At 44.9% G+C, this 72,089-nt stretch overlaps 1 protein-coding gene across 1 annotated transcript; it reads right to left on the minus strand.

The window, feature by feature from the left end:
- Positions 1–17,867: 17,867 nt before the first annotated feature.
- Positions 17,868–48,577, minus strand: BST1 (bone marrow stromal cell antigen 1). The gene is made up of 9 exons (XM_070458097.1): positions 48,172–48,577; positions 46,759–46,885; positions 43,865–44,000; positions 38,453–38,535; positions 34,274–34,350; positions 33,649–33,741; positions 32,239–32,325; positions 28,045–28,104; positions 17,868–19,022 (listed from the first exon to the last, which is right to left on the minus strand). The coding sequence occupies exons 1-9, from the start codon at positions 48,363–48,365 to the stop codon at positions 18,923–18,925; spliced, it is 957 nt and encodes a 318-aa protein (XP_070314198.1). The 5' UTR covers positions 48,366–48,577; the 3' UTR covers positions 17,868–18,922.
- Between the last annotated feature and the right edge of the window lie 23,512 nt (positions 48,578–72,089).

Raw genomic sequence — 72,089 nt, forward strand, 5'->3', positions numbered from 1 at the left:
CCCAAATTGTGATTCTCTGCTGCTCCCCACCCCACCCCCCAAACCCATTTTGCTGATAGAGTAACTGCCTGTTTTATTGTCTGTGGTTAACAATCTTCACCATCATAGTTTCTGTTAGTCCTCTTCAGGTTCCAAAAGTCGCTTGGTATCAAGTATGTCATACTAGAGAGAAAACAACCAATTTTGGGGGTGGTTACCATGGAGACCCAGAGCAGAATAGGAAAGACAAATACTTAGTCCCTACACGTGCCTGCCCAGTTTTGTGCTCTGGGGCCGTTCACGAGCATTTCATTTGTGGCTTAATGCCAAACTTCACTCACTCATTCAGCAAATATGGACTAAGCATGTACTAAGTGCCAGGTGTGATGCTGGCACTGGATATGTCAGTTCATGAAGAAGAAGAGCTGGTGCATCACACTTCTGAATAGACTGGCTGCCACCCTCCCTGCCCAGGGCAGGAGGAACTCTCAGAGGTCTTAGCCTTGTAATGGAAACTCTCTGCTTCTACAGTTTCACGTCTGCAAAACAGGATGTAAAGAACTGATCTCATGGGGCAGGTGAAGACTAAATGGGGCATCTATGAAAATGCTTGGCACAGTGCCTGCTGAATAGTAATTCCTGGACTGTACTAGAAAGTACTGTCTTGGTAGAGAGTGTTTAAATAATTATCTAACATCTCTAGTAGTAATAACAAAAGTGCACACCTCAGACTGGGACTTGAAACCAGCCAAAACTCAGATTGGCACTTGAACACATGGGTGGGACTCTAACCCTTTGTCTTTTAATTAGAATCACTTACTTGGTGTCAGGATGTACTGAAGCTTAGGTTCTTAATGTCTCAGTACAGAAGGAATTTAGCAAGAGGCAACATGATAGGCAAGAAGTAGATTTATTAATATAGGATGCTTGTCAGGGCTATAAGTGGGCAGGCATGGGGGTGGCTCTGCCCCCAGAGATATGTGGGAAAGCAGGTTTATTTAGGGAAATACACACTCCATAAGACAGAGTGTGGACTATCTCAGAAGGCAAGAAGCCCCAGAACATGGGGTGGTTAGTTTTTAATGGGCTGGGCCATTCCATAAGCTATTATATGGGAAGATTATCCCAACTATTTGGGGAAGAGGCAGGGATTTTCAGGAACTGGATCACAGCCCACTTTTTCGCCTTTTATCATTGGCCTTGAAACTGTCATGGTGCCTGTGGGTGTGTTATTTAGCAAGCTGAAGCATCACAATGAACATATAAGGAGGCTCAAGGTCTATGGAAGCTGAGTCTTCCGCCATCTTGGACCTCATTGGTTCCAGCCAGTTTATGTCGTATCCGCAATGACTGTGTCATTCTAACAGTTGTGCCCTGCCCTCTTCCCTCCAGTCTCAATAACAACACTAGCAACTGACACTTCCACACTGCTTACCTACCACATGCCTGGCACTGTCTTGGGTTCTTATGCACATGGATTCATTTCATTCTGAGTACTTATAACCTCTGTCTACAACAAGGTGATGCAACTCAGAGATATACATGATCTGCCCAGGGCCACACAGCAAGCAAGTGATAAAGGCAGGATTAGCCAGACCTATGTTGACTGATGGTGACTGCAGTCATGAAATTAAAAGATGCTTGCTCCTTGGAAGGAAAGTTGTGGCCAACCTAGACAGCATATTAAAAAGCAGAGACATTACTTTGTCAACAAAGGTCCATCTAGTCAAGGCTATGGTTTTTCCTGTATCATGTATGGATATGAGAGTCAGACTATAAAGAAAGCTGAGTGCCAAAGAATTGACGTTTTTGAACTGTGGTGTTGGAGAAGACTCTTGAGAGTCCTTGGACTTCGAGGAGATCCAACCAGTCCATCTTAAAGGAAATCAGTGCTGAATATTCATTGGAAGGACTGATTTTGAAGCTGAAATTCCAATACTTTGGCCACCTAATGCAAAGAGCTGACTCATTTGAAAAGACCCTGATGCTAGGAAAGATTGAGGGCAGGAGGAAAAGGGGACGACAGAGGATGAGATGGTTGGATGGCATCACTGACTCGATGGACATGAGTTTGGGTGGACTCCGGGAGTTGGTGATGGACAGGGAGGCCTGGTGTGCTGCGGTTCATGGAGTTGCAAAGAGTCGGACATGACTGAGTGACTAAACTGAACTGATGTTGACTAAAAAAAAAAAAAAAAAAGCACAACCTAAAAGTTGAGAATTATGTTTTATTTGGCAAAGAAAACTGAGGTCTTCAGCCTGGGACACATGATCTCAGATAGCTCTAAGGGACTGCTCCAAAGAGGTAAGGGAGAAGCCAGGCTATATAGGAGTTTCTGCAACAAAAACCAGGTAGTCCGAACATCAAAAGTTTACTATTAATTAAAAAGTCCAGTGACCTCAAGTTAAGGAAATTAGCAATTTTCTATGTATAAGAAGATGCAAAAGTCTGGGCTCACTGAAATCATTCCTTTGGTAGGCACCCCAGCCATCTGGGCCAGCATCCTGTGACTCTCATCTTGAGTCTCCTCGGGGTGCAACCCTGGGGTGAGGGGTGGGGTGGGGGGAGCCGCTGCAGGGGTTGATGGCAAACATCCTGTTTCTGTGAGTTTCCTCACAGACAGGATGGCTATAATGTGATGGTTTGATGGCTGTGACATCCTCTGTTTACTGATGGCAGGCAATTCTTCATTCACACCTCACAGGATCTGCTCTTAGCCATGGTGCTGGGCAGCAACCCCACTCAGCTCCCTGTCTTACTGTGATCTCTGATAAGAAATATATAGTTGGTCTTCATCCCTGTTTCTGCAACAGCACTCCCGAAACCCTCAGAATTTCCTAGGTGAGGAGGGCAGTAAAGGTGTTTTTTGTTATGCTAATAGTTGAATTTTGGAGTGAGAGTGGGAGCTGCTTGCCAGGGGAACTAACCCCAAGACTGGAGGACTGGTGACCTGGGGGGGAAAGGGGGAAGGCTGGAGTTTAAGTTCAATCACTAATGGCCAATGATTTAATCAATCATGCCGAGGTAAGGAAGGCTCCATAAACACCTCAAAGGAGAGCTTCCAGGTTGTTGAACCCATGGAGGTGTGGGAAGAGTGGGGCTTGCAGAGAGCTTGGAAGCTCTGTGCCCTTCCCCTGTCCCCTGTCTCGGCAGCTCTTCCATCTGGCTGTCCCTGAGTTTTATTGTTGTTGTTTAGTCGCTAAGTCGTGTCCAACTCTGCAACCCCTGGACTGTAGCCCACGACGCTCCTCTGTCCATGGGATTTCCCAGGCAAGAGTACTGGAGCGGGTTGCTGTTTCCTTCTCCAGGGGATCTTCCTGACCCAGGGATTGAACCTGCATCACCTTCGTTGCCTGCATTGGCAGGCGGATTCTTTACCACTGGGCCACTGGGGGGCCCTCCTGAGTCACAGCCTTTTTATTAAATGATCATCTGTGAGCAGGTATCCTGAGTTATGTGACCCACTTTGGCAAACTAATCACAAATGATACCAAGCTTTGTGGGGCTTGGGCCTTGTGGAGCTAGCTCCTGGACACACAGCCTTCCTGGGACCCCCATTTCTTTGATCACGGGAAATAGGCTTCATTCAGCTTCTATGACCTTCCCTGAGTTCCACTGGACAGATTAAAGCAGTTATTCATTAGGGAAGGAAGGGGATGTGAGACCAGGAAAGCAAACAGTCAAGAGAAACAATAAGGCAGCCTTGGGGTAAGGTCCTGCTCCTCCATCAGTACACACAATAATCAATATCTTTGACCTATTTTGCAGATACTGAAACTCCCTCCAGGTAGAAAAAGTGAATGACTAACCACAGATGCTACCCACAAGCGTGTAGACCCCAGACCAGTTGGAACCTGAAGGTTGATGATGCGGACTCCTACTTACCTCACCACCAACCCATCAGAAGAATGTCCATGAGCTGATCATGTCCTCTTTGGATAATTACCATAAAATTTCTCCAAGTCTCCAACTTGGGACATACCGTTTTGAGAGCATCAGCACACTATAGCCCCCTTTGCCTGTCAAAGCAATAAAGTCATTCTTTTCTACTTCACCCAAAACCATCCCCAAGGTTTAATTCAGTGTCAGGGTATGGAGGCCAGAATCAGCTTTACAAAGAGGCGGTCATGGGAAACTCTGGTCTATAGCCAGCCAGTCAGAAGCACAGTCCATGCTTCTGCCATCCATGGGGCCACAAAAGGTCGGACATGGCTGAGCTGCTGAACAACGGCAACAGAAGCACAGGTGACAACCTCAGCAGGACCCGGGGGGCCTTCCCGGGACAGGCTCCCCCTCCCACACCCTCTGCTTTCCCTCTGCTCTGAAGTTCATGGTGACAGTATCTGATACACGTTTTCTGAGCTGTTTTTCCAGATGCTAAAACCCCCACCACACAAGCTGGAATCAAACTTGCCAGGAGAAATATCAATAACCTCAGATATGCAGATGACACCACCCTTATGGCAGAAAGTAAAGAAGAACTAAAGAGCCTCTTGATGAAAATGAAACAGAATAGTGAAAAAGTTGGCTTAAAGCTCAACATTCAGAAAACTAAGATCATGGCATCTGGTGCCATCACTTCATGGCAAATAGATGGAGAAACAGTGAAACAGTGGCAGACTTTATTTTTGGGGGCTCCAAAATCATTGCAGATGGTGACTGCAGCCATGAAATTAAAAAACACTTACTTCTTGGAAGGAAAATTATGACCAACCTAGACAGCATATTAAAAAGCAGAAACATTACTTTGCCAACAAAGGTCCGTCTAGTCAAGGCTACGGTTTTTCCAGTGGTCATGTATGGATGTGAGAGTTGGACTATTAAGAAAGCTGGATGCTGAAGAATTGATGCTTTTGAACTGTGGTGTTGGAGGAGACTCATGAGAGTCCCTTGGACTGCAAGGAGATCCAACCAGTCCATTCTGAAGGAGATCAGCCCTGGGTGTTCATTGGAAGGACTGATGTTGAAGCTGAAGCTCCAATACTTTGGCCACCTGATGCAAAGAGCTGACTCATTTGAAAAGACCTTGATGCTGGGAAAGATTCAAGGCAGGAGGAGAAGGGGACGACAGAGGATGAGATGGTTGGATAGCATCACCGACTCAGTGGACGTGAGTTTGAGTAAACTTGGGGAATTGGTTATGGACAGGGAGGCCTGGCGTGCTACGGTTCATGGGGTCGCAGAGTTTGGACACGACAGAGCGACTGAACTGAAGTTCATGGTGACAGTATCTGATGCACGTTTTCTGAGTTGTTTTTTCAGATCCTAAAACCCCCACCAGAGGGAGATGTCAATTACTTGATGACCCTGAGCGCATAGCCCCCAGGCCACCTGGAGCCTGAAGACTAATAATCTGAATTATCATTATGACCCTGCTCTGTTATGTCACCATCAATGGATCAGAGAATTGTGCATGAGCTGGCCACATACTCTGTGACACACAACCCACCCCCCACCCCCAACCAGGCCTGTAAGACGGCTTTGCTGAAACCCATGGGGAGTTCTGGCTTTTTGAGCACTACCTGTCCTGGACTCTTTGTCTGGCATATTACAACCAATGCTGCACTTTCCTTCACAACTTGGTGTCAGTAGATTGGCTTCACTGCCAGTGGTTGAGCAGACCCAACTTTGGCTCAGAAACAAACCTGGGTCACGGACAGGCCTCTGAAGGGGACTAAGTGGAGGGCAGTCTTGTGGGACTGAGCCCATAACCTGTGGAATCTGAGGCTGTTTGCAGGTAGGTAGCATCTCAATTGAGTTGAATTGTAGGACACACAGCTGGTGTCAGAGAATTGCTTGGTGTGGGAAAAAACCCACATATTTGACAACCAGAAGTGTTCTGTGTGCATTGTGGTTGTTCAGTCACTCAATCACATCTGACTCTTTGTGACCGCATGGGACTGCAGCATGCCAGGCATCCCTGTCCTTCACTATCTCAGTATCTCCCGGGGTTTGCTCAAACTCATGTTCATTGTGTCAGTGATGCTATTCAATCATCTCATCCTCTGTCGCCCCTTCTCCTCCTGCCCTCAATCTTTCCCAGCATCAGGGTCTTTTCCAATGTGTCAGCTCTTCACAGCAAGTGGCCAAAGTATTGGAGCTTCAGCTGGAGCTTCTGCTTCAGCATCAGTCCTTCCAGTGAATATTCAGGGTTAATTTCCTTGCAAGTTTGATCTTCTTGCTGTCCAAGGGACTCTCAGGAGTCTTCTCCACCACCACAGTTCAAAAGCATCAATTCTTCGGTGCTCAACCTTCTTTATGGTCCAACTCTCTCATCCATACATGACTACTGGAAAAACCACAGCTTTGACTGTACAGACCTTTATTGGCAAAATGATGCCTCTGCTTTTTAATATGCTGTCTAGGTTTGTTATAGCTCTCCTTCCAAGGAAATTATCCTGCCCATAAAACCTGGGACTTTCCTGGTGGTTAAGACAGTTCAGAATCTGCCTGCAATGCAGAACACTTGGGTTCAATCCCTGGGTCAGAAAGATCCCCTGGAGAAGGGAATGGCTACTTACTCCAGTATTCTTTCCTGGAAAATTCCAGCGACAGAGAAGCCTGGTGAGGTACAGACCATGCCATATTTCAGAGCCTCTCGCCTTCTAAGATGGTCCACACTGTCTATGGAATGTGTTTCTCCTTGAATAAATCTGCTTTAAATCTGCTCTAACTTTACTTTGGCTCACTCTGGAATTATTTTGTGCATGAAGCCAAGTACCCACATTTGGCGGCCCACCCCAAGGACTCACCTGAGATCTGAGACATGACCATCCTCTGGGTCCCAGTTTCCTGTAATATCTTAATTAGGGGATCATGAAATCAGGATCCTCTCTTAGGATGCTTTCTCTGGCACCTCTCTACAAGTTAGGCTGGGGGGAAGTGGATCAGCAATTGTTTGAAATCAGCATTTTAACATGTCAAAAGCATAGAATCTGCAGTCAAATGGTTCTGCTCTCAATTGTCAAATAGCCAAGAAACAGGAGCATGTGTCCCTTGGACTGCAAAGAGATCAAACGAGTCAATCCTAAAGGAAATCAACCCTGAACATTCATTGGAAAGACTGATGCTGCAGCTGAAGCTCCAATATTTTGGCCACCTGTTGCAAAGAACCAACTCATTGGAAAAGACCCTGATGCTGAGAAAGATTGAGGGTAGGATTGAGAAGAGGATGACAGAGGGTGGGATGGTTGGATGGCATCAGCAACTCCATGGACATGAATTTGAGCAAACTCTGAGAGACAGTGAAGGACAGGGGAGCCTGGCAGGCTGCAGTCCATGGGGTCACAAAGAGCAGACACTATTTAGCAATCAGACCAACAAATGTGTTCGAATATACGTAGAGAAAAATCTGTTATGTTGCATATAATATGACAGAAGACACATATTGCCTTTTACATTAATCTTTCTGTATCATTCAAAGTTTTTCATGGGAGCCATTGTCCTCTTTGTACTCAGAAAAAAGTAATGTTATTTAAAAAAAAAATAAATCCCTTTCTTTTCCACAGAGCTCAAAATGACAACATCTAATGGAGTCACAGATCAGTGTGCTGTGAGAGACTGTGCGAACCCACTGGTTACCCAGGCAACCCAAAGGCAGTGGACGCTGTGTTCTCCAAGCCCAGCCTAATAGATGCCCTTGGCCGGGCTTCCGTGGGATTAGCCTGAGGAGCCGGCTGGCCCTGAGACAAGCTGAATTGGAAGTCGGGAGGGGTCTTTCTGTTCCTTTCTAGGAACCCCAAGTTCTTATACCTTTTGTCATGCTCCCTCCTGCTCCCCTCACCCACACTAGAGTATATCACACATTTCCCGTTTCGCTAAAGTAGAGCATAAATATGCATTGCAAATACGGCAGTGTGTACATGTCAACCCCAACTCCCTCACTATCCCTTCTCCCCATCCCCCCGCCCCCCAAGCATAAGTGTGTTCTCTAAGTATGTGAATCTGTTTTTGTTTTCTAAATAATTTCCTTCCTATTGTTTTCTTTTTGGATTCTGCATATAAGGGATATCATATGATATTTCTCTATTTAAAATGGATAACCAGCCAGAGCCTACTGTGCAGCTCAGGAGCCTCTGCTCAGCGTTACACGGCGGCCTGGATGGGGGGGAGAATGCACACACGTGTGTATGTGTGTGTGTGTACATGGTACACGGCGGCCTGGATGGGGGAGAATGCACACACGCGTGTATGTGTGTGTATGTACATGGTACACGGCGGCCTGGATGGGGGGGAATGCACACACGTGTGTATGTGTGTATGTATGTACATGGTACACGGTGGCCTGGATGGGAGAGACTGCACACACGCGTGTATATGTGTGTGTGTGTACATGGTACACGGCGGCCTGGATGGGGGGAATGCACACACGCGTGTATGTGTGTGTGTGTGTACATGGTACACGGCAGCCTGGATGGGGGAGAATGCACACACGCGTGTATGTGTGTGTATGTATGTACATGGTACACGGCGGCCTGGATGGCGGGGAATGCACACACGCATGTATGTGTGTGTGTGTGTGTGTGTACATGGTACACGGCGGCCTGGATGGGGGAGAATGCACACACGCGTGTATGTGTGTGTGTGTGTACATGGTACACGGCGGCCTGGATGGGGGAGAATGCACACACGTGTGTATGTGTGTGCACGTGTGTGTGCACGTGTGTGTTTGTGCACGTATGTGTATGTATGTGTATGTGTATATGTGTATGTATGTGCATGTTACACAGCGGCCTGGATGGGGGACAGTGCACACATGTGTGTATATATGTGTGTGTACGTATGTGTTACATGTCGGCCTGGATGGGGGGAGAATGCACACATATGTGTATGTGTGTGTGTATGTGTGGGGGGGTGTGTGTATGTGTGTGTGTGTGTGTATGCATATGTATGTGTATGTGCATGTATGTGTGTGTCTGTATATGTGTGTGTATGTGTATGTGTGTATGTATGTGTGTGTATGTGTGTATGTGTGTATGTGTATATGCATCTGTGTATTATGTATATTATGTGTATTATGTGTGTGTGTATGAGTATATGTATGTGTGTGCGCATGCGCACACGTGTGTGTGTGCGTTTGTGTGTGTGTGTGTGTATGGCTGAGTGTAGATGTATGTATGGCTGAGTCCCTTTGCTGTCCACCTGAAACTATCACAATGTTGTTAATCAGCTTTGCGTGCATACTCAGTCGCTTCAGTCGTGTCTGACTCTTTGCTACCCCATGGATCGCAGTCTGCCAGGCTCCTCTCTTCGTGAGTTTTCCCAGGCTGTCCATGAGTTTCCAAGAACACTAGTGTGGGTTGCCATTTCCTCCTCCAGGGGATCTTCCCGACTCAGGGATCGAACTCGCCTCTCCTGCATTGCAGGCAGATTCTTTACCCCTGGGCCACCAGGGAATTGGCTTATACTCTGATGCAAAATAAAAAGGTTTTTTTTAAAAAAAAAAAGAAAAGTGATACACGATGCTTTTAATCTTCCCTTGTACCATCTCTGATCTCCTCCAACAAAATTTACATTAAAAGAAAATCAAAGCGTCACCCACCCTGTGTTTTCTTCTCTGAAGCCAGTTCATTCACAAGTCTACTTTCTCATTAAAGCCACATGTGAAGCATCCACTTTACCCAGTCGAGGCTGAGCCAGGGAGGAAATGATGCGTAAGTCTTCAGAAAAAACACAGTCCCAGTGATGACAAGACAGGGCACATGGACCGTGTCAGGAAAATTCACAGGGGCTGGGGCAGCAAAGAACAACTGAGGCCCTGGTGGCAGAGGAACCAGAGGACTCAGGAGGTTGTCGGTAGGAAGAAATTTTCCTCTACCCTTCTAGATGCTTCTGGTCAGACTAAGAACTGAATCGATGTGAGACGGAGTAATGGGAGACAATCAAACAGAAGTTTAGTATATATCCTTGGTGGCTTAGATGGTAAAGCATCTGCCTGCAATGCAGGAGACCCGGGTTCGATCCCTGGGTCAGGAAGATCCCCTGGAGATGGAAACGGCAACCCACTCCAGTATCCTTGCCTGGAGAATCCCATGGTCAAAGGAACCTGATAGGTTACAGTCCATGGTGTCGCAAAGAGTTGGACACGACTGAGCAACTTCACTTTCTTTAGTATACATGGGAGAGGCCCAGATAAACTAAGGCACTCACCAAAGGAATTGAAGCCTTCACTTTAAATAAAATCTTCAGCTAAAGATGAAAGAGGATGTGCGGGGTAGTGGTTGGGAACCTCAAAGGATAAAAATGCAATTCACAGGAAATAGCCAAGCAAATGTCTGGTAAACGCGTATTTGCTGGGTCATGCAGGGACAATGGGTCACGCAGAGACAGTGGGTCATGCAGAGACAGTGGGTCACAGAGTGGGCTCTGATCTCTAAGCCCTGTCAAGTTCCCCTACCCACACCGAGCCCAGATCTTTGTGGATATCTCTGGTGATAGCTCTATTCTAGAGAACCCCCTCCATCTAAATTCTTTTAGGCAGTTAGGAGGAATTTCAAGTTTTCTTCCTGACTCTTTTGGGTCTTGATTCTTTTCAGCTCAAAATAATCCACATGCTAAAGAGACATTTCAGGGAGGAAAATTTTACTCCCCCACAAGGTAATGCTTAAGGCGTATGCGTGCATGCTCAATCACTCAGTTGTGTCTGACTCTTTGTGACCCCACGGACCATAGTCCACCAGGCTCCTCCTTCCATGGGACTTTCCAGGCGAGAAGACTGGAGTGGGTTGCCATTCCCTTCTCCAGAGGATCTACCTGACCCAGGGATTGAACCCCTGTCTCCTGCATTGGTAGGCAGATTCTTTACCACCGAGTCTTCTGGGAAGCCCCGAGGCCTAAGGGGCTTAAAATCTGACAAAGATGGCAGAGCAGGAAGGGATATCACTACAGAGAGACCAACCCATTCGAGACATAAGGAGTGAGACAGCAGGACACGTCTGGCTTATGGCAAGTCCTTGGTCTGATGGTGCCCAATGGGTGAAAGAGAAAGTCGCTCAGTCATGTCCAACTGTTTGCAACCCATGGACTGTACAGTCCATGGAATTCTCCAGGCCAGAACACTGGAGTGGGTAGCCTTTCCCTTCTCCAGCGGACCTTCCCAACCCAGGGATTGAACCCAGGTCTCCTGCACTGCAGGCGGATTCTTTACCAGCTGAGCCACCGGGGAAGCCCAGCTGGGCACAGCCTCTCTAAGACACTGATATCACTCTTACGATTCATAGCCGTGGCCGCACCGTGAACACTCTACATCATTCCAGGTCTTCTTGGGTTTTGTTTCTCTGCCACCTCTCTTGCCATACTCTGCTTACTGAACCCATCCTGAGCCTGACCTTGTTCCCAGCCCCCTCTGCTCCCTCTCAAGCAGGTGTCCCATCACACCATGGCCCCAGAGTGTCCTGGATTGAAGGAAGGCATTCACTATTCCACCAGGTGCCGAGTGTCTGTTGGGCGTGGAAGTTGGAAAGCATGACCAGGAACTTCAGGAGGCAAGGCTCACTGGAGTCCATGTCCCAAGTCAGGGCAGGCTAGGAAGTCACAACGGGTCCAACACCTTAGGTCCGAAAAAGCTGTGGAGCAAATCTAGGATCAACAACAGAGAACAATCATTTACTCACGGGGATTGCTACTGAGCATCTTTTTGAAATTTGTCATCTCATTCTTTCTGGTTGCTCTGTCTTCATTGCTGCGAGGGCTTTCCCTAGCTGCACAGGATGGGGGCGACTCTTCCCCGCAGTGCACAGCTTCTCGTCGTGCTAGCTTCTTTGGTTGTGGAGCACAGGCTCTAAGCTCCTGGGCTTCAGTAGTTGCAGTATTCGGGCTCAGTAGTTGAACACAGATTGAACTCATCATGTCCCTGCATTGGCAGGCTGTTCGTATCCACTGCTCAGTTCAGTTCAGCCGCCCAGTCATGTCTGACTCTTTGCAACCCCATGAATCGCAGCACGCCAGACCCCCCTGTCCATCACCGACTCCCAGAGTCCACCCAAACCCATGTCCATTGAGTCGGTGATGGCATCCAACCATCTCATCCTCTGTTGTCCCCTTCTCCTCCTGCCCTCAATCTTTCCCAGCATCAGGGTCTTTTCAAGTGAGTCAGCTCTTCGCATCAGGTGGCCAAAGTATTGGAGTTTCAGCTTCAGCATCAGTCCTTCCAATGAACACCCAGGACTGATCTCCTTTAGGATGGACTGGTTGGATCTCCTTGCAGTCCAAGGGACTCTCAAGAGTCTTCTCCAACACCACAGTCCAAAAGCATCAATTCTTCAGTGCTCAGCTTTCTTTATAGTCCAACTCACTATGGGAAAAACCATAGCCTTGACTAGACGGACCTTTGTTGACAAAGTAATGTCTCTGCTTTTTAATATGCTGTCTAGGTTGGTCATAACTCCTTCCAAGGAGTAAGCGTCTTTTAATTTCACAGCTGCAGTCCACTGTACCACCAGGGAAATCGTACGGAGCATCTTTTAGGTGTCAAGCCCTGGGTCAGAGGCTGAAGATACAATGAGCAGAGTTAACCCCATCCCTGAATGGCCGCTGCTGCTAATGCCAGTGAGCTTCCTGCGTAGGACATCTGGCGTCTGCTCTGATTGGTCAGGCCGTGTGGCACAGTGATGGTTAATTATTTTTCACGCCACCTCTAGTCCCTGGTGGCCCAGCTGGTAAAGAATCCGCCTGCAATGCGGGAGACCTGGCTTCTATTTCTGGGCTGGGAAGATTCCCTGGAGGAGGGCATGGCAACCCCCTCTAATATTCTTGCCTGGAGAATCCCCATGGAGAGGAGGCTGGTGAGCTACAGTCCATGGGGTCGCAAAGAGTCGGACACGACTCGGCGACTCAGCACAGCACAGGTCCCTGGGCTTGTGAGAGGGCAGATACAGATGTTAATCAATATTGATATTGACGAATGTATAATTACAAACTAAAATAAGGAAAAGAACTTGGAATTTGACCTAGACGGGGAACGGAGGTCAGAGAAAGCTTCGGGGAGGAAGCGAGCCTTGAGCTGAGATCGAAACGGTGGGCAGGAGATAAACGGCAAAGACGTAGGTGTGGAGCAGAGGGTCAGGGCATTCTGAGCACAGAGGGACAGCCAGACTGCTTTGTGGGTGGAGTTGACTCTTCTAAGGAGAAGGGGTAAAATGCAGGATTGATGAGCTGTGACGTGTTCTGAGTTGACTTGGCCATCAGTGCCTGCTGTGGTCTAAATGTTTGTGTCCCCCCACCCCCAGGCTCATTCCCAAAACTTTAAAATCCTAATGCCTGAAGTGGTGGTTTGGGGACATGTAAGCCTTGAAGGGGGAGCCCCAACACACGGGATTAGTGTCTTAGAGGTTCCAGAGAGAGCCCTAGCTCCCCCTTCCATGTGAGGACACAGCAGAAATGCTCTGGCTTATCCACCAGGATGAGGACCCTCACCAGAACATGATTTTTCTGGTACCTTGATCTTGGGCTGCTCAGCCTCCAGCACTATGAGAAATAAATTTCTGCAGTTTTTAAGTTACCCTGTGTGGTGCCTGTGGTAAAGAACCCACCTGCCAATGCAGGAACCTAAGAGATGCAGCTTTGATCCCTGGGTCGGGAAGATCCAGTGGAGAAGGAAATGGCAACCCACTCCAGTATTCTTGCCTGGAGAATCCCACGGACAGAGGAGCCTGGTGGGCTACAGTCCATGGGGTCGGAAAGAGTTGGGTACGACTGAAGTGACTTAGCATGTACCCAGTCTGTAGTAAGGCAGTAATCTTTATTTTCGATGGGAGAGGGACAGGAGCGTTAGTGAGATTCACTTAAGAAGAGATGGTGGTTCAAACCACGAGCAGCTGAAGTGTAAAGTGATGGATTGAGCACTGCGGTCCACCACCGCAGGTTAGAAAGAAAGCGTACAGCAAGAGGCAGCAGGAAGTTGCCTAGGCCAGACAAGCCAGTCCATCCAACGCTGACCTCGTTGGCGAGAGCTGCCGTTTCACATGAGAATCCCCTCCTTCATCACTGAGACACCTCATAAGGAGGGGATTCTAGAGGAGAAAGGATACAGGTATATGTACGGCTAAGTCCCTTCACTGTTTACCTGAAACCATCATAACATTGTTAACCAGCTGTACCCCAATTCAAAATAAAAAGTTAAACAATAACAACAATAACAACCTCATAAGCTTCCCAAATGTGCAGACATGGTGAGCCAAGGCATCCCTCCCCTTCGCCTTTGGCTGGGGAGGGCTTCAGTTAGAGTTGGAAGCTTGTCAGTCAGGATTCTCAGCTGCAAACAAGAGAATCCACTCCAGCTTAAGCAGAAAGCACTCATATTAATAGTCTCCAGGAAAGTCAGGGAATAGAGCTTCCAGACTATGCCACCCTGGTGGTGGTGGTGGTTTGGCCGTTAAGTAGTTTCTGACTCTTTGAGACTCCAAAGACTGTAGCCTGCTGGGCTCCTCTGTCCATGGGATTCTCCAGGCAAGAATCCTGGAGTGGGTTGCCAATTCCCTCTCCAGGGATCTTCCCAACCCAGGAATCGAACCCAGGTCTCCTGCATTGCAGGCAGATTCTTTCCCAACTGAACTACCATGGAAGCAACCTGGAGCCACACCCAAATTAGCAATGTCTGTCCCCCCAGCAGAGCCACTGAGCTCAGTCACGGCAACCTGCATCACCCGAGACACCAGGAGCGCCCCACCCTTGATGCCTTCCCCTCTAATCAGGCCTAAATCTCCAGCCACATCTCCACGTTCACCTCTCTTTCCCCTGAAGAAAAGTCTCATGCATGAGCACCTGGCCAGTGAGTACAAGTCACGTGTCTGCACCCTGGCTTCAAGGGAGACTGGGAAACTCTGCTACTAGCTTCTTGCTTGGGGACGTGGGACTTAGAAGGTAAAAAACTTCCCAGGCACATGAAATATGATCAGGAGGTGCCAACAGGGGTGTTTTCAGCTCCCATTAAGCACTGGAATGTATATGTTCAGTCACTCAGTCGTGGCTGACTCTTTGCAACCCCATGGACTGTAGCCCGCCAGGCTCCTCTGTCCATGGATTCTCCAGGCAAGGATGCTGCAGTGGATTGCCATTTTCTACTCCAAGCACTGGAAGCCTGTAGCCAAGTCTGCTTTGTTTCCCAAGACTGAATACAGTCAGAGCCTCTGTCACCTGTTTCTTACATATTAACAGGGCCACTTTAGACAGACCAAGACCCACTCTGTCTCGGAATGCTTTCCTTCCACTCAGGACCAGCTACATAATTCGCAGGTCCCAGTGAAAAATTAAAGTGCTGAGTTCCTTATCCAAAAATTAAGGATTTAAAGACAGAGCCATTAGACCAAGCATGGGCCTCTCTGAGCATGCGTCCTTGTGTAACTGCGTGGATCACAATGTCTGTCTTTCCTTCTGGTTGACCAGATTTATGTTGTTTGGACACTTGTCTAACCTACTGTTGCTGGACATGGTGAGAAGAGGTGGTAACTCAAGTGAAAATCCTCAGTAATAAGATAACTGGTAAGGTCTAGATCCATCTGGAAACCTATCAAAGCTCATTGGGTAGGGAAGGGAGGTATCATAAAATTCTGGGACCTACACAAAGAAGGACAAAGGATGAATGCCAAAGCTGAACTAGGAACAAAAGTTGCTTTGGCAAGCTTGCTGTCTTCATAATGCTGTACTTCTTGTCACGGGATGTGGGTTGTTATGGTGAGTGAACTGGGACAGAAGTGTGAAACACTGCACAGAAGGTTTTCTTTCTTTCTTCTTTCTTTCTTTCCTTTTGTCTCTTTTTTCTATAAAACTTTGGTCAGATGTATTCTCCAGAGCTAAAGTAAGACATCCATAACCAGCTATTTCATGACAAAGGATACATGCATTCAACATTTCTATAAAAAGAAAAAAACACCTCAAGATTCAACCATCCATACCAGGCTTCTCCAAAACCCATGGGGCCTCAGCTATGGAAAGCAAAAAAAACACCTTGATGCTGATAATACCTCACACTCATCTGTACACGGGGAAGGATTCTAGCTAGAAGTCTAATTCCCACCTACAGGGCTCAGGTGGTCTGAGTAGGGGTCCAACGATGTCCACTCTGGGAAGGAGTAATAGAAGGCGTGTTACCCTGACAAGTGTCCCTAAGTGTGCTGAGGTGAGGAGGAGAGATGCAGGTGTAGAAAAAAGGGGAGAACAAAGGGGAGCCCAGTTTGAGACAAGAGAGACTATTTCTCGTGTCAGAGTATAAGGGAGAAGCAAAAACATAAATGGTAGGTGGAGTGTAGGGCTGGAGATCTAAGAAGACTAAGAAAGTGGAAACAAGAGAGAGTGAGTTCAGAGGTTTCTGGAACAGAATCCAAGATTTTGGTTTGTTTGTTTTGCTTTTTAACATTCCTGGGGACTTATTCAGTGCAGCAGATGGGAAGGCACCCCAACTCGAGTCAATCCACCTAGTTGTAACACTTCCCCTCCATGACTAACTGGGCGACCTTGAAAAAAGTGATTTAACCTTATCAAGCCTTGATTTTTTCATCTGCAAAGATTAGACAGTAATGGGGATGAGACAGTATGAGATAGTAATGAGAATTATATGAATTATTAAAGTAGATAACAACAACTGGTTTTTGGTAAGAACTCAAGAAATACTAGGCGTGGTGATGGTGATGATGATGATTTTGAAGCTTATGAAGACGGTGATGATGATGGTGATAAAGCTGACTGATATTGATGGTCAAGGAACCTGGCCTCTCCTGAACCCTGGAGTGAGCACGATGGGGACGGGTGGATGAGGGTGTGGACCCCACGAGAGAGGGGTAGTGGTGGGCGATGAGGAGGAGCCAGGGGAGAAAGAGGCGGGCAGACAGGGAGCTGACTAGGAGACCTGTGATCATTGCCAGTTAGACAGGCCCGGGGCAGCATCTCAGCTGCTCTCTAGAGACACACGAGGTTGAACCGTAAACACATGTTATACACAATGACCGTCAGACTCTGGGCAAGGGTTTACAAAAGAATGGAGTGGAGCCAGGAGGAAGAGACAGCCCTGCTCTCAGGTGAGCACATTCGCGGACCAGCTCTGCCTGCGACGGGCAGTTCTTTCTCTCTCCGGAGGGTTACGGGAAATGACAGAAAGTGAAAGCTCCCATTACCACCTGTGGGCACCGGGGCATCAGATTACGCTGGTTCTCACATCTGAACCTCCCACAGGGAGCAAGAACAGGGAAGTGTTCGTGACAACTTCTGGTTTTGTTTTCTTCTTCTGGAAATGTTGTGTGTTGCGTTAAATGACCAGACACAGAAGCGGGTTTATTTTTCTTTTCCTGATTAGAAAAGGGATGTGAGCTTATTAGAGAAAATTTGAAAACACGAAAGGTCAAAAGTCAAGAAGAGGAGTCACTGAGAAGACCGTTCTGCAGAGATTACCGCTCTGCACTGGGGCTTCTTTCCGATCCCTGGGTCGGGAAGATCCCCTGGAGAAGGAAATGGCAACCCACTCCTGTGTTCTTGCCTGGAGAATTCCACGGACAGAGGAGCCTGCTAGGCTATAAGCCATGGGGTTGCAAAGAGTCAGACATGACTGAGCGACTAACACTTCCTTTCGTTCATTTCGCTCTTCAGTTCCTAAGTCGTGCCTATCTATGACCATGGACTGCAGACACCAGGCTTCCCTGTCTCTCACCATCTCCCGGAGTTTGCTCAAATTCATGTCAAGGCAGTGACGCCATCCCACCATCTCATCCTCTGTCGCCCCCTTCTCCTCCTGCCTTCAATCTTTCCCAGCATCAGGGTCTTTTCCAATGAGTCGGCTCTTCGCATCAGGTGGGCAAAGTATTGGAGCTTCAGTTCCTGCATCAGTACTTCTAGTAAATATTCAGGATTGATTGGTCTGATTCATTCATTTAAGTATGTATAGGTAATACACACACATTGATGTGTTACATTTGTATTTTATTTGACAAATGGATCATATGAGAAACAATTTTATGTCCTAGGTCTTACACTTATCATTGGCATTTTTTATATGGCATGAAATGTTCTTTGAAAATGATTTATATACAATGAAATGACTCCTTTGCAGGCAATTCTGAAAAAAACTGGAAGGAGAGTTGACAAACACATAGATCCCTGTTACCACCACCACAGGCAAAACCAGAACCATCTGCATTCCCATGAAAGCCCCCGCAGGGCTCCTGTTTAGTTACTGCCATCTCCCGTCTTAACGCTGAGGCTGAAAAGTACTCCATTCCTGTAATTTTGCTTTTTTCAGAATGTCCTGTAAATAGAATTATATAGTATGTAGCCTTTTGGTCTGGCTTCTTTCACTTGGCACAATGCAATTGAGACTCACTCACACAGCTTCATTTATCCATAGCTGGTCACTTTTTACTGCTGCATAGTATTCCACGTACAAGGTTAGCAACTCCATTCACTGGTTGAAGGACAGCTGGACTGATAAGCATGACTTTTCCTATTTGAATGATAGCCCATCCTACAGATATACTAAACCATATGCAAAGAGTTCTGTATTATTAGAATTTTTAGTTCCCCCTCATTATAAATAACCATTAAATGGACATCTTCATACATAACTCTTTGCCTGCCAAACATCTTTGAATATGAAGATTCAACAAACAGGCAGTATGCCCTGCTGGTGGTATAAGAATATATGAAAATATATACACGGTTGTACTAAAATTTTCTTAAAATGTTTGCTTATGTAAAAGACAGTCTGTCTCAGTGCATTGTATTATGAAAATAAGAAAATAATAACTAACTTTGCTCTAATGCAGTTGTTTTTAACCAGCTAAATGGAACTAGATATTGCTGAAATTCTGAGCATGTATATCACTCACAATTATTTCAGAACATTGCTCTACCAGCAGGAAGCTTCTTTAGACAACAGAATCACTTGGTGCATACAGAACAAGGATGACTGGGCAAGGGCAGGTCTGCAGGCCGCTTAGGGCAGCATAACTGAGTTTCTAGTTACATCTGAGCAACTGAAGTGAAAGCTGCTAAGAGAGGAAAGATAAAGTAGGTACTTTGTTCTGCATAAAAGGCTTCCCTTTGAGTAGATGCTGCTGCCCTGCAAATTAAAAAGAAAACAGAAAAAAAAAAGTCAGTATTGATGAGTGACACCTACTTTCAAAAATACACATGCACCCTGCAGGAAAATCTAAACAGTACAGAAAGGGACTTCCCCGGTGGTCCAGTGGTTAAGAATCTGCCTGCCAATGCAGGGGACACAGGTTGGACTCCTGCCCCAGGAAGACCCCACATGCCGTGGGGCAGCTAAGACCGTGAGCCACAACTATTGAAGACTGAGCACCACAACTGGAGAGTGATCCCCCTTCACCACAACGAGGGAAAGCCCAGGCACAGCAGGAAGACCCAGCACAGCCAAAAATAATAAACAAATTCAAGATAAACAAATAGCACAGAAATTCACAAAGTGAAAAGTAAAAGCTCCTCTGTTGTTCAGTCCCTAAGTCATGTCCGACTCTTTGCGACCCCATGGACTGGGGCCCACCAGGCTCCTCTGTCCAGGGGATTCTCCAGGCAAGAATCCTGGAGTGGGTCGCCATGCCCTCCTCCAGGGGATCTTCCCTACCCAGGCCTCCCTATTCCCACTTTGCACAGAGATAATTCTTGATAGTTTGAGCTGTCCTCTCAGGATACTCCCACATGCATGCACATATATTAACACATCCTTTCATCTAAGCACAAATGGAATCTACAACTTGTTTCTTCACCCAACACGACATCTTGGACATGCTTCCATACTGGTACCTGTGGAAGTACTCATCCTTCCTCCTGGGTGAATTCTGATTGTATGGATGCGCCATAAAGTTACCCAAGTTCAGTAATATCTACTGATGGATATTACACCACTAGAGTTTAACTGGTGATGAAAAACCAGTTGATACGTGATGATGGAAAAACATTGGGAGAGGCTCTGGCCTATGGCCATAGTGACTAGGATCTGACCTCCAGATTTTTAAAAACAGAACTAATGAATTCTTTGAAACCCATCAAAGATAACGTTTTAAAATTATGAAACAATCTGATGTCTTTATTCCCTGGCTCTACTACTAGTGGCTTACTGTTGCTTACTCCACATGAGGGCTGACCATCCCTTTTTCGCTAAAGGAATCACCAGCAGTCCACAAAAGTGTACTATGGCGCCGCCTGCTGGACATTTTCTATAACTGCAACCTGATTCAGTTTCTCTTCGAGACTTCGTTCATTCAAAACTGATTAGTTTTTGCTTTTAAGTAATTAATCTATTAAGACAGAGATAAACTTATTCTTACTTTTTAAGAAAATAAAATAATGCATAACTAAGCACAGTAGTAGTGGGTCTCCCGTCACCTTTCCCCAGTTCTCACTCCCTTCCCTAGAAGGAATAATCACTGTTAGTTTATCGTCTCAGATCCATTTCTACCATTTACATTCAATATCCTGCACAAACAGAAATATAGTTTTGTTTTCTTTCACTTTACGTGTTTGGGTCCACGTTCTCTGCACTGACTTGTCACATGTTTAGTTTAAGCTTTTCAGGCCAATGTGGGGTTGTGCTTGAGGACAGCATTTATGCAGAGGGAAAAACACATTACTTGCAGTTACTTTGGTTTTAAAAATTAATTTTAGCTATTAAATTAATAAATTCAAAATCTTGACTTTCCCATACACTTTTTCTATTTCATTTATGAGTAGTCTTGTTCTAATTTAAACACTGAATGAACTCTGATAATAACTTCTAAGGGGACTTCAAAATTATTCTAATTCCCAGGACATTTTAAGCTCAAGTTATTTTAGGTTAGATTATTTTAAACTTACATTTTAAAATATTACATTTTCTTTATAAAATATTGTTAAGTGACTTCAAGTGAGCATAATCTTCTCAAATACTTGATGCTAGTAAATTTAACAAATGTATAAACTTTAATCTTAATTCTCTTAAACATCCCAGTACTGATTTAAAGAACGGGGGAGCCTGGCATGACGCAGTCCATGGGGCCACAAAGAGTCAGGGACAACTTAGCAGATGAACAGCAACAACGACTGATTTAAAAAAGTAAAAGTCTCTTATAACTTTCAACTAAAAATCCTAAGTCTACAGCCCAGGTTGGATGCATGAGAGAAGTGCTCAGGGCTGATGCACTGGGAAGACCCAGAGGGATGGGATGGGGAGGGAGGCGGGAGAGGGGATCGGGATGGGGAATACATGTAAATCCATGGCTGATTCATGTCAGTGTATGGCAAAAACCACTACAATATTGTAAAGTAATTAGCCTCCAACTAATAAAAATAAATAGAAAAAAAAGGAAAAAAATAAATAAATAAAATCAGTTATTTAAAAGTTAAATTTATATTGAAATCACAGGGCTATTCCAAGAGCTATTCTTACATGCCAAATCCTCTAAAATGTTATAAGTTAAATATCAGAAAAATACAGATTGTTACTAAACTTACCACAAAAGTAATATAACTTGGCTTTATATCAACAACTGCTTGTTAGATTCTGAATTTCTTCAGATGAAAAGTCCTTTTCTCCACTATTCCTAAGCAAGTGAAATTTGCTCTACTATCTCTGTGACCCAGGGCCAGGCTGGAGTAGGGGAATACCTTTTGAACAGTCAACTGGGGCCAAGATGAGAAATCTGGTTTTCTCCTTCGAACCCTGACTGACACAGCACGCCCTTATGTCAGTAACACAAATACGTCTGCTTCCTCGTAGCCTCACCAATCCTGCAGATTATCCACACACTGAATTTTTGGCCATTAATTTATAAGTCAATAAGACTGTTTACTCCACATTTCTTACTTTAGCTGTTTGTGAGAATGTTTCCATATTGTTGCACGGTTTTCCACCACCCCCAGCTGTATGGAGGTGTAATTGACATACGCCGTCTACTCTTTTTCTAACTTGTTTTTTAAGCAGACGCCCGTGTGTGTTGCAGACTTTGCTGCAGGCCAGCTCAGCCGGGGCAGCACATCTGCCGCGCCCACGCGCTCCTCAGCAAGAAGAGCCCACAGCAAGTCCTGCTGGCCGCGGCGGGAGCAGCCCAGGCGCAGTGACAAAGACCCAGTGCAGCAAAGAGCTAGTTAATTAATTAAAAATACAGTTCTAACGTGCACCACTGGGACGATCCCCTGGAGAAGGAAATGGAAACCCACTCCAGCACTCTTGCCTGGGAAATCCCAAGGACAGAGAAGCCTGGTGGGCTACAGTGCATGGGGCTGAGGACAGCTGGACACGGCTCAGCACACATGCTGGGCTATCTGTCTGCTAGGCTTCCAGGCTCTGCTTCCGTGATCACAGCGCCTTCTGCTCCTCTTGAACCAAGCCTCCTCTGACTCCCTCTTGTCAGGACACCTACATTACATACCAGGCCCACCGGGACAGTCCAGAACTATCTCCCCATCTCAAGATCCTTACGTTCTTACATCTGCAAAGCCCCTTTTGTAACATAAAGTAAAATCCACACATTCCAGGAATTAGGACCTGCACATCTTTAGATGCATGACTCGGCCTAACACAGTGCGTAAATTCAGGAGTCCAGTTTGGAATGTGCTGCCTTTGAGATATCTATTAAGCAGAGAAAGGAGGGTGGATTTCATTCTCAGGAGAGGAAAGTGAAGACCCAGGCCCTCGTTTATTCTTTCCCTTCCTGTGAGAGGCCTCAAAACACGCGTGCCCAATTCACAGGGAGTGACGAGCAGAGCACTGCAGGGAGGGCCGTAACCTCGCCGGCACTCCAGGGTCACGCGCAGGTACTGATCATGTGAAACTCTTGTTTCCTTCACTGCCACTCCATTAACGGTAGTGTGTATACAAGTCAATCCCAATTTCCCAATTCATTCCCCCCGCCTTCCCCCACCATGTCCACACACGTCCATTCTCTGCATCTGTGTCTCTATTCCTGCCCTACAAACGGGTTCGTCTGTACCATTTTCCTAGATTCCACAATATATGCATCAATATACGACATTTGTTTTTCTTTTTGACTTATGGCCAAGAAGTACATGAAAACATGCTCAACATCACTGATTGTTAGAGAAATGCAGATCAAAACTACAATGAGGTATCACTTCACACCAGTCAGAAGGGCCATCCTCAAAAACTCTACAAACAATAAATGCTGGCGAGGGTGTGGAGAAAAGGGAACCCTCTTGCACTGTTAGTGGGAACGCAAACAAGTACAGCCACTATGGAAGACGGTATGAAGATTCCTTTAAAAACTAGGAATGACACTACCAGATGATCCAGCAATCCCACTACTGGGCACATACCACAATTCTAAACGACACATGCAATCCAGTGCTCACCACAGTGCTGTTTACAATAGCTAGGCCATGGAAGCAAACTAGACGCCCATTGACAGATGAATGGATAAAGAAGCTGGGTTACATATATACAATAGAATATTACTCAGCCACGAAAAAGAAGGCATTTGAGTTAGTTCTAATGAGGTAGATGAACCTAGAGCCTATTACACAGAGTGAAGTAAGTCAGAAAGAGAAAAACAACTATCATATATTAATGCATATACATGAAATTTAGAAAGATGGTACTGAGGAACCTATTTGCAGGACAGCAACGGAGATGCAGACACAGTGAAGAGACTTGTGGACACGGCAGGGAAGGAGAACGTGGGACGAACCGGGAGAGTGGCACGGAAACAGATGCATCACCAGAGGTAAAACAGCCAGCCAGCAGGTGTCAGGAAGCAGTTAACAAAAGGCTTCCTGTGTGCTGTTTTGGATCTGTCAGGAACCCTCTAGCCCTTACTGATTCCTGAATATTCCGGATTAAGAGGAAAGGAGTCCAGGCATTTCTCATTACAGTGATAAGTACCCTCTTCCTTATTATGAGCCAAATGGTAAAAGGTGATCGTTTGCAACTGTCTCTTTGATAGGGATTGTCTTATGTTTTGTAAGTCTGGAATTTTAATCTTTGTCTTTGCTGAGAATAACCACCTTGTAAGACAGTATATACGCCCACGCCGTGTTGATTAAAAACACCTTTGCTCCATCAGAGCTTGGGTCCCCGTGTCTTTCTTTCTATTCCTTCTTTCTGTCTTTCTCTCTCTATTTCTGGCTAATTCCTTGGAGCGCGGAGGCCCGCTGAGCTCACTTTCTTGCCCGGGCTTCTAAGCCCCTCTCGAGAAGGCTTCACCCACTCGAGAGGGCGCCCGGTGCCCACGTGCGGCAGCGCGAAGCCTAAGAACAGGGCCCTATTGCCTTTCCGCGTAAACCAGGGGATAACAGCCTCGTTCTCTCTCTCACTCTGGGAACCACCAGGCTCCGGTCCATTAAAGGACCAACGAGCAGGAAGTTGCGTCTGAGCTCACATCCGGGGCTCTGTGACCACCGGGAGGTGTGCGGCGGGCTGGGAGGTGGGACGGAGTCTCAGGAGGCGGGGCACACACGGGCATCTGTGGCTGATTCATGCTGACGCACGGCAGGAATCAGCGCAGTATTGTAAAGCAGTTATCTTCCAACTAAAAATAAGTAACTTTTCGGAAAAGGCAAGTAAATAAATGAAAATAAGACCAAATGAAAAACAAACCGATGAACAAACTCACATCTATGTCTGGTAACATATGTGTGTACTGAGATGTTTGGGCAGAAATGGACCAAAATGGGGAAAGAAATTACTTAGAGGAAATGGGAGTAGAGGAAAAGAAATCATCTTGTCCATTAGCAGATGAATGGATAAGGAAGTTGTGGTACATATACACAATGGAATATTACTCAGCTATAAAAAAGAATGCATTTGAGTCAATTCCAATGAGGTGGATGAAACTGGAGCCTATTATACAGAGTGAAGTAAGTCAGAAAGAGAAACACCAATACAATATATTAATGCATATATATGGAATTTAGAAAGACGGTAATGACAACCCTGTATTCAAGACAGCAAGAGACACAGATGTAAAGAACAGACTTTTGGACTCTGTGGGAGAAGGCGAGGGTGGGAAATATGAGAGAAGAGCATTGAAACATGTGTATTACCATATGTAAAATAGATGCCCAGTGCAACTTCATGGCATGAAGGAGGGCACCCAAAGCTGGTGCTCTGGGACAACCCAGAGGGATGGGGTGGGGAGGGAGGTGGGAGGGGGGGCAGGACACCCGTACACCCACGGCTGATTCATGTTGATGTATGGCAAAACCACCACAATATTTTCATTAGCCTCCAATTAAAATAAATTGTGAGAGCCCAGGCTGGATGCATGAGACAAGTGCTCGGGCCTGGTGCACTGGGAAGACCCAGAGGGATGGGGTGGAGAGGGAGGTGGGAGGGGGGACCGGGATGGGGAATACATGTAAATCCATGGCTAATTCATTTCAATGTATGACAAAAACCACTGCAATGTTGTAAAGTAATTAGCCTCCAACTAATTAAAAAAAATGAAAAAAAAATAAATAAATTGTGAGAGTTGGACTGTGAAGAAAGCTGAGCACCGAAAAATTGATGCTTTTGAACTGTGGTGTTGGAGAAGACTCTTGAGAGTCCCTTGGACTGCAAGGAGATCCAACCAGTCCATCCTAAAGGAGATCAGTCCTGGGTGTTCATTGGTGTTCATGAAACTCCAATACTTTGGCCACCTCATGCGAAGAGTTGACTCATTGGAAAAGACCCTGGTGCTGGGAGGGATGGGAGGCAGGAGGAGAAGGGGATGACAGAGGATGAGATGGTTGGATGGCATCACCAACTCAATGGACATGAGTTTGAGTAAACTCCAGGAGTTGGTGATGAACAGGGAGGCCTGGTGTGCTGCGATTCATGGGGTTGCAAAGAGTCAGACACGACTGACCAACTGAACTGAACTGAAAATAAATTAATTAAAAAAAAAGAAATCATCATCTTTACTGTTAATAATAGACTTCCCTGGGCTCAGACGGTAAAGCAGAAGACCCAGGTTCGATCCCTGGGTCGGGAAGATCTCCTGGAGAAGGAAATAGCAAACCCACTCCAGTATTCTTGCCTGGGAAATCCCATGACAGAGGAGCCTCTCAGACTGCAATCCATGGGGTCGCAAAGAGCCGGACACGACTGAGCGACTTCACTTTCACTTTCGGAAGCGGTCTACATGGCCACCCATGTGTAATGGGCTAAATCATGATGTGTGCCACTGCTATATTTAAAGTGGAACCAACAAAGACCTACTGAATAGCACATGGAGCTCTGCTCAGCATTATGTGGCAGCCAGGATGGGAGGGGGGCTTGGGGGAGAATGGATACATGCATCTGTGTGGTCGAGTCCCTTTGCTGTCCCCCCAAAACTATCACAGCATTGTTAACAGGCTATACTCCAAACAAAGAGAGAGTGTCTCCCATGTTAAAAGGGAAAAAAAGAATCATGACACACATACAATAGAATACTGCAGGTAGGGGGATGACATTCAGACACCACTATGTGAGAACAGCAAGCTGCAGTCCTGTGTCTGCTATCATTCATATGAAATGAAAAAGAGAAACGTGTCTGTATCTGTGTGTTTGTGTGTTCTAACAAACAGAGAATATTCTAGAAGGGCACAAAAGAAACTAGAAGCAGTAGTTGCCTCTGGGTAAGGGAATCGGGCTTCCCGGTGGCGCAGTGGTAAAGAATCCGGCTGCCAATGCAAGAGACGCAAGCGATGCGGGTTCCATGTCTGGGTCAGGAAGATCCCCTGGAGAAGGAAATAGCAACCCACTCCAGTATTCTTGCCTGGGAAATCCCATGGACAGAGGAGCCTGGCGGGCTACATGGGGTCGTGAAGAGTCGGACCCAACTGAGCACACCCACCCACACACAGAAACTGAGTAACTAGAAACAGAGGAAGAAAGAGGTTCCACTTTTTATGCCCTTTTGTAACTTTGAATTTCATCCTATGCACATGCATTATCGTTTCAAAAAGTCTAATAAGATTTTGTGTGTGTGTATTTTTTTTTATTTTTTTGTTTATTTTTATAGTTGAAGGCTACTTTACAATATTGTAGTGGGTTTTGCCATACATTGACATGCATCAATATGATTTTAAAATGTATCAGGATTAAGAAACGTGAAACTTCGTCAAGGGGGAAACCTCACCCCTAAAATGGAGTCAGGAGGCCAGAAGGGGGCGCTCTCAGGCAGGGCCAGGCACAACAATTACAGAATTGTCAACTACAGACCTCAAAAGAACCATGGACGGGAACAAACCGTCAGTTAGAGGCCACAGCAGGAAAGACGTGCACACCGTCTTCTGTAAGGAACTGACTACCCCAGCAACTCAGCCAAAGAGAAACTGTCATCACCTTTTCTCTGACGGACTCATTCAAAACACCCCTTCCCAACTTCCTCCTTCTCTATAAAATAACACCCCTCTCCTTCATTTGCTGGGCCTCCCTGCGGCTCTGCTGGTAAAGAATCCACCTGCAATGTGGGAGACCTGGGTTCGATCCCTGGGTTCGGAAGATCCCCTGGAGAAGGGAAAGGCTACCACTCGAGTATTGCCTGTACTTTTTGCTATCGCTTGCTTGTCCCAAACTGCAATTCTTCTACTAGTCCCAAATAAATTCACTTTCTTTTTAAAAAGAAGGTTTTTTTGGTGTGGGCCATTTTTCAAGTCTTTATTGAATTTGTTATAATATTGCTTTGGTTGCGCGTTCTGGTTTTTAAGCCACAAGGCAAGGGGGTGTCTTAACTCCCCAACCAAGGATCGAACCCACACCTTTTGCATTGGAAGGCAAAGTCTTAACCACTGGACCACCAGGGAGATCCTCCCCAAATAAATCCACTTTTGCTGGTAAAATAGCTTTCATTTCTGAGGTCCACAGAAGTAAATTTTAAAAGGTGGTCCTGCCACCCCAGGTCCAGCCTTCATGCTGCAACTGGTGCAGCCGGAGTGGACTTGCTCCCACGGTACATGCGGGGGTCAGCTCAGCTGCACGGATGCTCAGCAAACCTTCACTGGCCCAGCAGCGCAGAGATGGAGAGCAGGGCAGTGCATAAGTTCCAACCTTACTCTGCAGCCGGGCGTTTCAGGGAGTGGGCATAAAATGACACTGTGATCCACCAGCGTCCTTTAAATAGTAAGGGCTGGCTATCTTCAGGGATTAAACATTTACTTACGAACTTAAGGCACAGTCAGGATGAGTGCTGTGTTCCAGACACTGTAAGAGCTTCACTGGTCTGCAAAATGAAAAGAAGTAATATTTAAGGGATGAGTCAAGTGACTTTCCTTCATCATACATTTATGGGGAACCTGCAACGTACTGGAGATACAAAGTCTCTGACCTTGAAGGACACAGTTCCTTTTAAAAAATATTAGCTGGCATTTGTTGAGCACTTACTATGTACCAGAAAATCTGATTATATATTAAATATCTCACATAGATGATGTCATTCCCGCCTTACAACAACTGACCAAAGCAGGTACTAAGGAGATCAAACCAATCAATCCTAAAGCAAATTAATCCTGAATATTCACTGGAAGGTCTGATGCTAAAGCTGAAGCTCCAATACTTTGACCACCTGATGCGAAGAGCCAACTCATTGGAAAAGACCCTGATGCTGGGAAAGATTGCAGGCAGGAGGAGAAGAGGGTGGCAGAGGATGAGATAGTTAGCATCACAGACTCAGGGGATATGAATTTGTGCAAACGTTGGGAGATGGTGATGAACAGGGAAGCCTGGCATGGTGCAGTCCGTGGGGTCGCAAAGAGCCCAACACACCTGAGCAGCTGAACTGCAACCAATTGTTACCTGCGATCTACAGCCGAGAGGGCCGTCCAGAGGAGCGTGCCCACGATCTCACAGGAGTGAGTGGAGGAGCTCCACTCGAACCTCCCCTCCAAAGCCTGGGCATGGAACCACTTCTGTAAAGGCGTGCAACGTTGCTTGGAAAATCTGTCCATAAGAACTTTGGGCCGAAGGCTGAACTTGAAGCACATGGGTGATGGCTGGTGCCCTGGCTTCAGGGAAGAAAGCTAACTGCTTGCACCATAAGGCTGGAGGAGGAAACAGAACAGGCTCTGTCTTGAAAGCAGGACTCCATCCTGGGCGTGACTGTGGACTTTGAGCTCTATGCCCTGAATCTATGGAAACGACATACCAACTGAAAACCAGGCCCCCAGAAGGAAGAGCCCCAGGGCTGTCCGTCACCTAAAAGAATACCCTAATTGTCTGCCTAACTGAATAGAACCATACATTCTATTATGCTTATTGGGTATGACCACAGGCCTATAGATAATTGTCCACTGTTAACTAACTAGACTTAAGGCATATGAATCACGGGTTAACTTTGATTGTATCTTCTTTTTCCTTTGTTCAGACGAGTTTCAGGGAATTTGGGGAGGTGGGTCTGTGCACGTACACTTAGGGTGTGTAAGGTTTTCACAAAAACTGGCCGGGGTCCTTGGCTAAGAGGAGACTCTGCCTTGGGCCCGCCCGTGTAATAAACTGCGCTCCACTATCTGCACGGTCCTTCTGAGTGGGTTTGTTTCCTGGAACGCATGGCTACCACCAGGCGAGAGGATGTGGGTTCCAGGAGAGCCAGGAAGAAGGGAAGAGTAGCGGCGAAGACGGGAGCCTGGTGGCAGTGAGAGGCAGCGAGGAGAGGCTGTCAGCCATCACAGGGCGCCTGGACGGCACTTGGGAAGAACAGAAACGTGTTCTGTCTGTGGCCGGCTACGTGCGTGACCGCCCCCCCTACCCCCAGGACTCTCTAAGTCCTCAGTGGACACCGCTCAGATACAGTTTGTTTTTAAACAAGAGTAGTCTGTTACTGGATTTCCCTGGCAGGCCACTGGTTGCAAATCCGCCTGCCAAAGCAGGGGGCATGGGTTCGATCCCCGGTCTCGGAAGATTCCACATGGTGCAGGGCTACTAAGCCAAGCACCCCGACGGCTGAGCCTGCGCTCTGGAGCCCGTGTTTGACAAAGGAAGCCCCAGCACCGCAACTAGAGAGCAATCCCCTGCTGGCTGCAATGAGAGAAAGCCGCCTCACAGCAGTAAAGATCCAGCACTGCCAAAAAATAATTAATAATTTTTAAAAAGTAGCTTGGTATTGCTGTCATGCCTCCCCGCTTCTCCCACCAAAATGCACTGAGTTTCACGGAGTGTGGGTCAATACAGTGCAAAGCAGAAAACAGGAGACGAGAGGCTTTGAACAAAGACCTTGCCAAAATCTGCAAGACTTGGGGAGAAAGTTCGACCACCGTGGCACAGAGGTCAGTGTCACCTGAAATTTGACAGGCAGGGGATTCTCACTTACATCTGGGCTTGAGTCTGATCTGTTAACCCTGGTTGTTCACCCTGTGTTAAGCCTGTTATCTCCTCCGAGCTCCCAGGAGCAATAAAACCCCAAAACACAGACAGCCCATGGGTGATACAGAAATGCTAAGCCAGGCATGCAAGGGCGGAGCCTGGGGCCAGCTTAGGTGGGGCAACGTGACTCAGGAAAAGCAGGTTGAGACCTTGAGGCTCACAGCTGTGAGTCGGAAGGCAACCCTGGGCCCCCACTTGACCTGGCGACTTGTAAAAAGACAGTCTCCTCGGGGAAGTCCCTGGGCCAGAGCAAAGTGGTCATAACTGTGGGATTTTTCGCCATGCCTTTTTTTTTTTTCCTATCCCTGAGCTATTTTAGAATCAGAATTGCCTTTTATTTAATTTACAAAAAGCTGATGCTGTAAGAAAGGAGGAATCTTAGAGGAGAAAGAAAAGGGGGAAGCTTCAGGGTCACACAGTGATGGGTTCAAAACTCAGCAGTGTCGGCGAGTGGTGACCTTGGGAAACTCGCTTAATCTCTCTGATCTTTCATTTACCCATTCATGATATTTATAGAAAGCAGATATGTATTTATATAAAACAGACAAAACGAATCTATGCTCTTACAAGTCCAGAGAGTGGTTCCTACTACAGGCGGATGGGGAGCCTGAAAGGGAGACCAAGGAGAGACCGGAGATGCTGGTAACGCTCTGCCTCTTAATCCCGGTACGCGTGTACAGTGACCTGGGGAAAATTCATCCAACTGGATCCTTACAGTTTCTGCTTTTTTCTGAACACAGATTATATTTCCAAAACAAGAGTATGTGCTTTGCATTGTGTTCAAAACAGGGTGATGACAACACCTAATTAACTTCAGAGTCTTCTGAGAGCATTAGCAATAATAGACAAGGAAAACAGTCCTGCTTCAAGCTGTGAGAAAAGAATAGGCCTGTTCTCCTGGGGGGAGACCTGAGGAGGGGGAGACCCACACTTCTGGGGGCTTTGCTCAGGTGGGAAGGTCACCAGGTCCCTTTTGAGAAGGCCAGAGGGAGGCAGGGCCAGCTGGACAGTCACCAGCGCTGGTAAAGGCTGCAGATGTAACGTGCACCCTGCCGCACTCACAAACCTTTGGGAAAGCCCCTGAGTCAGTGAAGTGTTGGACTCCAACCCCTGGGGAAACAAACAGGACTGCAAACTCAGGTGCCGATACACAGGAGAAGCAGGAAGTGATAGGTAAGGAATTCCCAGGCCGGGGGAGGGCTTTCAATCATCCCAGAGTTTGAGCCAAACTTACTTACATTTCCAAGAATCAGGAGTACCTTGAAATGATCTCTGACTACATGTATATAAAGTACCTGGCCCATAAAGTCCGTGATAAATGGTAGCTACGATGACTTTTCAGATGGTCCACAGCCACCAAGCGTCTCTCTGTAAGTATCTCAAACTCCCCTTAACACAAATCACGGGTAGTGCGGCATCCGGAGAAGCACAGGTCACAGTCCCCGTGTCCCGGTGACTCCCCATGCAGGGAAGCGAGTGAGGAGGAGACCAGACACTCACAAAGGATACAGGGCTGCCGTCCATCCTATAAGCGTCCTTAGAAAGCGCTGTGGACAGTGGGGGGGAAGGGGGGTCAGCGGGAACTCTAGCTGGAAAGCACCACCAGTACCCAGATCCAGCGACAGCAGGAAGGCACAGTTCCGTGGCCTCTGGGGCTGACCTCTGAAACACCTTTCCAACAGCCCCCTGCTCCTTCTTTGAATACACGTACTGATAACCGTTGCCCAAGCTGAAGCTCCAATACTTTGGCCACCTGATGTGAAGAGCCGACTCTTTGGAAAAGACCCTGATGCTGGGAAAGATGGAAGGCACACAGAGGAGGCTGCGGCAGAGGATGAGAGGGTTAGACAGTGCCACAGACTCGAGCGGCATGCGTCTGAACAAGCTCCAGGAGACCGTGAAGGACACGGAAGCCTGGCCTGTTGCAGTCAGTCCACGGGGCTGCAAAGCGTCGGACACGACTGAGCGACCGAACAACGGAATACCATCCGCCACCTACAGGTAGTCGTCGATACAGCTGTACTGGAAACCCAGCCTGTCCAGCCTCTCTTCCAGGAGCTTCACGCTGCCTTCTCCGCAGGATTCCCTGAAACGCAAACACAGACACACACACGTAAAAGAAGCTGTTTCCGTGTTAATGAAAAGCTATCCTGGCCACGCGCTACTGAGATCTACTCCTCCCTGCAGAAATACGTGGCAGATTCTCTGAACCCAGAAGTGTTGCGGGCACTTGAGCGCCGCTCCCACGTGGAGATGCTCTGAACCTTAGACCTGTCCGAAGCCTGCGAGTCACGCACATCCATCCCCAGGCCCGCGCCGGCACATGCGCGGGGGACCGCAGGGCGCAGCCCAGCCGCACCACACACGCCGCACTGGGCTCGGGCTCCGAGCGAGCTGACTGCCCCCTTACCCAACCCACAGTGAATTAAGTCAATCTTCAGATAGAAATAGAAAATACACACAAAATCAAAAAATATTAGGAAACTCAAATAAACAAGGGGGGGGGGCTAAATCTCACATCACTGGCGATAACCGCTGCTGACATGATGATGTACATCACTTTAGACTTTTTAAACGTATTTATTCTGACGAGACTTAAAACAGAACAACCCATTTCTGCTGCTCAATGCATATTTAATCTGCGTTTGCCCAGGTCTGTGTGTCCACCTATGTAACTCTCTGCCATTATTTTTAATTCCTGCTTGGGCTCCTTTATACGGTTGGAGCATAATTCATAAAAAGCAGTCCCCTGTTGTTAAAGGTTCAGCCCTACATTTCAGTGTCATTGACACTACATGGATACACGTACATGTATGGCTGAGCCCCTTTGCTGTTCAGCTGAAACTATCACAACACGTAATCGGCTGTATACCCCAATACAAAATAAAAAGTTAAAAAAAAAAAGGATGACTTCAAGCTTGCATTGATATCTGAGCTGATGCAACCATTGAATTAGTGGTTTCCCAGAAAAGTATGGATCTTAAAAGCTCTCTCAGCCAGTTATCTGAGACCCAGGTGTGAAACTGATTGTTCCGTGAAAAGAATGTCTTCATTACATAGTCCATGAGTCCATTTTGAGAACTCCTGGTGAGGTTTTTGGACTTCCAATGACAGAAAAAAACTGGCTTTGCCCCACACCAATGCAGGAGGCCCTCTCCTCTCCGACGCTGCCTTGGTCACTCAGAAAGCCTAAGAGGAGACTCTAGATAAAGGAAGCTTTCTCTCTGGGCTTGGGACTAACTCGTGGCATTTCCAGAAAGTCAAGCCTTTGCCTTTCTCTGCCCACCACACTATAAACAGAGAAGACAGTGGCTTCCCCAGAAACGTACATGTAACTCAGACCAGATCATATCACATCCAAGAAAAGCATGTTTGTACCATGACCATCACCAGTAGCACTATAACTTACACCTTTGGTCCTCTGATATCATGCATAACCCAGATCTCAATTCGTGTGATTTTATCCTTCTGTAGGTAGGGAATTTCAAAATCTGCAAAAAAACTGAGAAACACATTTTGTCAAGTCCTAAAGCAATATGACACTGTTCCCATATCACTGTTAGTTGATTTACACATTACTTTTAACACTCTTGGGGGTTGGTGGTGGTGGTGATTTTGTTGCTAAGTCTTTCGACCTCATGCACTGTAGCCCACCAGGCTCCTGTGTCCATGGGATTCTCCAGGCAAGAATACTGGAGTGGATTGCCATTTCCTTCTCCAGGGGATCTTCCTGACTCAAGGCTCAAACCTGCGTCTCCTTCATTGGCAGGTGGATTTTTTATCACAGAGCCGCTAGGGAAGCCCTTTGGGGGTTACTTTTTAGCTTTAATTTTTAGGTTACTTATTGCGTTCATGCATTCAGCTGTTAGTGGTGTAAAGGTATGGACCTGGCTCTGACGTCCAGGTCACTCAATGGTTGTGCTCCAGCTGAACTTACAAAAGCACTCGATTGGGATATGGGGATGATCCCCTTAAGCCTCAGTTAAAAGGCATCTCGGCATCTTTGTCATATATGCTAGGGCTAGAATTCTTACCCTTTTACAGGATAGGCTCCTGCTGGCTCTGAGCCATTCAGCATGACACTGATCACCCCAGAACTATCTCTTGCATACTGCAAAAAAGAAACAAGCATTTTGAGTTAGCCAAGACACCATTTTTCACCTATGAAATAGTCAACCATTTTTTTCAATTGACAATCCTCAATACTGACAAGGGTGTGATAAATATGGTATTCCATAGAGCTAGAAGGGATGTAAATTGGCATATCTTGGGAAGCAAATTGCTTTGAAATGTGCAAACCTCATGCCTGTCACCTACCATCATAAAACAATACAGGACTTCCCTGCTGGTCCAGTGGTTAAGAATCTGCCTGCCGATACAGGGGACATGGGTTTGATCCCTGGTCTGGGAAGATCCCACAGGCCACCGAACAACTAAGTCCGTGAGCCCCCTGAGCCTGCACTCTAGAGCCTGGGCTCTGCAGTAAGAGAAACCACTGCAAAGAGAAGTCCCACACCGCCACTAGAGAAAAGCCCCTTCAAGCAGCAACAAAGACCCAGCACAGCCAAAATAAATAGAGAACTATTTTTTAAAAAATAAAATAATGCAAAACACTATCAGATTCCAACCCTGGATCAACCAGTGTACACTAGCTTATGCTGCTGCCATTACAAACAGCCTCAAAAATCCCTGTGGCTTTAAACAAGAAAGGTTTATTTCATGCATATGCTACATGTGTATCACTGGTTTTCGGATGTGGGGTTTGGGTTTTCCTACATATGCTCCTGCTCTGGGACCCAAGTTGAAGTCTCCACATCTGCAGATGTGGATAGTTTATCAGTGAAGGGAGAGAAAAAGTGGCAAGCCACAGACCAGTTCTTCAAGTCTTGCCAGTGGCTCAGTGATAAAGAACCTGCCTGCAATGGGGGAGCCACAGAAATTCATGTTTGATCCTAGAGGCGGGAAGATCCCCTGGAGGTGGAAATGGCAACCCACTCCAGTATCCTTGCCTGGAGAATCCCATGGACAGAGGAGCCTGGTGGGCTACAGTCCATGGGGTTGCAAAGAGTCGGACACAGCTGAAGAGACTTGGCACGCACCCAGGCACCCAGAAGTCACGCAGTCACTCCTACTCACATCCTATTAGCCAGTGCAAGTCTCACAGAAGTAACTTCAAGAGACAGAAAATGCAAAACACATGCCTAGAAGATGAGCCAGAAATACTCAGGAAACATCCCGAAGGATCCCCTGGCGCACAGAGAGTTATTCCGCAGCACGATTTGTAACCAATCTAAAACAGTCAGACACAGGGAAGGGTAAGTTGATCATGGCGCTCACACGTCTGAAATACTACCCAGCCATCAGTAAAAGCCTACGGAAGGTTGACCATAGCCCCAGAAGCACTTACACCCAGAGCAAAGTATGAGACAGATGGACAGGGCATGGCTTGCGCTCAACTCCATTCAAAATGAATGGGTGGGGATTTCCCTGGTGGTCCAATGGCTAAGCCTCTTGCGCTGTCAGTGCAGGGGACCAGGGTTCGATCCCGGATCCGGGACCTGGCTCCTGTGTGCTGCAACTTGAAAATATCCTGCCTGTCACAACTGAGACTCAGAGGAGTCAAATAAATAAAGAAAAACACAAAGATGAATGGGCAGAAGTGTGGGAATTAGTCAACCCCTGAAATTCCTAAGGCAGAAACAGGGCCAGAGAAATTCTCCAATCTGCTGCTCAGCACACTACTGGAGCATATGATTTCCCTGATAAAATGCTTCTTCCAGACTGAAGGTGGAGCAGGGCAGGGCTATCGCGCAGATCTGAGATACGCAAGGCTGGGCTTGTTCTCTGGCAGTGTTAAGTTTTAAATGTTAGTTGCTCAGCCGTGTCAACTCTGTGATTCCATGGATGGTAGCCTGCCCGGCTGCTCTGCCCATGGAACTCTCCAGGCAAGAACACTGGAGTGGGTTGCCATTTCCTTCTCCAGGGGATCTTCCTGACTCGGGGATCGAACCCTGGTCTGCATCGCAGGTGGATTCTTTACCGTCTGAGCCACCAGGAGAGCCTGGCCGCCCAATACCGGCTGCAACACTGCTCCATGCCACCACGCCTGTCTCAGACTGCTTCCAAATATGCGAACATTCGAGGTTAAACCTGCAAATGCCAAGGTCTGACGACCACGATTTGCTCTTAGGTAGCAGGAATGTGAATGATTAGTTTTTTTTCTTTATATATTTTATAATTTGTCATTCTCTATCATGAGCAGCTATTAAACTAGTGATAAAAATTTTTTTTTTCATTAAAACAAAGCATGCCAGGACTTCCTTGGTGGTCCAGTGGTTAAGACAGCATTCTTCCATTGCAGGGAGCACAGGTTTAATACCTGGTCAGGGAACTAGGGTCCTGAATGCCACATGATACAGCCAAAAAAAAAAAAGAAAAAGGCAGATACAGTGAGGCTGTATGAAGTCATGGCCGCCGGTTACTGCACTTATTAGCTCAGTAATTAGTCTGATTAAGGTTCTTGGCCTCATTTTCTATTTGTAAAACAAGGGTAGTAAGAGTCCCTACTCATAGGAGTGCTGTGATGATCAAATTTATTTAAAATGATATTACTATTTATGGCATATTTCTCTGCCACGGTTCAGACCCTCTCTTCATCAGCGTATCAATGCTATACTATCTCACTTCATGTTCAGACTCCCCAGCATATTCTGAGGGTTCGTAAAATGTGTGTGTGTATGCGTTAGTCACTCAGTCGTGTCCCACTCTTTGTGACCCCACAGACTGTAGCCCACCCGGCTCCTCTGTCCATGGGATTCTCCAGGCAAGAACACTGGAGTGGGTTGCCAATTCCTTCTCCAGCCGTAAAGGGTGAGCATGGTTATGAGACTCCCATTTTAAATCAGAGGTGGCTTGGAGCACACTTTGAAATGGGACAGGTCCACTGGGTAGCACGTGGGTTTCTCTGCACACGATGCTGACGTCACTCCTGCGCGGTCATTAGGACCCCACGTTCAGGTGATGATGTGGCCACACGCAGTCCCCCACTCCTTAACGAGGGGCTCGGGCAGCTCACCCCCTGGAGTCTGCACTCCAGGCAGAACCTGTGGGGAGTGGGCACAGACCGAGGGCTCCCCGGAGCTGGCAGGAGAGAGAGGAAGAAGAGCATCTTTGTCGGAGCCACCCTCCGCTTAGTTCCAAACTGCCTCTGTAGTGGAAGATTTGACCGAAGTGACTCTTGCCCTGATTAACAGTGGCCCCGGTGGACACCTGGTGATCCAGGGCGGGAAATGAGACCAAAAGGGACACAGATAACCCTGAAAGGGGCTCGGTGGCAGGACCAGACATCACCAGACCCCTAGCCAATCCAGCTAACAGTCGACTGCTCTTTGTCGGGCATTGAACTAAAAATGTCACCCTCTTATTTGGAATCTTTGGTCTAATGCTGGTGACTGCAAATGTAAGTTGCAGTCACTGGTGTTTTCTAGCTATTGATCACTATCGATTCTGCTTATGATATTCTCCAAGACTGGCCTTTAGGGGACCGTGGGACTTCCCTGGTGGCTCAGATGGTAAAGTGTCTGCCTACAATGTGGGAGACCCGGGTTCAGTCCCTGGGTCAGGAGGATCTGCTGGAAGGAAATGGCAACCCACTCCGGTACTCTTGCCTGGAAAATCCCATGGACGGAGGAGCCTAGTAGGCTACAGTCCATGGGGTCGCAAAGAGTCGGACACGACTGAGCAACTTCACTTTCACTTTCTGCACCTCCAGTTTATCTCTGGTCTCCTATCATCTCCTCCCCCAAGAATATCAACCTTCTGGATGCTTCTGACCCCCACATGTAGATCTTGGGCATCCCAGGTTCTCCCATAAAGCAGGGGTTACACCACTTCACATCACAACCAATATCACATTGATTTGAAATACTAACAACAACCGCGACACAACAGTAATAGTAACGACTGTTTAAGATCCCCATCTGAAGCTACCATTCAGAATATTTTCTCTGCCCCAGGCACTGCATTAAGCATTTCAGCTTCTTAAATCCTCTCGCCTTTATGGAGCAGAGAGGCTGAATCAGAACGTGGCAGAAAGTGAGACTTGTGTAAATTAAGGAATGAGGCGATGGCCCAGTGATGCCTCTGAACACTCCGGCCCCCTCTTCCCAGGTTCCACACCTGCTCTGCCACCCAGCCGTGCATCCCAGGATTACCTGGATGGATGCGCTTCTCCAGAAAGAATCCACAGGGTTGTTTTCACAATCTTCTGATGTCGGACAGGATTGGTAGTCGAGTCCTACGGGGAAAACAGACAGACATATTTCATTTCAAGGATTATAACAGGAAGGGGGAAAAAAAAAACAGGAAGGGATTTATTGAAAATATTTGTTGGGTCCACTATAGGTACACATATAAAGATATTTTTTTAATGTGGATTTTTTTTTTAAATCTTTATTGAATTTGTTACAATATTGCTTCTGGTTTACATTTTGGCTTTATGGCCAAAAGGCACATGGGATCTTGAGCCCTCCCCAGCCACGGCTCAAGCCCACATCCCCTGCGTTGGAAGGTAAAATCTTAACCACTGGGCCACCAGGGAAGTCCCTCCACAAAATATATTGAACTACGTTCTACAGAATGCGTATGGGCTTACAGTTCATAGCTCTGTCTATCTAGACCACAAGAAGCCTGGTGAGGAACATCCAAGACCTGATAAGCAGATATTTGTCATTCTGCTCCACACAAATGTGAAGAAGGTGGAGAACTGAACAGGTGCGGTATTTCTCCGCTGGAGCTCCAGCCAGTGATGCATATACTGATGCGGGTGTGCGTGCTCACTCAGTGGTGTCTGACTCTTTGCGACCCCATGGATTGTAGCCTGCCAGGCTCCTTTGTCCATGGAATTTTCCAGGCAAGAATACTAGAGTGTGTTACCGTTTCCTACTCCAACATATATTGATATATATATATATATATCCAAAAGTTATACAATATTATAAATTATACACATATTAAAATTATAAATACGTTAAATGTATATGAATGACATGTATATGTATGTGTATATATATATATATATATTTTGCTTTATTGGGAGAAATGTCTTCTGCAAGTAGCACAAGTCTTGGAAGTAAATACAAGAAAAACAGACCAAGAAAATAACAGTCCTTAGCTAGAAAACAGAAATTTTTAACATTTAAAATATACAAAATGTTAAAATGTACCACGTTTAAAAATTTTAAGGGAGAAATTCAGCAGCTATAAAATGGGATTTGTCCCCCCTTTACTCTATTAAAAAAAAAAACAGGAGAAAGTGCTCACTGACAATCCATCCCAGGGAGAACCAAGCAGGGCGCCGTGTGAACGTCTTGAAGGGAAACGAACGGCGCTTCCTTGTCCCCTCTGGGCGCACCAGCATCGTAAGGTGCTCACCAATTTGGAGGCTTCCCGAACCCCATCAGACAGGGGCTTTTATGGAGATTTCATGATGTAGGTGTCACTGAGTCAATCGTGGGTGATTGACTGAATCTCCAGTCCTACTCCCCTTCCCAGAGGACAGAGGATGGGGTTGAAAGTTCCAGCTTTCTAATGATGCCTCTGTGTTTTTGGCAAGCAGCCCCCATCAAAAGTTACTTAGCAGCTCCCAACCACTGGTCATTGCATTACCAAACAAAAGACACTCTTAGCACTCCTGAAGCCAAGGTTTTCAAGAGCCTTGCCAGAAACCAGGGGACTAAGACCAAATATTCATTTCTATTATACCACAGTCTCCCTCTCTTCCGTCTAGTCAAAGCTATAGCTCTTCCAGTCATCATGTACAGATGAGAGAGTTAGACCATAAAGAAGGCTGAGTGCTGAAGAATATTGATGCTTTCAAACTGTGGGTGCTGGAGAAGGCTCTTGAGAGTCCCTTGGACTGCAAGGAGATCACACCAGTCAATCCTAAAGAAAATTAACCCCGAATATTCATTGGAAGGACTGATGCTGAAGCTGAAGCTCCAATACCTTAGCCACCTGATGCAAAGAGCCAACTCATTAGAAAAGACCCTAATGCTGGGAAAGATCGAAGGCAGAAGGAGAAGAGGGCAGCAGAGGATGAGATGGCTGGATGGCATCACTGACTCGATGGACATGAATTTGAGCAAACTCCGGGAGATGGTGAAGGACAGGGAAGCCTGACGTGCTGCAGTCCATGGGGTCGAAAAGAATAGGACACGACTGAGTGACTCAGTAACAGATCCCTCTCTTCACTGTTTCCATCACACTCCCCCTTCAGCCTCCCCCACCCTCTGCAGGATAATCAAACTGCAGCCTCCTGATCACAGTCCACTGGAAGAATGGCCACACAGCCATTTGATCTGTACCCTGCCATGCTTCCCATTTCACTCAAAGTGAAAGCCAGCGTCCTCAGCATCCTGTGCCATCATGCCCTTTATTCCCCTGGCCTCGTAGCCGACGACTTGCCTCTTTACTCACTGCCTGCCTTTCTGTTCCTTGAATCTGCCAGACAGACTCCCATCTCAGGGCCTTTGCACTTGCAGTTCCCTGCATCAGGAAATGTTCTTCATCTCCTTCAGCCTCTACTCAAATACCAGCCTCTCAGTGAGGGCTTTTCTGGGCCCACGTAAAACTACGTGGCCCTTTCCCCACTAGCCAGCACTCCCTACCCTCTTTTCCCTGATTCATTTCTCTGCATAGCCTTCAATCGTATGGCAGACTATAAATTATCCCTTGCCTATTTATGATCTTATCTTCACCCCTGTAAGAGTGAGGTGTTATTTTGCTGGTTTTATTCTCTCTTGTGTTCCTAGCGCCTAGAAGAGCAAACACTGGCGTGGAGCAAGTACTCTACGAACTTCATGGATGGATGAATGAATGGAGGACAAACAGAACTGAGCTTAGGTTAACATTTCTTTTAAATTTTCTTGAGAAATTTTATTGGCGTATAGTTTCCTTAACAACGTTGTGTTAGTTTCTGCAGCAAAGTGAACCAGCTACGTGTGTGTGAGTGGCTCAGTCGAGTCTGACTCTTCGTGACCCCAAGGACTGTAGGAAGTCAGGCTCCTCTATCCATGGGAAATTCCAGGCAAGAATACTGGAGTGGGCTGCCACTTCCTTCTCCAGGGAATCTTCCCAACCCAGGAACTGAACCTGGGCCTCCTACACTGCAGGTGATTCTTTACTAAATCAGCTATACATATACACATATCCACGCTCTTAGATTTCGTTCCCATTTCGGTCACCAGAGAGCACTGAGCAGAGGTCCCTGAGCTGCACAGTCTGCTCTCATTAGTCGTCTGTTTGATACACAGTAAGCTAACTTTTATATATAGGAAGTTAGCCCGTAAGTTATACACAGTTAACCCATCAGTAAGGACTGATGCTGAAGCTGAAACTCTAATACTTTGGCCACCTGATATGAAGAACTGACTCCTTGGGGAAAAACCCTGATGCTAGGAAAGATTGAAGATGAGAGGAGAAGGGGACGACAGAGGATGAGATGGTTGGATGGCATCACCAACTCGATGGACATGAGTCTGAGCAAGCTCCGGGAGCCAGTGACAGACAGGGAGGCCTGGGGTGCTGCAGTTCATGGGGTCGTGAAGAGTCAGGCACGACTAAGCAACTGAACTGAGCTGAAGTTAACTTTTAAAGTGACTCCAATACCCAGGGAGGAAGAATCTCCAGTCTTCACGAAGGCGCCACCTCCCTGCACCCACTTCCTTGCTGGCCTTGGTCCTGCTCAGTGTATAAGATTCACAGAGAGCTGAGAGCCTCTGGGAAGCTTCTGGAGTCTCTGATCCATATTGGTGTCTCTCTCTGCTTACTCCTGAGTGCCCACTCCTTCCCACCTCAGAGCACACCTCTCTGGACTAAATGCCCTGCCCCCACCTACCACCAAGGCTACAAGCTCCCTGAGGGCAGAGACCACTGTACCGCCAGTGGGAGTCAGTGAATGAGAAGTGTCTGCATTACCATCAGGCCGGCGTCTGTGACTTTAACTTTCATTGTGATTTCGCCAACTACAAGTTGGCACTTGCCATCCACCTCTACAAGGATTAAATCATGAGCCGCTGCAGTTGCTGCCCTTCAGCATCCCTTGAAAAGAGTTTAGGGTGGAGATCAAGGATGAGGCGCTCTGTGCTCTGGGAAAAACTGGCAGAACAGGTCTTCGGATAGTCAGATATTTTCAAGAGATTTTATGAACCCAATTCTTGCATCTCCTCATACCTAGAAAAGCACTAAAATCCTTCGTGGTGATGTCTGCTCCCCGTGACTAGCAGCCAGTCTTTGCCAAAGTGAGTGCCTGACTGTACACACCCCCTTCACTAAAATCATACATAATGCTGACCTTCCCCACTGCCTCTTTAGAGCAGTTTCTCAGAGCTATTTGAAATGCTGTCTCCCAGACTATAGTCTTCATGCTACCCTAAATAAAACTGACTCGCAGCTCTAACATTGTGCATTTTCTTTTTCAGTTGACAATTTGAATCTCAAAATATCTGCTAGTGGTCTGGAGTGGTTTCAGAACCAGTGGGAAGAGGGGTGAATCTTGGTCCCAGGTCCTCAAGTCATTTAACTGCCTTCAGCCTCAGTTTACCCCTCTGAGGATAGTGAGATAGTCATGCAGGACTGAAGTCAGATGGTCTAACTTTGCTGCTAACGATGCTGCACACTCCTGAGCTAGCGTCTCAGCCTTGCTGTGCCTCAGTTTCCTCATTTGTCAGAACAGGAATCAGGAGAGGACTATCCCATGGGGCCATTGCAGGGATTCAATGAGTTAATATAGTAACTCCCCTACTACAAAGCTTCAGGTTGTGAACTTTCAAAGATGTGAGTATGCATCTGGTTCCAGCAAGGAACCAGAACCTGTACCATCAACAACGGGCGTGAGCGAATCACAGCTTGCCCTCTGTCTCCGATTGTTGACAATCTTTCAGCTCTACCATCTCCCACTTCCTCTCCCTCTTCTGGTCAGTAACTCTTCTTGCCTGTTCACTGGATGCCAGCCCCTGTATGCCAGCTGTTGTCCTGTACTTTTCAAGGTACTGTAGTATAAGGTTAAAAATGTTTTCTTTATTCTTGTGTTTGTTTTTTATGTATTGTTTGTGTGAAAAGTACAGTGCTATGTAGCTGATTATGTTAGTCAGGTACCTAGCTTACCTTATTGGACTTACGAACACACTCTTGAAATGTAACTTGTTCATATGGAGGGAACATACTGCATATGTAAAGTTCTTAGAACAGCACCTAGCAAAGATGGATGCTCTCTATTACTGTTATTAATTATTATGATGATGATAACCATTTTACCTGGGAGGATTTGAGGGCAATCGGATGAGATAAATGCATATGAAAGCATTTAACAAAAATGGCAAATGCATTGAAAGTCACGCAGTCGTGTCCGACTCTTTGCAATCCCATGGATTATACAGTCCATGGAATTCTCCAGGCCAGAATACTGGAGTGGGTAGCCTGTCCCTTCTCCAGTGGATCTTCCCAACCCAGGAATAGAACCGGGGTCCCCTGCATTACAGGCAGTTTCTTTACCAGCTGAGCCACCAGGGAAGCCCCATAGTAGATAGGAACACTGACTTTTCCTGTGATACACGCAGAAGTCTCACCTGAGGCATTTGTCTGTCGACACCAGTTCAAGAAATCTCCGAGCCTGCCGTACAGAACGTTGCAGAGCGGCACAACACGGCGGCCGCTCTCTGCGTAGCTGGTGACGAGGAGGTGGTTGTTTTCCCAGAACAGGGACTGAGGAAAAATCAACACAAAATGAAAACATTGAAAAATCACAACAGATTCCTTCAGGCACAGCATCATGAAGACAACTCAGGACTTGTCTCATTCAACTGAGACTTGCCTTATGACAGGCAAATATTGTCTTTGTCTTTACTGACCCCCATGGGGAGGGCTGCGCACTCTCTTGTTTATTGCAGGCGCCTGTTAGTTGCTCGGTCGTGTCTGACTCTTTGTGACCCTATGGGCTGTAGCCCGCCAGGCTCCTCTGTCCATGGGATTCTCCAGGCAAGAATACTGGAGTGGGTTGCCATTTCCTTCTCCAGGGGAACTTCCCGATCCAGGAATTGAATCCAGGTCCCCCACACTGCAGGCAGATACTTTACCGACTGAGCTACGTGGGAAACTCAACCCAGGGATCAAATCTGGGTCTTCCGCATGGCAGGCAGATTCTTTACCATCTGAGCCACCAGCAAACCTCTTTATTCCAAGGGTATCATGCAAATGCTAATGAAATATTTTCCCAGCAGTTAAAAAAAGTAGATAGGTATTCCCTGATGGCTTAGATGGTGGCTTAGATGGTGGCTCAGATGGTGGTAACGCAAGAGATCTGGGTTCAATCCCTGGGTTGGGAAGATGCCCTGGAGAAGGGATTGGCTACCTACTCTAGTATTCTTGACTGGAGAACCCGTGGACAGAGGAGCCTGGTGGGCTACAGTTCATGGGGCCGCAAAGACTTGGACGTGGCTGAGTGATTAATGCACACCAGTTCTCTTCCCTTTATTGCAAGGGTAACATGTAAATGTTAAGAAATATTTTCCCAGCAGTAAAAACAAAGTAGATGAGTAGATACATATATTAGGCTTCCCTGGTGGGCCAGTGGTAAAGAATCCGCCTGCCAATGCAAAAGACCTAGTTCCATCCCTGGGTCAGGAAGATTCCCCTGGAGGAGGAAATGGTAACCCACTCCAGTATTCTTGCCTGGGAAATCCCATGGACAGAGGAGCCTGGTGGGCTACAGTCCATGGGGTCACAAAGATTTGGACATGACTTAGTGACTAAGCACACACGCACATATACTTACATTGCCTAGTACTTTAAAAATGATAGATTTTTTTTTTTTAATCAAGGGACCTGGTTTTGAATCTTGGGTCTGTCACACCCTAAATGTGTGATCATGAACACGGCAAGTCATCTCCCTGTGCCTCAGTTTCCACACATGGAAAATGGGGAGTATGAACCCTTTCTCTTTTCTCACAGCTGTGACTAAGATGACGTATAATCACAGATGGATTCCTAAAGGGTAAGGTGCCTCAAAAACACATTGCTTTTAGATTATACTTTATAGTTTTCTCCTATAAAGTTACAGTGTTTTCAGACACTAATAACACAAATGACAATATTTCCCTCATCACACCATCATATCCTCAGTATCCCAACCAGGGTCTCGGTCTAGACTGGATGGTACCCAAGGGCAGACTGTGTTCCCTATTGCATCTGAAACCCTGAGAACAATGCCTGGTACATAAGAGTAGCTCAGTGTTCATGAATCTCAATCAAAGTCTATGAGAAAGGAGAACAAATATAGCAGCTCCTAGGCACTCCCCTGAGCCTTCCCAGGTGATGCTAGTGGTAAAGAACCCAGCTGCCAGGGCACCTAAGAGATGCAGGCTCCATCCCTGGGTCAGGAAGTTCCCCTAGAGAAGGGCATGACAACCCACTCCAGTGTTCTTGCCTGGAGAATCCCATGGACAGAGGAAGCTGGTGGGCTACAGTCCATGGGGTCACAAAGAGTCAGCCATGAGTGAAGCGACTTAGCATGCACGCATGCAGGCACTTTTCTGGCAGTCCAATGGCTACGACTCTGCGCTTCCATTGCAGGGGTTGCAGGTTTGATTCCTAGTCAGGGAACTGAGATCCTTCATGCTGCACAGTGCAGCCAAAAAGAAAGAAAAAACAGTAACAGCTCCTCTTTTCACTGATAGAATGACTGCAAGATTCAAATGGCAGCATATATTCAAAAGCATGTTTTCAGCCTATTATACATTTGAACCTCCCAGTTCCATTCACCTGCCTTTACCTAAAAAAAAAAAAAAAAACCACCAGTCAGATGTTTTCATTTGTAAACATCAGTGCTACATGACTTTACAATGAAAAAAAATCTAGTTTTTATGTCAAAACTAAATATGTCCTTCATTAAGAAAAAAAGAATTTATGTCAGAGAAATAAAAATGGTATCTAGCTTTCTCTAAATTCAAGGTGTTGTTCTAAACAAGCAGTTTACAAGGATGTTTTCATTTACTTTCACTGTATTAGGGATTAGAATGCCGACAGGATACACACACATAAACCACTTGTGTACATGTTAACCAGTTTCTAAAAGAAACTGGTCCTGAATGGACATCGTCTTAAGGCCTGATGAGAGGAGGGACTGGTCTCCTGGAAAGATATTGAGGGGGGGTTTTCTGAAGTCCTCAAGGTTCAAGCCTCTGGGGTAGGTTAGGATGGAGACTATTCAGAACTGGCCAGGTGCAGCGGTCCCACGGGAAATGTGTGGTGACACCCTGATGTTCTAGTGGTTCCTGCACTGAGTTCTTGACTTAAGAAAGTTCCTTCTAAAAAAAAAAAAAAAAAGAAGAAGCTCCTTCTGCCCATGACAGGGAGGAGACGCAGGGGCACGAGTGAAGACTGAGCCGCCTTCCCACCAGCCAACTGGCTCTCCTTGGGAGTTGGCTGCTTGATGAAGCAGAGCAGTGTCCGAAGGCAGGGTTACCTTGTCTCTGGGAATGGAGTGTCTGGAGAGGTTAATAAAAAGGTCGTAATCCGAGGGGCGCACAGAACAGGGATCCTTATCCAGCACCACTTTAAAGGCTTCCCAGATGGCTGTGCAGTTCTTGTCCCTGCAGAAAAGCACACGTTTGTTTGGGGGTTTTTGTTTGTTTTTTTTAAAGACTACATTCCAGTGTGATACATTTCCTCTTCTCTCTCCGAGTTTTTTATGAGCGATTTTGTCAAATCTCAGCACGGCAGAAGCGGGCATACAAAAAAGACAGGAAATTGCCATGATTCATGCATTGACCCCAATTCAGAAGAGGAAGAAAAATAACTTTGGTGATGGATTTAGAAATCTGACAGTGGACGTGTCTTTCAGAGGTGCCATATACATCTTGTGGAACTTAGAACAGGCTCACAGAGATGGCAGAAAATGCAGGGGGCTAGAAGGAGACGATTCCGATAAATCACATGGGCTCCTGGCTTCAGGCGCCCCTTCACTTAGACACAGGTCCATCTTGGGCTTGGAGGCCAGGTGAGATCAGGAGGACAGGCAGGACCTTGTGTTAATAAAATCAGGAGTGAGGACCAAGTGTGGAAAAATTCCACCTCCCACTAAGGCAGGAAGCATGACCTACAGAGCCCGCAGCAACTCCTAAGTCCCGCCTGGCTTTCCAAAAACACTTCCCACCCTTTTCCTACCTTGTTATTTCTCACGCTGGGCAGTGAATAACATGAATTCACTGTTATTTATAACAGTGAATAACAGCGCACTCAATAACATGTTCCCTGTGTTACTCTCTGTTCTTTTTTATTTGCCTAAAATGCGTCTCAATAAAAACAAATGGCACAAGAAAGGGGCCTTGTGAAAACTGAAAAGGTGTGTCCCAAGAAGGAACAAAAATTACTAAGAACCCAGTGCTGGCAAGAAAGACTCAGACTTTTAAACGGCCTGTAAATGAGATGTGAAATGTGAACTCCCAAAGGAGTTGGGCTCCGGGAATTCCAGCTGGAGACCATGTTCCTGGGTCTGAGCATTCTGCTTAAACTTTAAGCTGGTTGTGATCCAAACACACTGCTGCCGCATCCTCATCCACCAGCCCCCACACATACCCTCCTCTTCATCTTTACACACTTACACACACACACACACACACACACACACACACACACACACACACACGACTCACCTCCAGACCCCAACAGCGCACTCAGGCATCCAGTAGGTTCCCCACCTCCTCCCTCTTTACCCCACACCCCTCCCCATTTATCTCACCCCCTCTCCCCCTTTATCCCACCCCTCCCCCTTATCCAATCCCTCCCTTTACCCTCCCCCTCCGCCTTTGTCCCACCCCCCTCTCCCTTTCCCCTACTCCCCTCCCCCTCCGGTTCCCTAGCCCCCAGCCGCGCTCACCGCAGCTCCGGGTTCTGCAGCGCGATCTGCTCGGCGCAGCGGCCCAGGAAGATGCTCTGCAGGTGCGGGGTGGTACCCGGCCCGCTCCAGCGCGCATCCGCAGCGCCGGCGACCAGGGGCCACCGCAGATGCAGCAGCAGCAGCAGCAGCGCCGGCCGCGGGCGCCCCCCGCGTGCGCGCCCCGGGCCAGCCATCGCCGGCTCTTCGGGCGACTCTGCTCCGGGACCCGCCCCTCCCCTCCCAGCCCGGTGGAGCGGCTTAGCCCAATCTGCACCCGCGCTCACTTCCTGTTCCCCCTTTCGGCTTCAGCTCCGGGACCGAGTTGGGACATCACCGCGGGCAGGACTACTGCCCTCAGCTACCCGCGGCCGGAGTCCACCGGGAAGGAGCTCCCAAGAAGCAGCCGGGTTGGAGGAGGGGTGGGACGAGTTCAGTTCCCCAGGGGAAGCTTTTTCCAAGTTTCACACCGACAGCTTTCAAAGACGCCCTCTTTCTCAACGGCCCAATAATAAGTGAATGATGTTTGCTTTCAGGAAATAATAACCACAAAAGCTATCATTTATTACAAAGTGCCAAGCCCCGAGTGCATATTTTTCATTGCCTTTTCACAATGCCTCTCTGGGCTAGATTTATCACTCCCTTTTACAGGTGAGTAGCTTCAGGGAAATCAAGTAACTTGTCGAATGTTACAGAGTCCTTTCCAGATAGATGCAGAATTCCTGAGATATCAGTGCAGGGAGCTAAGATTAGCAGAACTCCACGTGGAGGGCCAAGTCCTCAGTCCCCCGGTAATGATAGCTTTGAACTGTCTGGCAGACAAGTGATAAATGTGGGAGGTCTGTGAGAAGTAGGGTGGGAGGATTCTAGAATTTACATTATTAAATTTAGATTTAATAAATTTAACTTTTAATGGAAATAATTTACATTATTAAATTTACATTTAATAATTTACAGCATTTACATTATTAAAGTTTTATTTTAATCTCCTTTTTTTCTGTTTTTGAAGTTTTAATCAAAACCCTCATTGTCCTGTCCAGTCCCTTCCTAACTGAAGTCCACTTTCCAGAAATAAGCATTTTAAATTTTTTCAGCAGGTTTTTTTTACTCCTCTGGTATTGACTTCCACATTTCCAAATAATAAACCTATATGCTGTTTCTTGATGTTTCCGTCTTGGATAGTATCTTTGACTTCCCACCGTGGAAAAGGAAATTTGAACTTTAACTCCACATATCCTCAAAAGGCAGGCTTAGGACTTCCCTGGAGGTTCAGCAGCTAAGACTTCATGCTCCCAATGCAGGGGACCTGAGTTCAATCCCTGGTCAGGGAACTAGATCCCACAAGCTGCAACTAAAAGTTTGCATGCCACAGCTAAAGATCTCCCACGCTGCAACTAAAGATCTCTCATGCTGCAATAAAGACCTAGTGCAGCCAAATACACTGGGGGGAAAAATGCAGCCTTCTGTATCTTTCTTTAGGCAAGTCTTTTTTTTTTATTTTTAAGATTTATTTATTTATATTATGGCTTCCCTTGTAGCTCAGTTGGTAAAGAATCTGCTTGCAGTGCAGGAGACCCAGGTTCAATCCCTGGAGAAGGAAATGGCAACCCACTCCAACATCCTTGCCTAGAAAATCTCATGGACACAGGAGCCTGGTGGGCTGTAGTCCATGGGGTCCCAAAGAGTCGGGCATGACTGAGCAACTAACACGTACTTACTGTTCCGGCTGCACTGGGTCTTGGTTGCTGCCTGCAGTCTTTCTCTAGTTGCAGTGAGCAGGGACTATTCTAGTTGCGGTGCACAGGTTTCTCCTTGATGTGGCTTTTCTCCTTGCGGAGGACAGGTTGTAGAGCTCAGGCGCTTCAGTCTTGTGGAGTATGGGCTTAGCTGCTCTGAGGCATGTGTGATCTTCCTGGACCAGGGATCGTTGGCAGGCAGATTCTTCATTACTGAGCCACTAGGGAAGCCTCCAGGTAGTTTTTTTTTTTTTTTTTTTTCAGGTAGTTTTTATCAAAAGCTTTAACTCCATAATCAGTATTTACATTATTACGACTTGTGAGTATGTAATACTTGGGCCACCTGATGCGAAGAACTGACCCATCTGAGAAGACCCTGATGCTGGGGTTGATTGAAGGTGGGAGGAGAAGAGGACAACAGAGGATGAGATGGTTGGATGGCATCACTGACTTGATGGACATGGGTTTGAATAAACTCTGGGAGTTGGTGGTGAACAAGGAGGCCTAGCAGGCTGTGGTCCATGGGGTCACAAAGAGTCGGACACGACTGAGTGACTGAACTGAACTGAACTGTGAGTATTATTCACGGTTGAATTGTAGTATTCTATGGTTCTGTTTCCTTTCTTGTGAACTTCATGCTTACCCTGGAAGTAGTCACTGTCTTTCTCCCACCATTCCCCACCACTGGCTTATTTGTTTGCTTGGTGTAATATGTACACTTATGATTATGGTCAAATTCTCTACAAGGCTTGTAAATCCCTCAATGCATTTTAAAGCATCAGTCAATATTTCAAGTGTCTCATGCTCTTTCTTTTTGCTTCTTGGAAACATCCTTTCTTGTCCAGTTTACTGTCCCAAGGTGAGCTCACTGATCTCAGGTTGCTGCGTAGTTGTCTTGCAGTGGCCCAGGAAGATGCTGGTTCTCCTCTGTCTTGAGTTGATGTCCTGTTTCCTAGATCTCCTGTCTTTTTTCTTGTTTTTTAGATCACATCTTCCAATAGCATCTTCAGAAGATGCCATAGGGGCTAAATTTTTTTACTTTTGCATAATAATGTAAAACGGCATTATTCTACCCTCACACTTCACTGAGAGTTTGGTTGGAGAGAATTTTAAGTTGAAAATCATTTTCCCTCAAAATTTTGAAGATAGTGTGCCATTGTTTTCTGATATCTATGTTATTGTTGAAAGAGCCAAGGCCATTTTCTTAATCCTGAATCCTGTTTATTTGACTTTCTCTCTGGAAGTCTTTAGGATAAATCTCAAGAGTATGAAATTTCAGAGATGAACTTGAGAGCAAGCCATTTCCATTCATTGTGCTGACAGCTCTAGGAACAATGTTTCCAAGAAAAAAAAAAACAAAAACAGAGAAAACGACAGACAGAGCGAAAGAAATCACCTGAAGTATTGACTAATGCTTCTGAATGCATTGAGAGATTTATACATCTTGCAGATAATTTAACCATGATTACAAATGTATGTGTTAACAGAATATGAACCAAATAAACTTGGGAGAAGGGAGACAATTATTATCTCTCAGTTAAGTAAGTTTACAAGAAAAAAACATAATCACAGAATACTCTAAGCTCAGCTATGAATAATATTCATGAGACACAATAATGTAAATGCTGACTACTGCTTTAACACTTACATCCAGAAATTAGAAAGAATTCAACAACTCAAAAATAAGAAAAACCACCCAAATTTTTAAATGGTATCTGCTTTTAAAATATGAGCAGACAGCTCACCAAGGAAGATATTCTACTACTAGGTATTTGCCAAAGAAAAAAATGAAAATATGTCTGGAGTAACAGGCAAATTTGGCCGTGGAGTACAAAGTGAAGCAGGGCAAAGGCTAACAGGGTTTTTACCAAGAGAATGCACTGGTCATAGCAAACACCCTCTTCCAACAACACAAGAGAAGACTCTGTGCATAGACACCACCAGATGTCAAAATCAGATTGATTGTATTCTTTGCAGCCAAAGATGGAGAAACTCTATAAAGTCAGCAAAAACAAGACCAGGAGCTGACTGTGGCTCAGATTATGAACTCCTTATTCCAAAATTCAGACTTAAGTTGAAGAAAGCAGGGAAAACCACTAGACCATTCAGTATGACCTAAATCAAATCCTGTATGATTATACAGTGGAAGTGACAAAAAGATTCAAAGGATTAGATCTGATAGACAGAGTGCCTGATGAACTATGGATGGAAGTTCCTGACATGATACATGAGGCAGTGAGCAAGACCAGCCCCAAGAAAAAGAAATGTAAAAAGGAAAAATGGTTGTCTGAGGAGGCCTCACAACTAGTTGAGAAAAGAAGAGAAGCTAAAGGCAAGGGATATAAGGAAATATATACCCATTTGAATGCAGAGTTCCAAAGAATAGTAAGGAGAGATAAGAAAGCCTTACTCAGTGATAAATGCAAAGAAATAAAAGAAAACACTAGAATGAGAAAAACTAGAGATCTCTTCAAGAAAATTAGAGATACCAAGGGAACATTTCATGCAAAGATGGGCTCAATGAAGGACAGAAATGGTATGGACATAAAAGAAGCAGAAGATATTAAGAAAAGGTGGCAAGAATACACAGAAGAACTATGCAAAAAAGATCTTCATGATAACCAATCAGAAAACCACAATGGTGTGATCACTCACCTAGAACCAGACATCCTGGAATGTGAAGTCAAGTGGGCCTAAGGAAGAATCACTATGACCCAAGCTAGTGGAGGTGATAGAATTCCAGCTGAGCTATTTCAAATCCTAAAAGATGATGATGTGAAAGTGCTGCACTCAATATGTCAGCCAATTTGGAAAAGACAGTAGTGGCCACAGGACTGGAAAAGGTTAGTGTTCATTCCAATCCCAAAGAAAGGCAATGCCAAAGAATGCACAAACTAACACACAATTGCACTCATCTCACATGCTAGCAAAGTAATGCTCAAAACCCTCCAAGCCAGGTTTCAACAGTACGTGAACCATGAACTTCCAGATGTTCAAGCTGGTTTTAGAAAAGGCAGAGGAACCAGTGATCAAATTGCCAACATGCATTGGATCATCAAAAAAGCAAGAGGGTTCCAGAAAAACATTTATTTCTGCTTTATTGACTATGCCAAAGCCTCTGACTGTGTGGATCACAATAAACTGTGGGAAATTCTTCAAGAGATGGGAATACCAGACCACATGACCTGCCGCCTGAGAAATCTGTATGCAGGTTAAGAAGCAACAGTTAGAACTGGACATGGAACAACAGACTGGTTCCAAATTGGGAAAGGAGTATATCAAGGCTGTATATTGTCACCCTGCTTATTTAACTTATATGTAGAGTACATCAGAAGCACAAGCTGGAATCAAGATTGCCGGGAGAAGTATCAATAACCTCAGATATGCAGACGACACCACCCTTATGGCAGAAAGTGAAGAGGAACTAAAAAGCCTCTTGGTGAAAGTGAAGGAGGAGAGTGAAAAAGTTGGCTTAAAGCTCAACATTCAGAAAACTAAGATCATGGCATCTGGTCCCATCACTTCATGGGAAATAGATGGGGAAACAGTTGAAACAGTGTCAGACTTTATTTTTGGGGCTCCAAAATCACTGCAGAAGGTGATTGCAGCCATGAAATTAAAAGACACTTACTCCTTGGAAGGAAAGTTATGACCAACCTAGATAGCATATTAAAAGGTAGAGACATTGCTTTGCCAACAAAGTTCCATCTAGTCAAGGCTATGGCTTTTCCAGCAGTCATGTATGGATGTGAGAGTTGGACTGTGAAGAAAGCTGAGCACTGAAGAATTGATGCTTTTGAACTGTGTTGTTGGAGAAGACTCTTGAGAGTCCCTTGGACTGCAAGAAGATCCAACCAGTCCATCTTAAAGGAGATCAGTCCTGAGTGTTCATTGGAAGGACTGATGCTGAAGCTGAAACTCCAGTACTTTGGCCACCTCATGCGAAGAGCTAACTCATTGGAAAAGACCCTGATACTGGGAGGGTTGGGGGCAGGAGGAGAAGGGGATGACAGAGGATGAGATGGCTGGATGGCATCACTGACTCAATGAACATGAGTTTGAGTAGGCTCCAGGAGTTGGTGATGGACAGGGAAGACTCATTTGCTGCAGCCATGGGGTTGCAGAGTCAGACACGACTGAGTGACTGAACTGAACTGAAAGATTTATACATGAAATATGCATAGCAGCTTAATTCATAGTAGTCCCTAAACAACACAGATACCCAACGAGAAAAGAATAAGCAAATTGTGATGTAGTCTACAATAAAATACAACTAAATGACACAAAGGAGCAAACAATGAAGAATCTAAAAATATCCATGTGCTTAATGATCGAAGCTAAACATAACAGAATACATACTTTACCATTCTCCTTATATGAAGTTCTAGAAGAAAGAGAATGCTGATATATAGAATTGGGAGAAAAGAGATTTCAGATGGAACCAATTGCCTGTCAAAGGCAGAACAATGGGAAAGCATGGGGCTTCTCTAGAAAAAGGTGTAATTTTATTTTCACCGATAAGTAGTGTGCAGGTTGAGATCTGACTAAAAAAGTTAGGGCCATATCTTTTTTTTTTTTTTTTGGCCCTACCTCAAGGCTTGCAGAATCTATTTCCCTGACCAGGAATTGGACCCGTGCCCTCAGAAGTGAGAGCATGGATTCCTAGCCACTGGACCACCAGGGACTTTCCAGGGTCATATTTTATATCTTAAAGACCTTAGACACAGTACTAATTTGAACTTTGTCCTCTTGAACAACAAATGCTTTCAGTAATTCCTGAACTTCCCTATTGAAAATTTTGTCTTTTTTGCTGGTTGGAATTTTTGGTTGCTGGAGGATGAAGCAAGAGAGAGAATGAATTTGAAGGTTTGAATGTTTCATAATGTCCTCTCAATGAATTTTTTTTTCAATGAATGTTTTAAATACTTGTACTCAGTCATTCAGTCACATCCAGCTCTTTTGAGACCCCACAAACTGTAGCCTGCCAGGCCCCTCTGTCCATGGAATTTCCCAGGCAAGAATTCTGGAGCTGGTTGCCATTTCCTACTCCAGGGGATCTTCCTGACCCAAGAGTTGACATGGAAGTCATGTCTCTTCTGTCTCCTCCATTGGCCGGCAGATTCTCTACCACTAGTACCACCTGGGAAGTCCCTTTAAATGCTTATCATTGTCTTATTTGTTCCTTGTGTTTATTTTCAGTTGTGGTCAACTTAGTAATGGTTCCACAGAGATGTCCATGTCTTAGTCCTGTGGAACCTATGAATACATCAGCTTACATGGTAAAAGGGACTTTGCAAATGTGGTTAAATTAGGGACCCTGAGATGGAGGGATTATAATGGATCATGTGGATGGCTCCAATAGATTCATAAGTGAAGACAATCGTAGAGAGAAGGCAATGTGGTGATGGAAGCAGAGAGATATTTGAGGTGCTTTGCTGCTGGCTTTGAAGATGCAGGAAGGTGCTGTGAGACAGCGAATGCAGGAAGACCCTAGAAGCTTGAAAACTCAAGGAAGCAGATTCTTCCCTGCGGTCTCCAGAAGGAACAAACTCTGCTGACACCTTGACTTTAGTCCTATGAGATGATCATTGGACTTCTGTCTCCAAAAGAGAATAAATCCATGTCGTTTTAAGCCATTCATATTGTGGTCATTTGTTACTGCAGCAATAGGAAGTGAGTACAGGTTTTGGTCTCTAAAAGTGTCTGTCTTTCTACCTCCCTTTGTCTTCAGATCCAAGACTAAGCTTGGGAGGGACATCATGAGCATTTACCTCTGGCTAATCTTGGCCAGAGTCTGCCAGGAGCATTCCCCAAAGAAGTGGGATTGGAGAAGTAGTGTGGTGAGTTCAATCTTGGAAGAAAGATTTTTTTCTGGCTCCAAACTCTGCCAACTCTACTGTAACAAATGCTAAAAATATGAAAGTGGTTTGGAAGTGGGTAACGGGTAGAAGGTGGAAGAAGTTTGAGGAACACGATGGAAAATCCTAGATTGGTGTTAATACACAGCTAGTAGAAATGTGGACTTGGGGGACTTCCCTGGTGGTCCAGTGGTTGAGACCCCAAGCTGCCGCTGCAGAGGCATGAGTTTGAACCCTGCTCAGGGAACTGAGATCCCGTGTGCCATGTGACACAGCCAAAAAAAGAAATGTCAGTGTCCGCTGATAAAGTCTCAGGAGGAAAAGAGGAGTATGCTTTTGGAAATTGGAAGCAAGGGGGTTCTGTTATATAACAGTAATATTGTGTCCTATAAATTATACAGAAAACAGAACTTGTAAGCAACAAATCTGGGTACTTGGTTGAGATTTCCCAGAGAAGTTTTGGAGGTGTGACCTGGTTTCTCCTTGTTGCTTTTGGTAAAATGTGAAAGAAAAAAGTGGAGAGAACTGTCACAAAAAGTTAGCAGAATTTTATTTGGGAAATTCTTAGACTACGCAGATTGCAAATAATGCTGGAGTTAGGAGATTCACTGTTAGGAAAGGATGCTCTGGAGAGGTAGCCAATGATGTGATTGGTGAGGTATTGTTCTTTTTTTAATTCAAAATTTAACTGTGGTGAAATACACATTAAAGTTGTCATCTTAACCATTTTAAGTGTGGATAGACTTTTGCTAGTGCTTGGGAAGTACACTGTACAGGAGGCAGGGATCAAGACCATCCCCACGGAAAAGAAATGCAAAAAGGCAGAATGGTTGTCTGAGGAGGCCTTACAAATACCTGTTGAAAGCAGTTTGAGGAAGACCTGTTAAGCAATTAAGTTGCTTTACTTTCAGCAATGATGTGAGGAAGCAACATCAAATCAGTGCTGCTGGGGAACACTTCTAATCCGACAAAGATCAGATTTTACAAAAAATTTTGGTCACACCTTGTGGCATTTGGGACCCTAGTCCCCTGAAGTGAAGTGAAAGTCACTCAGTTGTGTCTGACTCTTTGCAACCCCGTGGACTATATATACAGTCCATCGAATTCTTCAGGCCAGAATACTGGAGTGGGTAGCCTTCCCCTTCTCCAGGGGATCTTCCCAACCCAGGGATTGAACCCAGGTCTCCCGCATTGCAGGCGGATTCTTTACCAGCTGAACCACAAGGTTAGTCCCCTGACCAGGGGTTGAACCTGAACCCCCTGCACTGGAAGGCGAAGTCTTAACCACTGGATCACCAGGTAAGTCCCCCCAAATCAGATATTTAAATGTAAAAAAGGGCAAAGAAATCTGCCATACATTAGTTATTCCAGGGAATGTGACCTCATGTTACAAGTGATAAGTATCACGGATTCATTTGTGCCTCAGCAAAAGTAAACGGAATATCCACTTACTATGTATCATGCAAGATGGGACACAATTTCTGCTCCTATGGAGCATGCATTCCAAGGTGGCAGACTGACAGAACCAGTAATCAAATAAATACAAATATTAGAAATTACATACCACAAAGAAAGAAATAGAAGGAAGAATAATAAAAAAATCTTCCAAACTAAGGTGATTAGGAAGGACTTCTTTAAAGAAGCAACCTTTAAATTCAATCTATTCAAAACAGAAGTCAGGAGTTTTTGAAAACCTAATTCACACCACGTCTCTCCTGCACAGAACCCAATTGCTCTCCATGTCACTGACAAAACCCAGAGGCCCTATAATGGTCCAGTCCTTCATGATTTGGTTCTCAAATACTTCCCTGACCTTTCTTATTACTTTCTATAGCACTTGTTGCATTGCATGTGTGCTCAGTCATGTCCCAACTCTTTGTGACCCCAGGGACTACAGCCCATCAGCTTCCTCTGTCCATGGAATTCTCTGGGCAAGAATACTGGAGTGGGTTGCCATGCCCTCCTCCAGGTAATCTTCCCACCCCAGGGATCAAACCCATGTCTCTTGTCTCCTGCATTGCAGGGGAATTTTTTTTTTTTTTTACCATTGAGCCACTGGGGAAGTCCATTCCTATAGCACTTATTATCTGCTAAATATTAGAAAGGTTGTATTTATTACATTTATCGTCTTTCTCTCCTTGCCAGAACTAAAGCTCCACTAGAGAATGATCTTTTGTTTTCTTCATTTCATATCCCAAATGCCTCTACAACAGTGCATAACTGCTAATTAAAATTCATTAGATTTCTGTTCAATGGACATAAAATTATGATTTTATTAGTATTTAAATATAACAAAAATAAAACATAGGTTACCACATACACTGCTATATTAACATTTAAATACAACACAGGAAAGGATCACAAAATATGAAACGCAAACAAAAACCGGGTCAAACTGATTTAATGTGGGGAGTGTCCTGCCTGCTCATGAGCTTGTTCCAGTCTGGAACACAGGAAGACAGCGCTACCCGCATTTCTGCTGCACCACTGAATCCATTCCTTTCCTTTGTTTTTAACTGGGTTAAGACTGAAAACCCCAGTTCACACAAACTAGTTGTCGTGAATGGTAATAGCAGCAGGATGCTCTTTCGACTTAGCAAAGGAAAGTCTTCCTTTATCTTAATCCAAAATGCTGATAAACTTAATGCTTCATAATCATTCTTCAATGTGAATGAAGAACTGAGCTGCAATAATTCATTCTCTTCTTCAGGTACCAGGTCTAACTCAGTTATTGATTCTGGGTTTCGAAAAGCAAATGGATCTTTTACCCAGCAATTTTGTCTTAGTGTTTCTAATTTCTCTCCTGGGAAGAAATGGTTAAAAGTTTGAGAGAGAGACGTGAGATGCAACAGTATCTCTAGTTTTATTTCCTCCAAAATATTCTCATTAATACCATTCTCTTCTATGTGCTGCAAAAATCTTGGAAACATGTAATAGCTAGGATGGTTGCTTTTCAGTCTCGATTGCCACAACAATGTCTTTTGGAATCCTTGGATCCGTTCCATCTGTTGGAATACATCATTGTTTTTCCCCTGTAGTTTTAAACCGAGTTCATTAAGGATGCCAAAAATATGTTAAATATGCCAGTTTCATTACCCAAATATCATCCTCAAAAATAGTTGCCAAATGAGATTTCTTTTTGGTGAGAAAAATGTGGATCCTGTTCCTGAGTTCATAAACCCTGCTTAATACTTTCCCTTGAGACAACCAGCGGACTTTGGTGTGATACAGTAAGTGGGTATAGTTAGCTCCAATCTCTGAAAAGAAGGTTTCAAGCAGTCGGCTGTTTAGTGAGCTTGCTTTAATAAAATTAACAACTTTTACTGCATTTTTCAATACTTCCATGAGATTTTGTGGGATCTCTCTGGACACTAATGCTTCAGGATGTATAAAACAGTGATTCCACATGGCACTAGTCACCTCGAGTAACTTTTTAATTACTCTGCTCTGTTTCCCAGTTACATTTGCTGTTCCGTCACTTGTGATTCCTTTGCAGTTTTTCCAGTTTAAGTTATAGTGACCAACAATGCACTTTTCCAATTCTGTGAAAATATCTAATTCACGTAGGCATGAGGTTAAGTTTAAACAACACAAAAAATCCTCCATGAAATCACCTTGCCACGTGTATCTCACATAGACTAAAAGTGCCGTGCAGCTTCCAATATCAGTGCTTTCATCAAACTGAACTGCAAAGTCTATTCCTGACTGTAATCGAGCAGTAAGCGTGGCCTCTAAATGCTCGGCAATTGTACAAATGCGAAGAGCTATCATGCTATCATTAGGAATAGTTTTTAATCTATCTGCAGATTTATCATCAAAAATTGTACGCACCATATCCAAGCATGCTGGAAGAATAATTTTTTCTGCAGCTGTGTAAGCCATTTTCTCTTTTGCTACACGATATGCAACCAAGTACGATGATAATAAGGCTTTCTCACTGACAACAGAATAGCTATGAAATGGTGTTGGTGACTTTACATCTTTTTTCTTCCTTTGAAAATATTCAAGAGGCTTATCAATAAGTTCAGTATGCTGTGTTTCTAAGTGCCTTTTTAATTTTGAAGGTTTTAAGCTTTCATTTGCAAGAATATTATTACAAATAACACACTGAGGTCTGTCACTTTCAAAGGGTTTTCACATTTGATAAAACCATATTTTAAATAATCTTCATTATAACGTCTAACACCGACTTTTTTCTTTTTGAAATGTGGTTCAAACGTAGTCGATGTTTGCAGATTAGAGTCAATATTTTTCTCATAATTGTCACTGGTCACACTTCCAGATCCAGAGGTAGAACTTGAACACGCTTTTACATATTTTGCTTCATTATTCCTCTTTCTTTTAAAAAGGAAATGATCCATTTTAAAAGCAATTTTGAATGTTACAATTGCCACTAACTCAAATATGTATGTATGTGTGTATACATATTTATAGCCTACATAATATCTTTCCAAAACATTTAATTTGCAACTGAATCTTGTTGAACATCTCATATTTTATATCGTTGCAAGTTATAATATACAACTATGCGGCACATCGGCCATTTTGTTATGAAAACCAAACATCAACAGACAAATGATTGAAAAACTGTTTCTTAAGCAATCAATGGACACTATATTCATCATATCCCCTCCAACAAATATCTTTTCACATATTGAAACTGACCTTAGTATTCCCTGCAAGGTGCACAATTCTGGCAAAAGGATTTATGCAAAGCACTCTGATATCTCATTTTTCAAAAATGTTCATCATGACTCACAAAATTGATTTCCTGACCTACTAAATGGGTCCCACACAGAACATGAAAAATACTGATACAGAGACATTTTCTTCTGTTGTGTTGGCAGCCTGACTACGTCTGCTTGATGATCAAAGAAACTAGCTGATCTGCTAAACTGTTGGCTGACACTGGAACTTCCTTGAAGTGGTGGTATATATCAGATTTTTATTCCTGATACTCTCTGATGGGAAGCATATTTTTTAAGATGGCAAATGATGCTTTGATCTAGTAAGGTTCCAACAAGGTTTTCCATGGCTAGGTCAACTATATGGCTGGAGCTGGTGATATATCTTTAGAACTTTCTTGGAATGCATCCTTGACCTGGGAATAAGAGCAGAAATATGACATTAAATATTACAAGACAGAGGAGCACTATTCCCAGCTATAGTGACCTTTACAAGATCCAAGGTCATGAATGTTGAAGCAAAAAGCTATAGTTCTCCTCATCACCATGTTATACAGGTTTAGGCCCATTTCTAAAAGGCAGAACACTTCAACCAAGTCTGGGAGAGAGAAAAAATGATGTAAGACCTGGGGGTCAGTACCAGCAGATGCAGAATACACGGCCAAAGCTGAACACAGCAGACCATGGAGAAGCACAGCTCATTCACTAACTGTTATTTCCTCTTGGCTCACTTTGACTGTGCCCATCTAGAAAGTACTTCCTGCATTGCTTTCTTGAACTTGGGATATTTGGGTCTTATCAGCATAATACAGCACTTCCTTACAAACCTCTCCATTAAGTGATGCCACTTTGTGTGTGTGTTTGGGGTGGGCGTAAGAATGGAATGGAAGAAGGGTAAAGTCTTCCATTTGTGCTCAGTCACGTCTGACTCTTTGCAATCCCAGGACTGTAGCCCACCAGGTTCCTCTGTCAATGGCATTTTCCAGGCAAGAACACTGGAGTGGGTTGCCATTTCCTCCTCCAGGGGATCTTCTGAACCCAGGGTTTGAACTGAGGTCTTCTGAATTGGCAGGTGGGTTCTTTACTTCTGAGCCATCAGGGAAGCCCACGAATGATCTGCATGCCATCAGTTTCCATCAGCCTGTCACCATTGCATTTACTGCGGTCTAATCTTTTAAAAATCATGCTATATTTGAAACAGGCATCACGTTTTGACCTTGAAACAAGAAAGATGCTGCCAGAGGGAGAAGGCCTTGGTGACAGTCTTCTGTAAGACTTCATTAAATTGTATTTAACAGTAAACTTGAAGGGGACTTATAGTATGTCATGTATAATACATTTTTTTTTAAATGTAATAAACTTAGAGAGCAACTTTAGGTTCACAGCAAAACTGAGCAAAGGGTAGAGATTTTTTCCCACATAGCCCTGCCCCGACATCCACAGTCTTCCCCATTATCAACATCCCTCACCAGAGCAGTGGTACATGTTATAGGTGATAGAGCCACACCAATACATCGCCATCATCCAAAGTCCATCACTTACATTAAGGCTCACTCTTGGGGTCGTACATCCTATGAGTTATGACAAATGAATAATGGCATGTATCCACCACATGGCATCACACAGAGTATTTTCACTGCCCTAAAAACCCTGTGTCTCTGTCTATTTATCCTTCCCTTCCTTCCTACCCCCACTGATCTCTAGTAGTCACTGATTTTTTTTAACCAGCTCAGCTTCACAGTTTTGCTTTTTCCAGGATGCCACACTGTTGGAATTACATGTATACAGACTTCTCAGGTTGGCTTCTTTCACTTGGTAATATTCATTTCAAGGTCCTCCAGGTAGTTTCATGACTTAATAGCTCATGTCTTCTTAGCACTGAAAAATATTTGGTTATAAGTTTATTTATACATTCACCTACTGAAAGACAGCTTAGTCGCTCCCAATTTTTGGCAATTTGTGAATAAAGCTGCTACAAACATGGGCAGCCAGTTTGTGTGTGCACACCAGCTTTCCACTCCTTTGGGTGAACACTAAGGAAGCTGACTGCTGCACTGGGCGTGAACATGCATTCTAACAAGGACGCTCACTTTTAACAAGCCAGCCACTGGAAGAGACCTGATGTTGGGAAAGACTGAGGAAGGGAGGAGAAGGGGGCAGGAGAGGGTGAGATGGCTGGATGGCACTACTGACTCAATGGACATGAGTTTGAGCAAACTCAGGGAGATAGTGAAGGACAGGGAAGCCTGGAGTGCTGCAGTCCATGGGGTCGCAGAGTCGGACACGACTTAGCAACCTACGGGAGAGAGAGCTCAGGGTCTGGTAGATACTTCTGACTTAATCTTCCTTAGATGTTTCCCCAAAGATGACATGTTCAAAATATTTTACCCTCCTCTGAGAAAGAGGCAAAGCTTTTCTTTGGAGGTCTCTGTCCTGTCTGCCAAGGTAGTTAGCAGGAGTAAGGAGTTTCTGGCAGATGCCTCCCAGATGGAGGCAAAGTATGGCGGACAGCATCGCCATATTAAACCAGACTAAACTGCTGGAAAAGCAACTGCATCTGGATCTCTTTGATGAATAAGAGCGATAATGCTCTTTTAATCGGTTGTGCATCTAGCTTAGCCATTCTTTAGGAGAGACTTTCAAGAGTTAAGGTGACCAAATACTTGTAGCTGAAAGTATCTTATATACCAAGGTGTACTAATAGAGGCATGGGATACAGTTTCAGGTTAATGACTTTCCACTAATGAATCTTTTTATCTACTTGTTCCTAGAACAGTGTTTGTCACATGGTAGGTTCTCAATAAATGCATTTGAAAGATTAAATCAGAGAATGAATGACACCTGTAGTAAACTGTACCATGGACATTCTATTTTTATCAGTCAGTGAAAAATAAGTTACCAAACTATATCTGAACAATTTGGTGATATGTAAGACAAAGACTAGTGAGACCTTTAAAACCGGATTGACAATATTCTATTTCAAAATAAATTGCTTATAAAAACATAAATTTAAACTATATTTAGATTCATCTTAAAAAGTCAAACACGTCAATCTACCTGAAAATAAGAAACAGACTTAAAAAAAATGAATCTCTCATTTATATTATTATGGGTATGAGTAATTCTTTTAGACAAAAACAACTGTCTTTAAATCATTCTGCTCTTTTATATTTTTACTATTCTCATTTCAACCCAATCCTCTTTGAAAATCAAAGTGTTAGTCGCTCGGTCGTGTACAACTCTTCGTGACTCTCATGGATTGTAGCCCACCAGGCTCCTCTGTTCATGGAATTCTCCAGGCAAGATTTCTGGAGTGAGCTGTCATTCCCTCCTCCAGAGGATCTTCCCGGCCCAGGGATTGAACCTGGGTCTCCTGCCTTGCAGGTGGATTCTTTACTGTCTGAACCACCAGGGAAGCCCCAAAGAGATTATAGAATGATACACGCTCAGTCGACTCCATGGACTGTAGCCCACCTGCTAGGCTCCTCCGTCCATGGGATTCTCCAGGCATGAATACTGGGAAGTGCCATGCCGTCCTCCAGAGGATCTTCCCTACGCAGTGATCAAACCCACTTCTCTTGCATCAGCAGGAGGGCTCTTTACCACAGTGCCACCTGGGAAGCCTCTTTAGGAGTCCATTCGGCTGCGCTTCAGAGCAGCAGTGTACACTGCAGTATTCAAAAAGTGCTCTTAAAGGGCTTACCCACTCTCTCCAGACAATTCACCTACAGTAACAGTAGACAGTGTATATTAGTGTACAGACCTGATAAATGTGAGGAAGAACGCATGTGGAAGTCTCTTTTTAACTGAAAGAGGATACAAGGTAACAACTAAATGGGAGTCTGAAGTAGAAAATGTTGCAAGCTTGACAGAAGGTATGAAATAACCCTCTACAAAAGTACAGTGAATGGACTACAAGAATGTTCTAAGGTTTTAAGCAGGTCTGCATGACTGCCTTACACGCTTAACGCAATGATCATTATGATGATACCTGACAGGTGTGGTCTTTAATGACCTGCCATGAATTTTTACCTATTAGACATATGTCCATAATGCTCTGAGTACTATCTTCTAAAAATACAGCTCTGATCAGATTGCTCCTAATTCAAAAACCTCTACTGGCTATGAACCAGTGCAATCTCTTCAGGATAAAGTCATTTAAACTGGTATCTCCATACAATCCTACACGTCAAGCTCTAAGCCTGCCATGAGTTCCTGAAATACCTCGGGCACTTTCACACTTCTGCTTTCATTCTGACTGGTATTCCCTGTGCCTGGAATACTTCTCTTGCCTTAAGTCATTTAAAATCCTATTTGTTCTATTTAGCTCAAATGCCACAGCATTTATCCATTCAACTAACATGTAAGGATTTACAATGTGCCAGGCGCTGGAATACAAAGCAAGAAAATGGATAGTGGATATATTCATACAAGGGAACACACCTGTTCAGATGTTAACAATGAATAAGCTAGAGTTACACAACACTGTCAAATCTTACATTAAGTTAAAGAAAGCTGCCAAAGGATATACACATTTCTGACTGTGAAAACTATGCAAAACAGCACTATACATGTAATTAAAAAATAAAACATAAAGGTGCTTTAAAGGGGAGGGACCTTGGTCAAGAGAGAATAGAATGGAATTGGATGGAGCAGACCAAGGGCTTCAAATATATAATAATAATTTTTCCACTTGGGTGTTGAGTACACACGTATTGGTTATAGTTTTACTTCTACTGTGTCAGTCAAAAAACATCTTATTTTTAAAAGGGATGGTTAAGGCGTGATTCTTTCCTGAAGGCACTGCCTGCTTGTCTCATAACCAGTAATTTAAAATTACCCTCTGTCTCTGTCTGATATTCTCCTTTTGTTTCCTGTATTGTTGTGATGCACTCATTAGCAATTATACCTTAAGAGGAGGACTTGCAGGTATGAGCTTTAAGTAGATTAGTATGTAATCCTCTTCCCAGGAGACTCCCGTTTCCTCCAGATCTCAAGGGAGCTAACTAGGTCTACGAACCCCAGTCTGACCCCTTCAGCCCACCGGAGAGCAACTGCCCCCGGATCCCGGATCACAGCTCCCTACCTCCGGTGGACGTCCATCCGTCCTGTGAGCAAAACCGAAACATGCCCCCCGCCAACGAACCCCGCAATGTCTCCCTTCAGCCGAATCCGGATCACTCCCACCAGAGTTCGCCTTTCTTCCTTCTCACCTCCAGCCCAGCGCCACGAACCTCCCGCCGAACGTGCCGACCGCCAGTGTATCTCGCCCCCATTCCCCACTAAACACCACTTCCGGCCTCGCTTCCGCATCCAGAGAAACCCATCCCACTTGCAACCGGAAGAGGACCGGCTCGGCCCTCTGCGCATGCGCGAAGCCCGGAGGCGGCCCTGTTCTCGCGGTTGTCTCGCGGGAGATATTTGAAGGCTCCGGCGGTAACGGAGTGGTCGGCTCTCTGCGGCTGACTGACCAGAGTCGGGATCGTCTAATGAGACGCCGATGGTGGTCAGTCTCTGGCTGTTGTCAAGCGCGGACGGGCTCGCCTCGACCCGGTCCGGCGCCATGGGAGCGGAGAAGAGACTGATACCAATTAAGCAGACCTTCCAGCTGGCCCAGCTGCCGCTCCGGAACCGAGATTGATGTTGATGATGCTGGTGATTGATGATGTTGATGGCTGGTGATGCTGAACCGCCGCCTCCGGCCGGGCCGCTCCGCTCGGCCACATGCGAGCATGCTAATTTCGTCAGTCTTTGTAAGAGAATTATAGAGATTTTCTAATTGCCGAGTCATTGGAAAAGACCCTGATGCTGGGAAAGATTGAAGGCAGGAGAAGGGGACGACAGAGGATGAGATGGCTGAATGGCATCACCGACTCGATGGACTTGAGTTTGAGCAAACACTGGGAGTTGGTGATGGACAGGGAAGCCTGGCGTGCTGCAGTCCATGGGGTCGCAGAGAGTCGGACAGGTCTGAGCGAGTGAACAACAGCAACAGCTATCATTTACCTTGTTTACTTATTTCAGTTCAGTTCAGTCGCTCAGTCGTGAGGTGGCCAAAGTATTGGAGTTTCAGCTTCAACATCAGTCCTTCCAATGAACACCCAGGACTGATCTCCTTTAGGATGGACTGGTTGGATCTCCTTGCAGTCCAAGGGACTGTCAAGAGTCTTCTCCAACACCACAGTTCAAAAGCATCCATTCTTCCACGCTCAGCTTTCTTCACAGTCCAGCTCTCACATCCATACATGACCACTGGAAAAACCACGGACCTTTGTTGGCAAAGTAATGTCTCTGCTTTTTAATATGCTATCTAGGTTGGTCCTTTCCTTCCAAAGAGTTTACTTGTTTAGGAAGACTTATTTTAATAATCATTTTAGGTTTGTGTCTCTAGGTTAGCTGTTCACCGATTTTTAAGATAAATCTGCATTTCTTCAAATAGATACAAAATGTATACAAGTAAATATATATTTTTTAAATTTCTGTCCTGTGAATAGTTTAACAGAACACGTTTTTAGGCACAAAAAAAGTCAGCGCAAAGAAAAGTTCATTTTGTTACCAGACAACTATTTTTCAGGTTGATAATACAGGTCTCCCCCCTTTTAAAAGTTTGCTTTAGGCCACTTTGCTTTTAGGAAAGACCTGTATTGTATTAGTACCTGTTTTTTTTTAATTGGAGGATAATTGTTTTATAATATAGTGTTGGTTCTGCCACACATCAATATGAATCAGTGGTAGATTTTCCCTCCCTTTTGAACCTCCTTCCCATATCCCACACCATCTTGCCCTTCTAGGTTGTCACAGAGCACCAGGGTTGATAGTTGAAGGAAATCTAGAAGGGTTTTCACCTTTACCAAAAAAAAAAAAAAAAAAAAAGAAAGCAAAGAGCAACAATAGTTGGTATGCTTAGCCTTCAGAGTCTGTTTCACGTGGAGCTTTTACAGGGGCAGTGGCCCTGCCAAGCTCTCCTCCCTGCAGCTACACTGGGCACCTCAGGTTCAGGGCCCCCTAGTTTGGGACTATCTCTGTGAGCATCTAGGCTGCATCTCCATTTATTTCATGAATCAGCAAGTGTGTTCTAAAGTATCCGGAAAGCTTAGTGTGAAACCGGATGCAATTTTAAGTGTTTTGATCAGGGTGAATGAAATACCCAGTGTGTGAGTTGAATTTGCTTGGGTCCAGTATTTCCATGCAGAGAGAAGGAATCTTGAAAGCTGCCCAAGTTGGTATTGCTTCTATTGGTAACATAGTGGTTTCAGTTGGCCTCCAGTGATCAGTGAACATCTGATTAACAAATAGAATACCAAGGTAATCTTGGGCTTCCCTGGTGGCTCAGCGGTAAAAAATCCACCTTCATTGCAGGCAGTGTGGGTTCAACCCCTGAGTCAGGAGGATCCCCTGGACAAGGGAATGGCTACCCACTCCAGTACTGCCTGGAGAATTCCATGGACAGCAGAGCCTGGTGGACTATAGTCCATGGAGTTGCAAAGAGTCAGACATGACTGAGCGACTAACACACACACACACGTCTCTTTCTTAATGTACTCCGCCTCCTTCCTTCCCAGAGGAAACCACTATCCTGAATTTCCTGTTATTCATTACTTTGCTTTTCTTTAGAGTTTATTATAAGGCTACCTACTGTATCCCCTGAATATGCAATGTATCTTTGCTTTTTTAAACCTTATTATAAACGTAGCTATTTTGCATGTATTCTTTTGTAATGAATTTTTTTCCATTTAACACTGTTTCTAAGAATGATCCAGATTTATGCATGTTGCTATGTGTGCTCAGTCACTCAGTTGTGTCTGACTCTTTGTGACCCCATAGACTGTAGCCCACCAGGCTCCTCTGTCCATGGGATTATCCTGGCAAGAATACTGGAGTGGGTTGCCATGCCCTCCTCCAGGGGATTTTGCCAACCCAGGGGTCGAACCCGTGGCTCCTGCATTTGGCAGGCAGATCCTTTACCATTGTGCCACCTGGGAAGCCATTGTATGTAATTATAGTCTTTTCCTTTTCGCTACTATATAGTATTTTGCTTTAGAAAGACAATACACTTGAATTATCCATTATGTTGTTTACTATTATGAATTAAATTCTATCAACATTCTCAAACACGCACAAAAGTTTCTCTGGCTGATATTCCTAGAGGTGGTGTTATGGGCTGAATTGGGATTCTCCAAAATTCTTAATTGAGGCCCTGAGTCTCAACATCTCCCAGTATCTCAGGAATTGCCTGCCTTTGGAGATAGAGTCTTTAAAGAGATAGTTAATTAAAATGAGACCTTTGGTGGGGAGTGCTGTAGTCTAGTCTGATTGCTGTTCTTTTAAGAAGACGAGATTGGGGAGCAGGGTTCAGGATGGGGGACACATGTACACCCAAGGATGATTCATGTCAATGTATGACAGACACCATTACACTATTGTAAAGTAATTAGCCTCCAATTAAAATAAATTAATTAAAAAAAAAGAAGACGAGATTGGACATACAGAGAGACACTTGACATGTGCATGCAAAGAAGAAAGGCCAGTGAAGACACGGAAGAAGACATCTGCAATGCAAGAAGAGGGGCCTGGGAAGAAACCAGACTGTGATTTTGGACTTCTAGCCTCCAAAACTGAGGAAATCAATCGGTTTTTAAACCACCCAGTCTCTAGCATTTTTGTTACGGCTACCCTAGCCACTGAATACAGTTAGAATTGCTAGATGGGATTATGCATAAGTTCAGTTTAATTAGTAATGCCAATATTATTTTCAAGTGCTTGGACCAACTTACAATCCTACTGGCATGTGAGAATTCTTATTCTACATCCTTGCCCAAACCTGGTTTTGTCAGACTTGACTTTCTCCAGTCTGTTGGGATGAGAGTGGAATGTTACTGTTATGTGAATTGCACTATCCTGAAAACTAAGGAGAGTGGAATATATTAATGTATTTTAAAAATTTCTATATCAATAAAATTTTTGTTATATCTTTGTCTACCTTTCTGTTATGCTATCTGTTTTTTTCTTACTGATGGGTAGGAGTTAATTTTTTTTTTCTTTTTTTTTCACTATTTTTGTGAACTTTATTTTATTTATTTATTTTTTAATATCTTCTTTTTTAAATTTTTTTTAATTTTTTTTATTTTTCCATTTATTTTTATTAGTTGGAGGCTAATTGAGGAGTTAATTTTAATGAAAGTAAGATTTACTCTTTAATGGCCTGTCTTATGTCTTATTTAAGAAATTCTTCCTAACCTCCAGAGTAAAAGAATATATTCTTTTTTTCTGAGTTTTTTTCATTTCAATCCTTAATGTACCTGGAATTGATTTTCCTTTTTAATGTTTGATTTGAGGTAGATGTAGAGTTTCATTTTTCCCTGCACTAATAACAGTTGTCCTAGCCCTATTTATTGAATAGTCTTTTTCTTTTTTTTTCTATTTATTGAATAGTCTTTGGCATCTCTGGCATACATCAAGTCTGCCTGCGATGCAGTTCTCTTTCTGGTCTCTATTCTAATTATGATTTTTGTCTATCTCTAGACCATTATTACATTGTCTTAATTATTAATACTACATGCATTGGTGCTCAGTCATGTCCAGCTCTTGCGACCCCATGGATTGTAGTCCCAGGTTCCTCTGTCCATGGAATTTTCCAGGCAAGAATACTGGAGTGGGTTGCCATTTCCTCTTTCAGGGGATCTTCCTGACTCAAAGGTCTAACCTGCATCTCTTGCTGCTCCTGCATTGATAGGGAGATTCTTTACCACTGAACCACCTGGAAAGCCCCTTAATTATTATGGTGGCTCCGTTGGTAAAGAATCTGCCTGCAGTGTGGGAGACCCAGGTTCAATCCCTGGGTTGGGAAGATCCCCTGGAGAAGGAAATGGCAATCCACTCCAGTATTCTTGCCTGAGAATCCCATGGACAGAGGAGCCTGGTAGGCCACAGCCCATGGGGTTGCAGAGTCGAACACACACTTGCAGTAAGTGGATTTTTTGTTTCAAATTATGTGTATATATATATATATATATATATATATATATATAATATATATATATGTGTGTATATATATATATATATATATAATATAGTAAGTATATGTATAATAAAATTGGCTTTCCTGGTGGCTCAGATGGTAGAGAATCTGTGTGTAATGCAGGAGACCTGGATTCAATCCCTGGGTTGGAAAGATCCCCTAGAATAAGTGAGTGGTTACCCATTCCAGTGTTCTTGCCTGGAGAACTCCATGGACCGGGGAGATTGGCAAGCTATATAGTCCATCGGGCCGCAAAGAGTCAGACACGATTGAGTGACTTTCACTTTCCCACTCACCCATAATTAAATTATTTAACAACTGATACGTGTATGATCTTGAAGTTGTCAAATGTGGAGAATCGAGCTAGGTGTGTTTAAGCATAGGAAATAGTTTTTGCCCCAAAGACTTAAAAAAATTCTTTTCAAGGTAACTCAAACTAATGAACCTTTTAAAAAGCCATTTCAAATATGAGACCAGGGATTTGGGGGTATTGTGGATGGAGTTTAGGTGAAAAAAGATGGTCCATGGGTTGATCATTCTTGAGGCTAATTAGGTGTATTAATTTTGTAGGTATCAGTGCCTTATTTTCTTAATATATACAGAATTATCACTTGTTAGCTAGTTCAATTGGGTTTTTAAAAAGATTTATTTGTCTGTGCCAGGTCTTAGTTGTGGCATGCAGGATCTTTATTGAAGACATGTGAACTTTTAGTGGCAGCATGTGGGATCTAATTCCCTGACCAGGGATCGAACCCAGGCCCCCTGCACTGGAAGTGAGGCGTCTCTGTCACTGAACCACCAGGGAAGTCCCTCAGTTGGGTTTTTAATGACTACTTTTTTTGGTCTTTTTGTTTTCTTAGGATTTTGTACTTAGTTCAGAGCATTCCATATCTTCAACAAGGCTTAGTGATACATTAGGTAAATAAACATAAAGTTGATAGATGTGAAAGTCATATGTATTTTTACTATTATGAAAATGTTCAAAGAGAATAGTAAAATGAGCCTAACAACCCAACACCTAGCTTTAACCATTATTAGTATGAGACTAGTTTTGTTTCTCTTCCTTCTCTCTTCCCACAACCCAGGCCACATGAACACATTTCGCATATCCCGCCCCACTCAGAATTAGTTTAAAGTAAATCTTAGCTCTCATTTCATCTATGCTATGAACATCTATCTATGTTCAGATTTTTCTAATTTTCTAAAAAAATTATCTTTCACACCAGTTTCTTTGAATTAGGATCTAGACTATCTGTATATTTCATTTGCTACTTCTTATGTCTCTTTTAATATATAACAGGCTCTCTTCCCGTCTCTTTCATTGACATTTATTTGTGGTAGAGGTTGGGTCCTTTGTCTAGGTGAATTTCCCATATTCTGGATTTGGCTGATTTCATCCTCATAGTATCACGCAGCCTGTATATTTCAAGTATATTTCCCATGAACTGCTATTTAAGGGTAGATGATTGACTAGAATAAAGGTTTTTTTTTTTTTTTCAGGAATTGGGGTAAAATACTTATGTGGTGTTTTATAAACATTTTATTGGGGTTTTTCAGGTGGTGCTAGTGGTAAAGAATCTGTCTGCCAATGCAAGAGTCATACGAGATGTGAGTTTGATCCCTG

The sequence above is a fragment of the Odocoileus virginianus genome, chromosome 29 (genome assembly GCF_023699985.2).
Source record: "Odocoileus virginianus isolate 20LAN1187 ecotype Illinois chromosome 29, Ovbor_1.2, whole genome shotgun sequence".
Lineage (NCBI taxonomy): Eukaryota > Metazoa > Chordata > Mammalia > Artiodactyla > Cervidae > Odocoileus > Odocoileus virginianus.

Excerpts from the sequence above, each read along its gene's own strand:
- BST1 (XM_070458097.1), bottom strand. The coding sequence starts at position 48,365 with ATGGCTGGCCCGGGGCGCGCACGCGGGGGGCGCCCGCGGCCGGCGCTG. Across the intron at positions 38,536-43,864 it reads TCGACAGACAAATGCCTCAG|GACTCGACTACCAATCCTGT; the intron begins GTGAGACTTCTG and ends TTTTCCCCGTAG. Across the intron at positions 34,351-38,452 it reads GGAGAAGCGCATCCATCCAG|TATGCAAGAGATAGTTCTGG; the intron begins GTAATCCTGGGA and ends TCTTTTTTGCAG.